The 69476-nt window shown below is 37.8% G+C and overlaps 10 protein-coding genes across 14 annotated transcripts in view; 3 read left to right on the forward strand and 7 right to left on the reverse strand.

The window, feature by feature from the left end:
• Window positions 1-7066, reverse strand: part of Ir76b (Ionotropic receptor 76b) — a 10884-nt gene extending 3818 nt beyond the window's left edge. Inside the window, exons 1-4 of the mRNA XM_017620721.1 lie at window positions 6620-7066; window positions 2277-2616; window positions 490-683; window positions 1-212 (exon numbers count right to left, since the gene is read on the reverse strand). The exon at window positions 1-212 is cut by the window's left edge and continues 90 nt beyond it. Of these exons, the coding sequence (XP_017476210.1) occupies window positions 1-212; window positions 490-683; window positions 2277-2616; window positions 6620-7066 (1193 nt within the window). The remainder of the gene's footprint in view (window positions 213-489; window positions 684-2276; window positions 2617-6619) is intronic.
• A 19698-nt stretch (window positions 7067-26764) lies between these two features.
• On the reverse strand, window positions 26765-34554 carry Neurl4 (neuralized E3 ubiquitin protein ligase 4). Its single transcript, XM_017620706.1, has 13 exons — window positions 33936-34554; window positions 33508-33864; window positions 32757-33438; window positions 32207-32693; window positions 31971-32147; window positions 31562-31902; window positions 30758-31501; window positions 30423-30694; window positions 30027-30341; window positions 29703-29955; window positions 29286-29619; window positions 29106-29219; window positions 26765-29046 (listed from the first exon to the last, which is right to left on the reverse strand). The coding sequence occupies exons 1-13, from the start codon at window positions 34185-34187 to the stop codon at window positions 27402-27404; spliced, it is 5973 nt and encodes a 1990-aa protein (XP_017476195.1). The 5' UTR covers window positions 34188-34554; the 3' UTR covers window positions 26765-27401.
• A 1595-nt stretch (window positions 34555-36149) lies between these two features.
• LOC108366347 (uncharacterized) lies at window positions 36150-37285 on the forward strand. Its single transcript, XM_017620722.1, has 2 exons — window positions 36150-36801; window positions 36872-37285. Exons 1-2 carry the CDS (start codon window positions 36306-36308, stop codon window positions 37240-37242), a joined length of 867 nt encoding a protein of 288 aa, XP_017476211.1. The 5' UTR covers window positions 36150-36305; the 3' UTR covers window positions 37243-37285.
• A 333-nt stretch (window positions 37286-37618) lies between these two features.
• Window positions 37619-39135, reverse strand: LOC108366345 (putative nuclease HARBI1). Its single transcript, XM_017620719.1, has 3 exons — window positions 38401-39135; window positions 38245-38350; window positions 37619-38192 (listed from the first exon to the last, which is right to left on the reverse strand). Exons 2-3 carry the CDS (start codon window positions 38271-38273, stop codon window positions 37619-37621), a joined length of 603 nt encoding a protein of 200 aa, XP_017476208.1. The 5' UTR covers window positions 38274-38350; window positions 38401-39135.
• A 4151-nt stretch (window positions 39136-43286) lies between these two features.
• Window positions 43287-47885, reverse strand: LOC108366340 (ubiquitin-conjugating enzyme E2 R2). 4 transcript variants are annotated; one of them, XM_017620710.1, is made up of 3 exons: window positions 47583-47885; window positions 46390-47009; window positions 43287-46297 (listed from the first exon to the last, which is right to left on the reverse strand). In XM_017620710.1, the coding sequence occupies exons 2-3, from the start codon at window positions 46939-46941 to the stop codon at window positions 45971-45973; spliced, it is 879 nt and encodes a 292-aa protein (XP_017476199.1). In that variant the 5' UTR covers window positions 46942-47009; window positions 47583-47885; the 3' UTR covers window positions 43287-45970. The 4 variants fall into 4 exon arrangements, with proteins under 4 accessions (XP_017476199.1, XP_017476201.1, XP_017476198.1 ...); XM_017620712.1 differs by having other exon boundaries at window positions 46390-47012; XM_017620709.1 differs by having other exon boundaries at window positions 46390-47012; window positions 47497-47885.
• Window positions 47886-47959: 74 nt separating this feature from the next.
• LOC108366339 (T-cell immunomodulatory protein) lies at window positions 47960-50339 on the reverse strand. Its single transcript, XM_017620707.1, has 3 exons — window positions 49863-50339; window positions 48812-49810; window positions 47960-48751 (listed from the first exon to the last, which is right to left on the reverse strand). Exons 1-3 carry the CDS (start codon window positions 50062-50064, stop codon window positions 48138-48140), a joined length of 1815 nt encoding a protein of 604 aa, XP_017476196.1. The 5' UTR covers window positions 50065-50339; the 3' UTR covers window positions 47960-48137.
• Window positions 50340-52076: 1737 nt separating this feature from the next.
• Ufsp2 (UFM1 specific peptidase 2) lies at window positions 52077-54642 on the forward strand. Its single transcript, XM_017620713.1, has 4 exons — window positions 52077-52242; window positions 52320-52736; window positions 52797-53393; window positions 53587-54642. The coding sequence occupies exons 1-4, from the start codon at window positions 52204-52206 to the stop codon at window positions 54388-54390; spliced, it is 1857 nt and encodes a 618-aa protein (XP_017476202.1). The 5' UTR covers window positions 52077-52203; the 3' UTR covers window positions 54391-54642.
• Window positions 54643-55376: 734 nt separating this feature from the next.
• On the reverse strand, window positions 55377-59686 carry mrn (general transcription factor IIH subunit 4 marionette). Of its 2 annotated transcripts, XM_017620715.1 has the most exons (4): window positions 59669-59686; window positions 58638-59046; window positions 57875-58578; window positions 55377-56160 (listed from the first exon to the last, which is right to left on the reverse strand). In XM_017620715.1, the coding sequence occupies exons 2-4, from the start codon at window positions 58910-58912 to the stop codon at window positions 55664-55666; spliced, it is 1476 nt and encodes a 491-aa protein (XP_017476204.1). In that variant the 5' UTR covers window positions 58913-59046; window positions 59669-59686; the 3' UTR covers window positions 55377-55663. The 2 variants fall into 2 exon arrangements, with proteins under 2 accessions (XP_017476204.1, XP_017476203.1); XM_017620714.1 differs by lacking the exon at window positions 55377-56160 and having other exon boundaries at window positions 57237-58578.
• Window positions 59687-60779: 1093 nt separating this feature from the next.
• Cep135 (Centrosomal protein 135kDa) overlaps window positions 60780-69476 on the forward strand; it is a 21465-nt gene continuing 12768 nt past the window's right edge. The window contains 12 exon segments of the mRNA XM_017620716.1: window positions 60780-61076; window positions 61258-61384; window positions 61600-61746; window positions 61809-62032; window positions 62102-62609; window positions 62665-62745; window positions 62832-62956; window positions 63024-63200; window positions 63202-63324; window positions 63326-63588; window positions 63654-63864; window positions 64127-64242. Of these exon segments, the coding sequence (XP_017476205.1) occupies window positions 60903-61076; window positions 61258-61384; window positions 61600-61746; window positions 61809-62032; window positions 62102-62609; window positions 62665-62745; window positions 62832-62956; window positions 63024-63200; window positions 63202-63324; window positions 63326-63588; window positions 63654-63864; window positions 64127-64242 (2276 nt within the window). The 5' untranslated portion in view covers window positions 60780-60902.
• Window positions 68480-69476, reverse strand: part of LOC108366344 (uncharacterized) — a 3773-nt gene continuing 2776 nt past the window's right edge. The window contains exon 5 of the mRNA XM_017620718.1: window positions 68480-68512. Coding sequence (XP_017476207.1) covers window positions 68488-68512 — 25 coding nt within the window. The 3' untranslated portion in view covers window positions 68480-68487. The remainder of the gene's footprint in view (window positions 68513-69476) is intronic.

Consider the following 69476-nt stretch of genomic DNA (forward strand, 5'->3'; position numbering starts at 1 on the left):
GGACAATGCAGCTTCTCATCATTCATGCTTATGGTCTTACGATAACGATAATCAGCATAGAGCAGATGATTAATAGCCGGTCTATCGCGTACAAATACGTAGCCATCCTTTTCAACAAAATTCTGCAAATTGAAAGTATCATTCGAACTGCGCGAAAATACGGCATGATTGTTGCGTATCATATTATACAGCATGGAGAGGCTCTCATTGGTCTAAAAAGGTTAATAATCAGTTACATAAAAAAATTGAATAACAGTTATTTGTCGGAAAGCAAAGTAGCGAAGTAGTTAAAATATGGACTTTTAATAAATAACTACGTCAGGGCGTATGGGCAATATATATCCTAATAGAAATATAAATGTATACCCATACATACATATATGTATTCCCTTGGCAAAGTATGTAAATATTAACATTTACCTGATTATAAAATATGAATATGTAGTTGCATGAATACACACATACATATGTACATATGTACATACTTACATTTCTTATAGCGTATTCAACACCACCGCCGCGTGCCGAAACAAAGTGCTTATTCTTGTAAAGTATGTCGTTAACAGTGTTATAGGGCAAAGTAAATCTCGATAGCGTGAGAAAAGCAGTTAAATTGGCTGTATAGAATGAAGTTAATATCGTAATGAATATCCACCAGGTGGCAAAGAGTAAACGTGTCGAATCTATATAAAATAGACATATATAGAACCATGGACTTTAGTACACACATGCAGGCATAGTTATGTAAGTTTATTTTTATTTGACAAATATAAAAATAATTAGCTCATGTGTTTTGCTGTTACATATACGTATTTGTATATGTATTATTATGGCTGTCTGCCTTAGTAAATATGAGCATTTTGGGTGATAAATGCCTGAAAGGTCATGCGAAAAAATAAAAATAAAAATAAAGCAAGTAAAGAAGTATAAGTTCGGGCGAAACCAAACTTTATATACTCGGCGCAGGTATCAAATATCGTCGTTTCAACTTTCTCTAAACTACCTTTGCATGATAAGCTGGGGTGTTTTTTTCAAAATTTCAAACGTTTTCGACAATATGCTGAATTAGACTAGTAATGATATAATTGAACCAAGCTTGGTAAAAATCGATAAAGTGGTTACCGCGATATACCTTTGTAGTCATAAAGAGGCCGGTGCCACGCCCAATTCCTAAAAGTCTATAGTAGTCTTATTTATGGCTAAGAGATTGTTGTAACTATTTACCTGGAGTAAATTAACGTCCTCAATTATTGAAATATCGGACTTTTCGTATTTCTGAAATTTACCTTTTTATGGGAAGCGGGTGTAATTTTGGTACGATTTGAATAATTTTCAACGAAATGCTTTTTTGTACCAAGGTCATTAAATGCACCGAGTTTGGTAGAAATTGATAAATCGTTTACCGAGATACACATTTCTGCTAAGTGGTTATTGCAATCATCGATTTTAAGTGAATTAGCTTCATTAGTCACTGATTTATCGCAGTTTTCATGTTTCTGTGGTTATTGTCCGATTTGAAGCCGCAGTTTTACTATATTTGGCCCATAGTTTTGTGAATATATTGATTGTTTCCTATGTTTTGAAATTTTTTTTGTTTTTGTCCCGCAATACTTCCGTCTATCAGGACACAATTTCGATCAGATCCAGTTTAGGGTTACCGTCCGTCTATGCTATAAGATGACAACTTCTGTCGAAAGTTTGATATTTAAGTGGAAAAGAAAGGCAGATAACTTTCAATTTTTGTACTGACAGCCTAGAGTTGACTGCCGGATGAGAGTTAACTCGTTGCTGTAAAAACGGTCCTCTGGGTTTGAAAGAAAATATTTATTGCGTCTTTCGGAACGTACGAGTAACTTTATTACGAGTGGACTAACAAAAGTTCAGGAAGTTGTCCAAACATGTTTTTAATTGTTATTTTTAAGCTCCATTTTTTCACATAACTACCATTAATTTCAGTACATTTCGTTGATCCGCTTTCCAAAACGGTCCTGAAAATTAATAATAATATTATTTTGCCGCTTACACTTTTGCTAAGTATCCAGCTATTGTAGTTCTCGGCGAGAGAGAAAGAGATAGTGCAGTGTATAAAGGCTATCAGGGGGTCCGAAAGTGGTCCTTTTTAAATAAGAGTTGGAAAACATATAGAACTGGAACTTTAACCAATCAATTGGACTGTAATTTATCCTCATTAATGTCAGTGCGCAGATCACGTATGTATGTAGTATTTATATAGTATACATCTGGTATAATATTTATATTTATAATCCACTTCTTACCTGCGATTGGCGACAAAGTGCTGCCCTGCTTCATCAGCGCGCCATAGACGAACCACGCACAGTGACCTAACGAATAAGGTTTCTGCTCCGCATCGCCAGTCAAACGATTGCGTAATATTATCAGCATATAAATAATAGGACCAACCGCCAGCAAGGATAGGAAAATCAAAATCCACACCCAAAAGTCGAAAGGTGCCATTAGACCGGAACCAGTAGCCGATTCACGTGGCCGCTGCATAACCATAATCCATTCGCCTTCATCCAAAGTTGTTGACGAGTAGAAAACGAAACTATGCTGCTCGCTGAGCGTGGGTATAAAAGCAGCAGCTAGGTCAGCTTCCTGGGAGGAAAATCAAAATATGGTAGGTTGAAACGGCATGCAATAAATCAAGTATGTACATACATACATATGTTCGACTATGGTTTCAAGCGGTAATATGATTGTTTCAAAATGATTATTAATAGTAATTACCTTCTTATACAATATTATTCTATGTTTAGAAGAAATATTTCGAGGGCTTTTATTCAATAGAGGAATTTCTACAGAAACTACTTTGTGATATTAGAACCCATCTGGGACTCACCTATCATAACTAATGTTAACCCTAGGATGCAGTAAGCAGTCTCTAGTCACTAGTAGTGACTTTTAATGGTGAACATGGATTTTGAGACTATTTGATATTCAGTAAGCTGTGTCACGTCTCTAGTCTCAAACAAAAGTCACTAATTTGTCAGCTGGCTCTGAGCTGATCACAAAAAGAAAAATATGCAGGAAAAGATAATTGCTTTCCGTTTTATTTAAAACAAAACGCAAAAATGAAGCAAAGAAATATTGTAATTCTTTAATATCATAAAATTTTATTGGAAAATGTTTTTGAAACTTTAAAATCAAATGATTATATAAAAAAAAAGTAAAACAAACCAAATAAAAATAAGAGAAAAAAAACTAAATAAAAAATCCTCTGCGCCCGAGGAGGACTCGAACCCGGATCACTCGAGCGGCAGTGTAATGCTTTGACCATTCGGCCATTGCGACTGTTAGAGCAGTGCGAGCAAAAGGCGTACATAAAGGCTATCAGTTGACTGTCGGTGTTTGTTTCCACCACACATTATTGGTGAACTTTTAGTGACTCTCTCCTACTGAATACCCAAATCATCTCAAGATACAAAAATAGTTACTAATTGCTAGTCTCAAATTTAGTGACTTGAGGTGAGACCGAATTATTGAAAACCAGCATAATTCTGACTTTGCAATTTAATAGTAAATTCTACTGTCAAGCGTTATACAAGATCAGCATTACAATCACCAATGACAGTTAAGGCTTAGGTGGATTTTTATATCAGAATCTCATTTTTGTGAAAAGTGTATTGAATATAAGCCCTCGATTAGCTACTAACTACAGTGAGTGCCAATGAAAATATTTTGGTTTATTAAAGTTTTATAAATTTTTAAGAAAAATATATTAAACTCTTTAACAAAATCCATAAAACTGAAAGTCACTAACTTTTTAAACCCCCGCTGTTGGAGGGAAATATGCATACAAATTCGCTATCATTTAGTTTACGATAATAATGGAAAAAAATATTTTAATATCTCTGTAAAACTTGTTTATTGAGGTAGCTTAATGTAGATGCAGGGGCTATTGGGGACCACCTATTAAAAAACAAAAAAAAACTAGGATCATCTCGACGTACGAAAACAACACTCTATAAGTCACTCATCATGCCTGTGCTGGTATATGGCTCAGAAGCATGGACAATAACAACATCTGATGAGTCGGCTCTTGAAGTTTTCGAGAGAAAGATTCTGCGTAATATTTACGGGCCTTTGCGCGTTGGCTATGGCGAATACCGCAGACGCTTTAACGATGAGCTGTATGAGTTTTACAACGATATAGACCGAGTGCAGCGAATTAAATTTCAGCTTGGAGAAAGACTTGGTTTCACATTCCATCTCCCATTGGCGTCCGTTGGCACAGAAGAGAAACGACTGGCGTGCTGTTTTGAACGAAGAAGACGAAGAGACTTTTCTTTGAGTTATAGTGAATTATATCCATAATTACATACAAAATGCTGTATACTCTAAATAAAACAATAAAACGGCACTAAATGGACTATAAAACTGCAAGCCCAAGAAAATTTGTAAAATTCTGAATAAAAGGTATGAAACAAAGCGAATTAATATAAGATGATAGCAGGAGTACAAAATCAAAAATGTGCATGTATTTTGTTTTTGCTTTGGCTGCATAAACTGTCAAAATCTGTAAGAGTGTGTGTAGAAACTCATACAAAATTTTTCAATTTGATATCAGAAGCCGTGCGGCGAAACACATACACAAAATCAGCTGAGCTAGTAACACCACCTTGTATAAATTCGCCTTGGTAAGAAAGTTTGACGAAAAATTTACGATTTTTTAACTTTTACAAAGTTTGAAAATTTGAATTTTATGTATTTTGTTGCAGTGTGAACAATATTTTTGTTAAAAATTAAAAAAATTTACACTCATGTATTTTAAATCGACATTAGATACTTAAGGCCAAAAATATATATTTTTTCCAACATTTTTTTTTTTTGTGCAAAAATGCATCTAGATTCTATAGGAACATTTCTGCTTTAAAAAGAAAATTTCGAAAAAAAATTTCGCTTATGTCTTTTTGGCGGTTTCTGCATCTGCCCGCATGGGGCCAGAATTACTGGGTAAACTCTGATAGCAGAAAGTACTGGGGAGCGAAAGAGGGCCTTAGGTAGGCCATTCTTTTGGTTATTTTTTGCTTAAAAGAAATGTATTATCCGAAACAGGACTGACATCAGGTTGCTCTCTATCGGTATTTAACCGGCTATAACCGATTTATTTCTAATATGGTTTGGATTCGTTTGTGCACAGAGACAAAGTGCCGCCTTTGCTTTTTTATTGTCAGAGGTATGGCATGTTGACAAAATGTTGAGAGGCTCTCATTTAATAGTGTGGGCAAGTTTTCTAACCCTGGGTAAGGTTTTTGAGTCGATGAGATTAAAGTTCACTTTGATCGAAATCCTTTAGGTAATAGACGAACACTTGATCAGGCATCGAATAACCACGCCAGCATCGAATACACACATCGATTGAGAACAGAGACATCCTAGTTGGTGGCTTCTTCGATACCGAAGCATTTAATAATGTGCCACCCGTGGCGATAGTAAAACTTCTGACTAATCGCGGAGTCGAGAACAACTGAGTTAGGCTTTTCTCCTGCATGGTTTGTGAAGGAAATTACGCATTGGAGTGTAGTAGTACCTCTGTCCAACGCGCTGACAATGTGACATTCATCGTCAGTTTCTAGATACTCGTATGCTGTGGTATTTAAATTAACTCACAAATTGGTCTGCTAACTGCAAGCGGACCAAACTACTGTTCACCAGGAGATATAATGTTCTTAATGTTCCGCTTTCCTCGATCGGTGGCATTCTCTTGACCGCCAGTACCCATAGCAGCGGTGAAACTCTTCTGCAGTTGAATATAGTGGTTAGCCTCTTCGAAATGACGGGGTGATTCTGTCTAAAATGACTTATTTTCAGACATTGTTAAAGGCCCCTCTAGAGTCTCCTCTGTTCGTCTAACAACATTGTGTAAGGCGGTATTTATCGACTTTCTCTTCATGTTAGCATGTTTTGCTTTTGAGAGCATGCACGCACGTTTGGTGTATAGGTCTATTAACTTTTTCGAGGTCTTTTGAAGCAACGGTATTAGACTAATGGGCTTATAATCCTTAGGGTATGCGTGACTACTTGTGCCCACTTTTGACAAGAATAAAAACCTCGCTTCCAGCCTTAAGTATGTTGCACAGTCAGCAACTTGTCTTTTGACCCACCTTCTGAAGCACCTAACCTAACCAAGCCTTATGTTGCATATTTATTTGTTTTTTGGCGCCCTAGTAATTATAGTATTAATTTCGGTGAGTTTTTCCATCTCAAAGGACTAAGTCTGTTATTCCAAGAGCTGTTTTCTGCAAGTTATTCGAATAGTGCCATACAAATCAGATGTGGACTCTACATACGTATTTATAGGCGCCTAACTTCTTGAAATGCAAGGTGAACTATAAAAAAACCTGAACCCAGTAGATGTATTCAGGAAATCTCTATACATTTTTATCACTAAAAACCGCCAAATTACGAAATCGATTATTTTAGAGACACTTAGTTCCTTTAAAGGCATTGATTATTTTTGGCCCTATTATTCGACTTGATTTATAGAATTCCACTAAAGCGCGCTTTATCAAACTATTGCAACCAAACGACTTAAATTTTAATAAAAAACAAAAAAAAAAAAAATTACAATAACATTAACTGTTTATTTTATACTCACCGAGTTATTCAGCATTTTAATCAGGCTTTTCTCATAATCCTCTCTTGAGCCAATGATATTATCTTCTGGCACGACTACTTCATAAGTGAATTGTAATTGATCCTGCAAGAAGTCGATCAGTTCAAACGCCACACCCTTGCCCACGCGCGTATCATTCTCAATCACCGTATAGCTGAGTGGATAATCTTCCAGCGTGGCAATCACAAGTTTCCTACCCTTAAGCCACGATTTCAAATTATCCAATTTTTCTTGCTTGGCAATAAGAGTTTCAACCGTTTCAACGGGCGCATCTACCAACGTTGGTTCGTTGGTTACCAAATCGGGCGGTAAAGTGACTACCTCACCATTATCATCCAGCTGTATAAGATTTGCGGGCAGGCGTGTACTGTTAAGTGGTGTGCAAGAGAGGCAAAGCGCTGCGGAGAGTATTAATTCAAAGCCGGTCATTGCACGAGCACAGGACTCCGCTTTAGTTTATTGTGAATTTCGTGTCGAACTGATTTTGGTTTTATTTCTTTATATTGTATGTATGTATATGTCGTTCGGTGGTGATAAAATGTAGTAAACACTTTTTGATGCGCCACGTTAAAAACTTAAATTTACACATAACGACGAAATCTAGCTGGCAAAGGACATGCAATTGTCTTTCGATTAAATGTAAATGAACGTTGAAATTTTAGAGGAATTTAAACAATTTTTATTTTTTTATGCACAAAAACCAAATGCTTTTAGAATCACTTGTACTGCAAAGCTGCTTTCAAATTTATTACAATTGAGAGATTCATAACGGTGTCGTAAGTGTCGTATTGTTGTATGTCGTAAACTTTAAAAGCTTAAATAAATGTTTAGAGAACTTGAAACCACCACAACCAACTATTTTTTTATTTATTTTTTTTAGACGTTTAAATTTTACGACATACAACAATACGACACTTACGACACCGTCGTGAATACCGCAAATATTTTTTTATTTCTAGAACACCGTCAACAAGGAACTAAGGCTGTTTATTCATAAACTTTAATGTATGTTTTGGTTGTTTTTTTTTTTAGTTATATAAAAATTCACATGAAAATATATGTATGTGCATACCTATGTATGCACTGATCCTTCGGGCACAAAAACTTCAATGAATATCAAAAGTCACTTACAAACACAGTTTCTAAAAGCCGGGCTCACCAGGGCGTATGACTTAATGTTATTTTTTATAAATTCAAAAACAAAAAATGGGGAAAAAGTTTAAATTATTTGCTTTTGAATTTACATATGTATGTGCCTGTTTAAGCGAGGATTTTATATTTTTATAAATACAAGCTTATTAATACAAACTCTGTAAAAATTGGAAGTTTCTCTCAATGTCAAGTGTCCATAATGAATCCGTGTATGATTAACTACTTCGGTCAGTTTAACTCACTTCCGGCCGAAACCGGAAGTCGGTAATGTAGCCAAAAGATGGAGCATCCCCGACATTGTGAGTACTTCATACTTTTTCGTTATCCATTAAAACACTTTCGTTCATTTTAGAAAACCAGGACGAAGTTGAAAAAGGCACTTCCAAGGAAAAAGTTTCAAACAAATGTTAGGTATTTTTATCCACAGATTCCGAGTTTGTAGTAAAATCGTATATGTCCCATTTCAAAAAAAAAATGACTTCCGGTCAGTTTAACCCACTTTTCAGTTTCAATAATATGCATATGTATCTAAGTCTCGCTGAAATACCTCCGAGTCAAGCTATTGCACAATTCTATATTGCCGTCGCTTTGACACGTTCGCCAACGAATTATTCAATATTTAACAGAAAATGTTTGTTACAATAATTTCGTCATCTTATCGATCGCTGCCTGCAAGTGACCATAAAATTAAAATTAATTTTAATTGTCAACGACTTCATGTACATATTCGCGCAATAAGCACATTATAACTTTTGCATTTTCAAAAAAAAAAAAACGATCTCTTTCGAGAAAGAGAACGAGCCAAAAAAAATGGATTGTATAAATATTTTGCATTGCTATTTTATTATTCTATAACATTATTTTTTTCAGTACCTTTTAACGAAAATAAATAATTTTAAAATCATTTATCTCTTGCGTTAAGTTATCGATTAATACACGATTAGTATATTATTTTTTTTACCTCGCAAATAGTATATTTTTTAAGTATTTGTATTTTAAAGTTATTTGTTAAACGATTATTTCACGCGTTTTATTTAAATTTGCATGCAATTTTTTTTTTTATTATTATTTTTAGTTTTTAGTTAGTTTCTTATTTTTGAATTCACTTGAAATTTTTTTTTTTTTTCACTCGTTCAACTCTTTCCCGCCTTTTCAACCGTTTCTCACCATCGTTCGACATTAACTGTTCTATGGATCTGTGGATGAAATCTAAAATAAAGTTTTACTGTGTTTTCACAAAAAATTATATTCCACTCGGTGACCAACACAAATTTAATGCCAGTCAATACAAAGACAAATAAAAATTATAATAATCATGTGCGCACACAACAGACACACATGCAAACAAAGGCAAGAGTGAATATTAAAAATGCGCTGGAGTTGTAAGCCTACACATACATACATACACAATTGCATACAAACGCAAATACATGCATAGTAGGATGCCTCACTAATTGCCGTTTGCACCAGCAATTTAAGTGAAAAAAATAGTCCTTTCCCTTCCCAGATCCGTAATCTACGATCCAAAATTAAAAGTCTCGGCGTTTTTTTTTTTTGTCATTTTAGCGAGTCAATAAAGTGTTATTCCCTTGAGGGCTTCCAGAAAACTAGGCTGCTGAGTGCCACCGTACTGTGCCTGACCTTTCCCGGTGAATCTACCCAGTTACCTGGTCCATCAAATCGGAGGGGGTGAGTGATCCTGCTGCCGTTTATTGGTGGGTTGCGCTCAAGTGAAGTAATCTGACTGCTACCCGTTTTTGCGCTGTGTCAATGCAAGAGGTCTGGCCCTGTGGTGATTATTCCTCTTCTCTTTCTGCCACCCTGCTTCTTCTGAAACTTCCGAGTCGTTGCTGCTAGGCGACCTGTGGTGTCTGTGTAACTGCTCACGCTTCTGACTCGTGAAGCAGTGCCGAGTCTTGGAGCGGAAATCACCGGTGTGGTGACTGCTATCTGACGTCTCTACATCTCTATTTCTGAAAACAGAGCTGCTGCACCGGTGATCCGACCGATTTTGTATGTTCGGTAGATTATACGGTTATAATTTATGTACCTGTAGTATTCCCAGAAGCACCTCTTTCGCTGGGTTTGCGTGTGTCTTGTCGCTGAGCAACTTATTGGATCCTGGTTGCTCGTCGTATCTAGCGTGCTCAATAAACAGCTCTGCCTCCTCGGCTGCTAAGTGCTCTGGGAAGCTACCCTTACGCCAGACGCTAGTTTGCTAGTGCTGATGCTGATAATATTATTATAGCTGATGCTGTTGCTGTTCCCGCTGCCGCTGATTCTGCAGATGTTGTTGTTGTTTTTTTTTTTATATTGTTCTTATGACCGCCTGCTCGGTGAGGCGAGCTCAGCAGTCTCTTGCCGCGGTGAGGCCGCCGTTACACCACGATGCGGCCCGGTGTCGGAAAAATGCCGTTCGAATACAGCCGGATTATACTTTCCTCGCTGCAAACAGTCAAATGGGCATAACATCTGGATTACAGGTAGCAGTTCTTGGTCGCTGTTCGCCCTCAGCCCTAACCTAGAAAGAGATAAGCGCCGAAACTAGAAGAGCGGCCGCGTTACCCCAATCAAGATTTATCTAAGCCCCCGCAACAACGACGAGGTGGCTGCCCTAGTGAGGGTAGGCCATCAGTTGCTTTATACTGTTGTAAAAGTGCCACTGGGAAGAGATGGTAATTTACTGGCGGTATGAGGATCTACACGCAACCTTTCAACGATTAAGTTGATGAGAGAAAGCCTCTGGGAAAGACAGCAGTTAAACAGCAGAATTTTAGGTGACGTTTTCGGGTGGAAATTCTCCGTAAACCTCAAGTTTAGGCTTCCGGATTACTGCAGTGTGTTTTCATCAGAGCTGGCCGCTAAAATGGAGGCAGTCAATTTTCTGCATAGCAGCGTTATTCCGATTGGATAAGTAAGTATTTACCCTGGTCAGCGAACCATTTACCTCTCTCTCTCTCGGTCGCTTCGAGGTACTTCCATGTGTTAACCTGTTTGGGTACCAGTGCAGAACAACATTGGAGGTTACTGCTATACGGGGCTTTTCTCTCCTGGCATATCCTGTTATAGCCTGCAGACTTATTTCTTAATTGATGGGTTTTTAGTTGGCCCAGCGGGTGATGTGCTTGTGGCAAGGTCTTCGCCTAGCTAACCTAGCACCAACTCTACACTCTTTTTAATACGCTAGGATTTAAACACCTTAGATCGTAACACTTCTGAGGCACTTTCTGGGGTAACCATCAGCTGCCTGCGTAATTTTTTCTTGGGCATGCAGCGTTTTTGCCATCAATCTTATTGATCGCTGTTGCCGTTCAAGGAAAAATCTGTCAATTCAGCGCACCTATCGTTCCACCTAACCTCACTTAATGCAAATATTTTACATTTACATTCTACTGACTTCTGGGGAGATAAGTTTGCTATTTACTAATTCTTTTTTTTTCGGCATACGAACTACCTCGAATTGAACCGAAAGACACGAGCACTGAAGCGAAATTTTTCACATTTCACAATTTGCTTAGGGAAGAAGCACCGGGTTTTCTTTGTCTAGAGCCCGAGGCAGCCTAATGTACAGGAAGGGGAATGCATACAATTAAACTAAATATGTTACCACAAAGGCAAAGACACTGGCGCACGCACACACACACACACACTACTAAATATGGCTCATATATGTATGTACGTATGTATGTTTGTATGCGCAATGTAAACAAAATTACGCGGACAGCAGTCAACAAACGGTCAAAGAGTGAGCCAAATGCAACCAACTGCTTCTATAATGAGTGCTGCCCTTTATGTGCTATGTATGTATGTATGTGTGCGCGTTCATATAACAATAATGCATTAATAACAACAAAAGCAAACAGTAACAAAAATAATAAACATATTTAAACATGCAGACTTTGACAGCAACAGAAAGGAAAAACTATTTCGATTCGTGCCATGAAAAACAAAAACAAAAAAATGTTGAGTCGCTGAGCTGTCGAGTTGGTGGAGTTGCCTGGGTTCTGCGGCAGTGTGCACACTTTCAGTTACTTATCTATATGACACAGCAGACACTTGGAAACAATTTAATTACATTTCATGATGAGATGGTAAACTTTCACCTGCCTTGTGTTGATGTGAAGCGTGTGCGCAGGTTGGAATTGCACAGAATGACATTGAATATTTTTTGTATGTACAAGTGCACATGCACACGCACACATATGTACCTACATAGTTAGCGTTTGACCCTATTCAACTGTAATTCAGAATATAACATTTTTATTAGCCGCTTTACTAGACAGTAATTGTTGGCGAAAACATAAAATGTGCGCGGAGATATGTACATACATATGTATGTCTAATGAGCGCAAGCGAGGCAAGTATTTTGTTGACATTTTGACAGCAAAGTGACCAATGAATTGTGCGTGTTTAGGCTAATTATAATTATTAACGATGCCTCATTAGCAACTGCGATGATTATGATTATTTTTTATTAGGATTCACATAATTTGAAGAGATTAAAAAATATTTCGGAAACATGGCGCGAAGAAGCAAATGAATATGTACATACATATGTATGTAATAACCAACTGATTTACTATTCTGGGCTAACGCTGAATCCATCGTAGTCCGTAGCAGTAGTTCAGATTCAGTAATAGCATTTTCATTGATTTCACATAGAAGCGGACTATGATGGTTTCAGTGATAGCCCTCGCTATGTTGTATTGTTGGCCAACTTTTACATTGGCGCTGTCCTGCAACAGTGCCTTCTGCACTTTAAATATTACTCCACCAAATTGGCCATTACGATTTTACCTTACCCTCCTGCCATTGTGCATTGCATTGCATTCCAAATTGCATTTAAATACCATTTAAGCTGCATTAATATTTAAAATGCTCTGGGCATAGCGTATAGGTGAGTAATTGATCGACACTTTTAACGCTACACTCCTCCATCGCTACATATTTGCCATGCAATTAGTGATGAACGTACATAAGTATGTACATATGTATGTATGTAGTTGCACATATTTCAGTGCACGTATTTACATTTCATGTTAATATATTTACTGTGTACCTACACAGACGACATGGTCAACTGTTGATTTTGACGCTCTGTTTAAATATTATTTCAAAAGCAACTTTGTGCGAGTTCAAACAGTAGGATGGGTTTTTTTTTTATTTTTGTAAACTCGCGACCAGACCCTAGCACTAAGCTAAGACTGTAACGCGAACTAGAAAATCATTTGTATCTCTGTGATGGTTCCTAACCCTGACAATCACAGGTAATGTGTTCCGACGTCTCCTCGTCTTCAAAGCAAAGACGGCAATCCGTCTCAGTGGAAATACTGAGCCGGTGCATGTAAGAGCGCAGATGATCATGGTCCGTCAGAGAGCCGACAAGCAACTTGATATCGGCTCTATTCAGAAGATATATATCTGTCCTAACTAAACGATAATCAAAAAGTCTGGCCTATCTAAGGCCCCCTACCTCTCCCCAGTTCTTACGGAATTCTAAATTCACCGAGGATAGCTAACTGAGTCCGCAAGACTGTTTCGGTTCCACAAGTATGGAGGATGAGCCTCCACCGCCATTTCGTTGGCAGCCTCGTTACCTACGATCCCGCAGTGTCCGTGTTCCTTGCTGACAAAAGTTGAATAGTGTCAAAGCTCTCGTTGATGAACCTGGAGGTGAACAACCTATTGGAAAGGGCCTTTATGGCCGCCTGGCTATAAAGGGGGGTCTAGCCTAGGAGCGACTCTAAGGCCGCGATTAGACACGTTCTCATTGCCCTGTTACGGAAAGTAGATCCATTTTTTAGAGTTTATTCAGACGTGAAATGGCATTCTTTGCAGCGGTTTTGGCCACCAGACTATAAAGGCATAGGTTACAATCGGACGGATTATAATTCGGAAGCTGCATTGGTAAATAAGATAATAGGACAGTCCCATTGGTAAATAGGATAAAATCTTCGAATGAGTTGGTCATTTGCATACATAAATAACCCATTTCCAGTATCAGTGCTGCGCCGGTAGCGTTTTAAAAATCCGCTAAGGAGCTCGGCTCTATAATCCTGAGCCAAGTCCAGTCTCCAGTTAGTTTTTCCATAACAATGGAGGCCTCCCTCTTCCTCTGCTACCACCAATTGAATTCCTTCAGAGCGGGAGCGTCGGTGTAGACATGGGACCGATATGACCAAGCCAGTGGAGCCGCTGTATTTTACTTAATTGCTGCACTATTTCCATGTCGTTGTTAAGCTCATAGCTCATCGTTGCATCGTCTGCAGTGCTCGCCATCGCCAACGCGTAAAGGCCCTTCAATTTTCTTCAAAATCTTTCCCTCGAATACTCCAAGAGGTCGAGATTTCATTTAATGTCGCTGCGACATCAGACTTAAAAAGTCACGCGACGGGGAGGCGCCTTATTTAAAACCTTGGCAAAACTCGAAAGTCGCGAAGGGCTACTTTGAAGCTTGGACGGAACTAAAAATTGCACTCAACAGTACTCTAGCGCTGGGCNAAATTTTCTTCAAAATCTTTCCCTCGAATACTCCAAGAGGTCGAGATTTCATTTAATATCGCTGCGACATCAGTCTGGAAAAGTCACGCAACGGGGAGTCGCCTTATTTAAAACCTTGGCAAAACTCGAAAGTCGCGAAAGGCTACTTTCAAGCTTGGACGGAACTAAAAATTGCACTCAACAGTACTCTAGCGCTGGGCATGCCTGCTCTAGATAGCCGCATTAGTTTTGGGGGAACACAAATTTAGACATGGCTTCGTAAAAGCAACTTATTTCCGTGCCATCAAAAGGGGCTTAAGAGTCAACAAAGAGGTCGGTTTGCTTATCCAATGACTTTTTTTGTATTTGAAAAACTGTGAAAATCTGATCAATGGCGGATTTGCCAGGCCTAAAGACTCACTGATAAGGCTCCATCAGTTGGTTCATGAAGGGCTTCAGTCTTTCGCACTCAGGCGTTAATACAATCACGTGGCAATTGGCACAAAGATCAAGGTTTCCCTTCTGATATCAACCCATCAAATCAAATTACGCCTAGCAGTTGGTACAGGCTCTGCGCTGCTGGCTTTGAGAATCCCAACCGGTAATTCATCGTTTTGTACGTTTTGTTCTCGCCGCCTCTTTTTCGATTAGCGGGACGAGGAAACCATATACATTTTAAGCGTACTTTAAACGTCTGTTACTAGACTTCCATCTCCATCTCTGCAGGTGGCAACCGTTCCCTTAGTGTTTTTATTGTTGGCTGATAGACTTTTCGGTCAGCAGTCACGTCTTTCTGCCAATATTTTTATCTGCTTGAAATCCTCCGTCCTCTTCTTCCANCGGCAATTGGCACAAAGATCAAGGTTCCCCTTCTGATATCAACCCATCAAACCAAATTACACCTAGCAGTTGGTACAGGCTCTGCGCTGCTGGCTTTGAGAATCCCAACCGGTAATTCATCGTTTTGTATGTTTTGTTCTCGCCGCCTCTTTTTCGATTAGAGGGACGGGGAAACCATATACATTTTAAGCGTACTCTAAACGTCTGTTACTAGACTTTCATCTCCATCTCTGCAGGAGGCAACCGTTCCCTTAGTGTTTTTATTGTTGGCTGATAGACTTTCTGCCAATATTTTTATCTGCTTGAAATCCTCCGTCCTCTTCTTCCAGTATCGTTAAATTGCCGCTAACATCGCAAATTCCTGCAAAGTGGTCATCCAAATGCTAAAGATTTCTCATATCAGTGAGTGAGTGATCAGTAATTTATTCTTCAATAAGAAATATAATTCGAAGGAAAAAATATCGGTAACCGATCTGTCCGCATATTCCAAGTTTTACTTATATATATATATATGTAAATATGTATATACTGTATTGTATATGTAATTACGTTTAAACAAATACTCGCAACAGTTAATGAAGCAAGTTGAAACTCTTGTTGGTTGTACATATGTACATACATACATACGTACACATGTACTATATACATATATACATATATGGGTTAAGTAAATAAGCAATGTCACCGCGTGCAACACGGCGTATGCGTAACATTAAATTGTGCAGAGCGGGCTTTTGGTTTGTTTACACGTACGTAATGCCTCCCAAAGGTCTTATGTAATTTATATTTAATTATAAATAATNGAATGCTAAAGATTTCTCATATCAGTGGTTTTATCATAATTTAGTCTTCGATAAGAAATATAATTCCAAGTTTTACTTATATATATATGTAAATATGTATATACTGTATTGTATGTGTAATTACGTTTAAACAAATACTCGCAACAGTTAATGAAGCAAGTTGAAACTATTGTTGGTTGTACATATGTATGTACATACATACATACGTACACATGTACTATGTATATACATATATGGGTTAAGTAAATAAGCAATGCCACCGCGTGCAACACGGCGTATGGGTAACATTCAATTGTGCAGAGCGGGCTTTTGGTTTATTTACACGTGCGTAATGCCTCCCAAAGGTCTTATGTAATTTATATTTAATTATAAATAATTTCACTGTGCTTTGCTTATTACTAACAGCGTCTCTACATACGTGCATTAGACTGCATCACCAAAAAGAGTTGCGGTTTTTCCGCCGGGATTACACAATGTATNTTTCACTGTGCTTTGCTTATTACTAACATCGTCTCTACATACGTGCATTAGACTGCATCACCAAAAAGAGTTGCGGTTTTTCCGCCGGGATTACACAATGTATTATATTTTAAGACGTCCACCAAAATATTTCGGAAAAAGATTAAGATCTACGTGAGCTGGACCGATTTGAAAATACCTCCAAAAATGGAGTTTTTTATGAATAAAAATAGTTTTTAAAGCACTTTTTGAAAAAAGTCCCCTCAGATAACAAAACAGTTGAAGTTTAAAAAATCTGCATAAAAATATTTAAAAATGTTTTCAACGGAATCGTATTAATGAGATATTTGATGCTGTCTTTTTACTTTTTTCAAAGATTGGCTTCCGAAAAACGATATTTCATCGCTGTTGTTATCGATATTTTTATCGATTCTGTTATCGAAATTTTTATCGATATCGCTTTTGATTTTGCTATCGATATTTTCGGAACTTATCGATGTAATAAACGATATTTCTTATCGATTTTGTTATAGATATTTTAATCGATTTTGTAGAAAGGTTTTTATCGATTTTGTTATCGATTTTGTTATCGATATTTCTATCGATTTTTGTATCGATGTTTTTATCGATTTTGTTATCGATTTTTCTATCGATATTATCGCTTTTGTTATCGATATTTTTTTCTTATGGTACGCTTTCGTTTCTGACTTGGATTTTCTCTTAACCATACCACGTATTCTAGAGCAGCTGTGTCTCCGATACAGCCTGCCGACCAAGACGAAGGCGCTGGACTGTTCCTTTTTATGCAAATTTTTTAAGCTTAAACCGTTTTGTCATTTGAGAGGATTTAAAAAAAAAATCTTTAACAAATTATTTTTGTTCATAAAAAACTGCATTTTTAGAGGTATTTTCAAATCGGTCCAGCTCACATAAATCTTAATATTTTTTCGAAATATTTTGGTGGACGTCTTAAAATAGAATAGAGGGAGTAATGCATATAAATATGTATAGTGAAAAAATAAAAATGCCAATCTCACCGGTACTTACGTTGAATAAACTACAATCTGCTGTACATATGTCTGGGCGATTAATCTGATGTTTTAAATTTATACTTCCATTAAATCCTTTCTAAGTCAGAGGTTTTTAATCTCCAACTAAAAATCAAATCAAGTTCAAGTTCAAGTTTAATGATACCACATGGTCTCTCGTGGTATGTGTACATGTTGGTTGTTATGTGCATACATAAACGCTTGTACAGGATTGTGCTAATGTGCCACTTTACATATGTACATACATATGTATGCATGTAAATATGAAAGCTACTACAAATGATTGCCTCCCAATTTGCCGAACAGTCGAAAGCAATTTTAGGGCTCACCTAAAACGAAAAAATTTGGGTTGGTAAAAAAAAATTGTCGCCATAATTAAAAATAAATTGGAATTTTTAGAAAATTTTTGGGTAGAGTATATAGTATATAAATCTTATGGTATCTCATAAAATACTTTTTTTAAATAAAAATTTCAAAAAGTGGTAGTTTTTAACGGAATGAATAAAAAATATATATCTAGATATACATATGTATATGTGAAAAATATGTGTTTTAAATTATTTTATAATAGTACGGATTTTTAACTTTCGAAAGAGAAAATAAAAATCTGCTCATTTTTTGCTTTTTTTTAATTAATGCATTTTTTGCTAATGCCTAAAATCATTTTTTTTTAATTTTTTGTCAGTGCCATCAGATCTGCAAGGTTGCTTCGGTTTTCAAAAAATGAGGTGTCAGATTAAAAAGCTTGACCTGTAGATGTACAAGAGGGGCTTGTTTGTTTTTAAGAGTTGCCACCCGTTAACAAATTTTATTCAAATTATTTAATATAAGTTAAATGAATTATTATAAGATGGGTATAAATCGAAACGGGGATGAAAAGGGCTTATTTCTTTACCACATTTAGGAGGGTTGTCACCAGTTTGAATTTATTTATTTATTTATTTTATCATCATATGATAGTCAGGCGAAAGACGTTTTAGCTCGCAAATATTTTGAATTGAATATCTGTAAAGTTAAATTTGGTCAAATTAAAATAATATTTATGTCAAACGAAAGGTTTACGGCATCGTATTTGTTATTTTATTACGATATGTAAATACACGCATTTAGCTTTAACTTATTTTTCTTGGGCTATTTTGAGTGATTTTTTTTTTTTTGATTACATTCCTTTTATATTACTGAACTCTTAAATTAACTTTAAAGTTTCAAGCGTTACGCTTAAATAAATTTTAATGTGATTTTTTAAACATGTTACAACCCTTCCACGTGTATTTTATAAGTCAAGCCTTTTCAAAACGATTTCGATGCTTTCTCATATTGTAATATCTTATTAAATAATTTGAATTAAATTTTTTAACAAAGAACATTTCCGTGGCTTTGGCGAATAGTAGTAGACACTATGGCTCTTTTTTGATTGCTGGAATTTACCAAGCTAAAGCTGGATACTCGCAAATTATGAGCTCCACTGTAGACCTTCGACAGTGTGATCTGTGTACGTTTTCCCACCATGCTGCCTGCTGAAGATCGTGTGATCGTTTGCCTTCCTGTAGTGAGGCATCTAGAATAACCTAGCACCTGGCCATAACAAAGTAAGAACAGCGATAAAATGACGATGCTTTTCTTCCATCACAGCAAGGAATACACGATTAAGAGGGCCAAACATGCTTGAAACCAGACATCTTCTTAAAGGAACACACCACAGTTCAACTGATGTTGGTCCCAGACTACAAAGGCTACGGCAGCTGAAATACTGACAAGAGAAGAAACAGCTACCCGTCCAATAGGAACACAACACTTTTTTGCTTTGAGACCACACGCTATCAGAGAAGAGTTGAGAGCAAAGGGAGACTATTGGAAGAGCTCCCATCAGTGTTGCCAGAACTTTTTGGACGAACCGGCTAAATTGGCAAATAAAACCGGCTAAAAACGGCTAAAATGTTTCAACTAAATTTCACATGTTTTATTTAAATAAATCATGAGTAAAAAGACTATTTCTTGGAGAGAAGTTACGAATTCGAGCCGGAAAAAATTTTGCCAGCAAGAATTTGCAATTAGGAAAAACATATGATTGTGGCACATGGTTGGAGTTTTTTCGACGATAATTTGAATACACAAGTTCGTTAAATTTAAAAATTTACAAACTGGAGCTATTTTAAAATGAAAAATTTAAGTTAATACTTGTTTACTTAATTAATTTAGTTAATTCTAATGCTTTGAAAGGTACTCGGCAAAAAAAACAAAACTGTATTCTTAATCGCAATGCAATCTCAACCAGAGTCGATATAGTAAACCCGACAAAGAAATTGAAACGTATGTTGAAGAAAGTCGGGGTGACAAGATATATACACGTAGATCCTGTTTTTTGCCCCTCTGAAAGAATTTTAAAAATTCTATACAAATTACTTTTGTTTGAAATACAACCGTGGGCACAGCTGGCAAAAAAGCTTGCAAATTTGCGTTCGTACAGAAAATTGCAAGTTTCTCTACATGAGATTTTGGAGCATTTTTTCTTACTATCTGATATTTTGAGTGATAATTCTCGCTGGATTTTCGACGAACAAACCTATTGTCTTCCCTACAAGGCCTTTTCAGACTGACCGATTCTCAATACACTCAAATAGAAACCAATACACATAAAAAACGCTGTAAAAATTTCCCTTCAATTTTAAGGCAGTAAAACAACGACCTTTAGTTAACATCAACCGAGGCCATATGTTGACAAGGGATGCAAAATCACAGTTACACAAAAGAACTGGTCAGATTTTTCAGAAATCCCTTCAATTCTGATGTAAAATATGATGCCAAAAGACTGCAGATCTCCCATTTAGATGACCGGTCATATGACCGGCAGATGTCTCGTAGGATTCCCAGAGAGTTTTGCTTTACATAAAAATTTGTGCTCTTTTATTTTCATTTTGACTCACTTCAGTGTTGGTTCCTTTAATTCAAGTTGGCATTCGGTTTTTGGAATTTAAATAAGTTCTCAGCAAAAAAGTTTGTTTAAAAAAATACATATGTGTACATAGTGCTTGAAAATATCAAATTTTTCCTTACGTTAAACCTTTGGGAGTGGGCAAAGATGATGTTTTGTAATTTAGGCAGAATCGAATATGCGCTATCTGGGAAGACAATATCTATATATAATATTTATTCGGTTTGTTGGCACTATATCCAAACACAAACGCATCTTAAGTGTCTTAACAGTGATACAATTTCTTATTTTCTAAGTTTGCGAATAAAACTTCACACTTAAAATTAAGACATTTATACCAAACATTTTATGAAGAAAATACCTTCTTCGTTCAAAATAAAAATAAGCAAAATCGGCCCAATTTCATACAACCCTGCCTGACATGAAAATTTTCTCCACCATAAGGCTATTAGCCATTTCTAACAGATTTTGGGTCGCTTAGTCAAAAATGGAAACATATATACATATTTGAAATTTAAGAAAACAAGGCAAATAGCAAAATCGGCTAAAAACGGCAAATTTTTTTCTGCAAAACGGCTGACAAATCGGCTGCCGGCTAAATCGAAATTTCTCCGGCTGTTTGTTATCGCAACCGGCTAAATCTAGCCGGAAAACGGCTAAAATAGCAACACTGGCTCCCATGGGCTGCGGTAAGGTCAAAAACTTATTGGAAATTACAACTCCAAGACATTAACAGGAACCCTACTGAACTTCATTTTATAATGCGACGAAAAGACCAACACTGTTGGGTTTCATTACGGGTTAAGAGCTAAACGACGTTAAATCGAGCGAAAATTACACGAAAGGTTTAGGGACCTGTGCGGGTTGGCGACGGCGAATAGCAGAGACAAAGTAACAATGAGCTTTGTGAGCTTTACGGTGACATTTCAATAGATTATTCGCTGTACACATCAAGCTGTTAAAATGGGCTCAAACGCCTCATTTCTGATTTGAAGTATTTGTTACCCTTTCAGCTGGTGTGCATTTTTGAAGTCCTCCGAGATCCCGTATGCAGTTATAGCGTAATTTATTCCCTCTATGGGGTTTGTGCCACTACCTCACTGCCTAATATTTTACATAAATACAACTCCGCAATATAGGAAATTTTACAACGACTATACCGGCAGATTAGCTAAAGAAGGTCACACATGGCCAAAGATTGGAGTCTCAGAATAAAGACCCAAACCATAAAGAATGCTCTTTACGACAGACGTCACAGCGTAAGCCTACTTAACATTGCATATAAGGTCATATCGACAACACTGTCTGAAAGATTAAAGCCCTTCATGGGCCTGAAAAAGACCCTGAATAAGTAAACCGACACACACCAACTTATCGTCTTATTTAGCGACGAAGAGAACAACGCACAAACACTAAGAAGGGGGCGATAAGAAGGCAACATTTTTTCTAGAAACAAAATCGCCATTAAATTCTCCAACGCCGCAAAACCTATATGGATTTGTACAATGACGTTGACCACAACTTTGGCTGCGTCTAGGAAAGGACATTTATAGATTTACTAGATTGCCCTCATCCGCTTCGCTGAGTGTACGAAATTTCTGAATGCTACATTAGGTATAATTTATTTCAAGAAAATGCAACATACTTAAACTCAGCCGAAACAGAGCAGATTTTCAATTTTTTTTAGCTCCCTTCAAAATATTTTCAAACTAAAACTAATTCTTAAACCTCTCTCTTTTGATACATTTTCAATTAACTTATTCCCTGAATTCTTGCCTAATTTTAGTTTTTAAACAGGTGGCAACCCTCCTACATTAAGTATATAAATGAAGCGTTTTCAAAACCATTTCGATTGATACCCTTATTGTAGTAATTTATTTAAGTCAATTCAATTTAATTTTGAAACAGGAGGCAGCCCTTGCAAAACACCTCAATAATATTCTAAACGTGCACACTAAACCTTTCTTAACAATCTTTCGTTTTACATCCATATTATGGTCTCTCATATGGCTTGCGAAAAATTGATTTAAATTTGACTTTTCAAACAAGTGGCAACCCTTTTTAAATATATAAAAACTACACGCTTTTTAGGCCTCTTTCGTTTGACACCCATATTTTGTTATACAAATTTCAAATAAATAATTCCCTTAATTCAAGTTGATTTTGATTTTTTTTTTAACAGGTGGTAGCCTTTCTCCATGAGTATGGAAGTGATTTTATATATCTCCACACCAAATTCCAGTACTCTACCACAAATACTTCCTGAGATATGCAGTATTCAAAATTCCGCTTGTGTGAGAGGTGCCACGCCCCCTTTTCTAATGGAGATAAAACCTATCCCCTGATTCACATTTACAACATTAGTAAGGGTATTCAAAAGTAAAAAAAAAAATAAAATCCTCTTGACTTTTGGTTTTCATCAACTTTCCCAGAGCTGGTTAAAGTACTATTTTTTAACTCAGTTACCAGCACTGCTAAATCCCTCCTGATTTCCATGCTTCAAACCGGCGCTATACTTTTTTACTTCACAAAAAGGAGAAGGTTACCAGTTCGTCGGAATATTTTTTTTTTTTTTTTTATGCATAACTTTGGACCAAGTTAGCCGATTCCTATAATTCTTTTTTTTTTAAGGAAAGGTGTTACCTCACAGCTGGTCATTGGATCATGAAGAGATTAACGATAATCTTAAACTTTTATATGATAATTGAAGTCGGTTTTGTTTTTTTGCTTAAAAATTACTTGTTTGCATAAGCTTTTAAATTCCCATACATACTTACACACATCTGTCCATCTTTTATAAGTTTCAACTGTTTGCTAACCAATTTTAAATAATGAAAAACCACCATAATTTTGTGCACAATTGTGTAATCATAACATTCATAATTTATTCAGAAATTATAATCTCTTTTAATGGATTCTACTTGTGTGTGTGTGTGTGAGTGTGTATTTTTAATTGTATTTACTTAGCCATCGATGGTGTCTCAACGATTCACCCACCTTATAGCGACATGCACCGCTCTAATGTGTAATAAATATGTATGTGTGTAAGAATGTGTGTGTACGAATCAGTTTATATTTATATGAAAGTAAATGCTTCGTACAGTATCTAATGTGTAGTGGGGCATCAATTACACGGTGCTACAAAAAAAAAGTCATGAAATGCATTCCAAACAAAAGCTAGTGCAGGTTGTAGCTATGGTCGAGCACAACACAAAAATAGGTTCCGTATAGTTCCTGAAGATCCATTTGTATTTTGTTTAAAAAAAAAAACGTTATGTTAGTACTTGTTGCACTTATCTATTAGCAGCTTGACTATTTTTCATCCAATTTTAAAAAAACAATTTCAATAAGCCCCTATTTTTCTTAATTTTTTCAACTTTGACCAACGCTAATTTCAAAATTTTCTACAAAAGTTGCCAAACATGTAGTATTTATCTGAAAGAACATTTATTTTCGAATAAATTCGTGCCTCATCTAATGCAATTACATAAAAATTGTCGAAGTTAATTAATTTAAGCAAAAATACGGTATTGATTATTATTTGTGTGTATGTGCTGGACGTTCGGATTTTTTGAGCTGGCCACACTGCTGAGAAACGAATTTTATGCCAGTAAGGCTAAGAATACAAATTTGAGTAAATATTGATGAATTCCTTAGCCACCCAGCTCAAATCGGTACATGCACACAAATAAATTCGAGGCCGTATTTTTGTTTAAATTGCCTAACTTCGAAAATTTGTATACAATTTTATTAAGTGAGGTATAAATTTATTCGAAAATAAATGTTCTTTAAGGTAAATACTACATATTTCCCCACTTTCATAGAAATTTTTGAAATTAGCGATGGGGAAGGTTAAAAAAATTAACATAGATAGGGGCTTATTAAAGTTTAACCGATGAAAGCTTCCCACAAGCTAAATAAGTCTAACAATATAGTATATGTTATACATGGTTTTAAAGGTCATAAGTCCTCTTTTCAACACATGTTTGATTTTTTAAATCGGATGAAAAATAAAGTTTAACCGATGAAAGCTTCCCACAAGCTAAATAAGTCTAACAATATAGTATATGTTATACATGGTTTTAAAGGTCATAAGTCCTCTTTTCAACACATGTTTGATTTTTTAAATCGGATGAAAAATAAAGTTTAACCGATGAAAGCTTCCCACAAGCTAAATAAGTCTAACAATATAGTATATGTTATACATGGTTTTAAAGGTCATAAGTCCTCTTTTCAACACATGTTTGATTTTTTAAATCGGATGAAAAATAAAGTTTAACCGATGAAAGCTTCCCACAAGCTAAATAAGTCTAACAATATAGTATATGTTATACATGGTTTTAAAGGTCATAAGTCCTCTTTTCAACACATGTTTGATTTTTTAAATCGGATGAAAAATAAAGTTTAACCGATGAAAGCTTCCCACAAGCTAAATAAGTCTAACAATATAGTATATGTTATACATGGTTTTAAAGGTCATAAGTCCTCTTTTCAACACATGTTTGTTTTTTTAAATCGGATGAAAAATAGTTAAGCTGTTAATAGATAAGTTCATCCAGTACGAACATAACGGTTGTTTTTAAATAAAACAAAAATGGAGGATTCAAGAGCCATACGGAACCTATTTTTGTGTTGTGCCCGATCATAGCTACACCTGACAGTAGGTTTTGTTTCGGGTGTATTTCATGACTGTTTTTTTTTTTTGTAGCACCGTGTTATGCACCTCGATATTTTTAAAGAAATTATATTCATTCAAATAATTAGAATTAATTGGCAAAGCGTAGAATAAGGCTAAGAATACAAAATTTGTTTAAATATTAATTTAAAATTACTCAGTGCTGCTTTTCAGCTAGACTTGTTTTTTTTTTTAACTACATATAAATTGTGTGGATACAAGAGTCAGATTATAAATGGTTCGCTTTTAATAAAAAATATTTCGAGTGATTTACAAATCGCTTCTTTTAAGCTCTCGTGCTTTGTTTTGCATAAAAAAAAATAATAATGAAAATGTCAAAATATGTATTTGTCAGCGATATTAATTTTTAGTCTCAAAGTACTTTTTTCAAATGTCAAAGTTCAGGATACTAAAATTCGTCAGTGTTTTCAGGAGAAAAGCTTAAAGCTCTCGATTTAAGTTACCGCCACCAAAGTGTTGGAGCCATCTTAAGAGCTCAAGCGCTAACTTAACACATAATTATGCCCCTTGGCTTGAATTTCGTACTTCGAAGCCACGTTTGTAGAGCTTTTATAGGCTCCATGTATACATTTTATATGTGATTGTTGAACAAAGAGAGCTTTGATCTTGTGGCCGTCTTGTAAAACAGTAGTGAACAGACAGGATTAAAAGCTAGAAATCTCCGGCTAAAACTACCTTCAATAATCGGAAAGTGAATTCATGTACTTAAATATTTCAAAGCTCTCACTATTATTAGTTTTCTTCTTTATTCTTAAAAAAAGAAAGCATTTTTGTGTGAAAGCTCAAGTAGCTCAAATAGAATATTTGTTGTTGAAGTTTTAAATTCATTTTCGGGCGGTTATCTTAAATACCTAGCTTGCATCTGCTCTTCACACTTTTTTAAGAACAAAATTTTTGATTAAGGGGCGGATAAATTTTTAAGCTGCTTGAGAGAACGGCCCTTAAAAATTCTAATTCGCCTTTTTTTCTTTTTCATAAAGTGCTCATTTTGATGTGAAAGCTTAAACCTCTAAACGTGAACTTGTATGTTGATTAAACTTTATATTCATTCTAAAAGCAAGTTTAAAGCTCCCTTATTTGCGGTTTTTAATTTATATCTATTTTAGCCTGCAAGCTCAACTCAATCAACATCAATTTCGATTGATCAAGCATTTAATTTGTTTTTGCAATCCATTAAATGTTTTTTTTTTTTTTATGAAAGCTCAAAGTTTACATCTTAACTTTTACAGCCAAACCTAATAAAAACACACGCCGCTGGTTTACGCACTCCGTCTTATTCGTTTAGTTGCGTCACCCGAAATTGGCTTACGTGCGGTTGCTTTGATTTCAACGAGCGAAACGTCAAATCATAATATCACGCAAAGCAAAAATTTTAAATTGAATTAACTTTTTCGCACGCCGTTCAATTTCGGTTGGTCCCATACACGTTTTATGCACGAGAATATTAGGCGTGCGCGAATACAGGATTCGTATTTGCACACGCATGTGCAGCACGTCCTTACATTTTACGCTAACACACGTGTGCAGGGCTTATAAAAAATTAAAAACTTGCTCACAGCACATGCGTGTGCCGTTTGGTAAAAAGCACAGGCACACGTGTGTACTTTATGTTTATTTACATACATATATAAAGCACACGCACATGTTTTGCGTAGAGAAACTCATTCACTTCGAAATCTAACTCAAATCTTAAAATAATTTTTTTTAATATGTTTTCCACTAATGCACACACGTGTGTATCAGCGATGAGTGCAAGGTTCCTGGAGTGTGCGTGAGCAGAGCATGTGTGTGCAAATACGAACCTTGATTTTAGGTTGGCCAAATTTAGTTATTATAGTTCCATACGCTTGTGAAAGCTCCAAAAAGCTTACACAATTTTCTTGTCATTTTCAAACGAATTTCATGCATAGTATTTTGTAGAGTGAAAGCTTTTAGATCATTATACACTTGCGGCTGTTAATAAAAGTGCGAATTTTTGATTCTAAGCAATTTTCATTAAAAAAAATAATTTTGTTTGCTAGTATTCATTCCAAAGTGATTCCGAATGAACTAAACTAATGTACAAATAATTAAATGATGTTTAATGCGCACTGCCTTATCGACTAGCAGTTCAACTACTAAACTAAATAGTTTTGCAATACATTTCAATAATTTATAAGCGCTAGTATATAGATATATGTATGTAGGTATATATAAAATTGTATGTAAAAGTGCAAAAAGGAAATGTTTTTAATTCATTGAAAACCCAAACAAAGTTAAAGAGACTAGCAGTGCTACTTAAAGCTGCATAGCTTTTACATGTACGATTCCACAGTGTCGTAAGCCTTTTGTTAATTCCTTGTATTTAAATCGTTTAATTTCCATCACCGCCCAATGCCAAACTGATGCTACTGCCCGCCGCCGATACAGAACGATCAGCATTAGGCGGCGTTATTTTTTCCAGTTTAAGTATTAGTGCCGTTATCACACAAGCGCCCGCCTCCTTTGTGAACCAGGTCATATCCTTGAGTGACGCGCTCGACGTTGAGCCGCCACTGCCAATGCCCGCGCCACCGCCACTACTACTACTCTGCCCGAGCGTTATGCCGCTGCTAGACTCGTGCGGGTGCAGCAAGTCTACGGATGAACGCCGCTCTAGTAAGCTAAGCGCTGTTGCTGCCGCGCCAGACGAAGCAGTCGCCACCGCGGTAACATTCATTTTACTGCTGTTCGTCAGGCAGAGCGACTGTCGGCGCACATACACTTCGAAAGCGGTGCCGATGCGGTACGAATGTGAGTTTGCATTGTATTTGTGTTGGGTATTCATTGAAATAATACCAGCAGCGTTCGGTGAGAAGTGCAGTTCAAGTCGCGTGCCAGGCTCATCCTTCTGATTGCTGGTGCTAGTGTGCGATTCACAGCTCGACTCTAGCGGTAGCGGCTGACCATGGTCGAGGATGGCGCGTATTTTGTCAACGCGCGTCATATAGTACAGCGGCAGCCATTCGCCAGTATCGAGGGAGTGTTGTACAGCTGCTGAGTTAACAGTTTGCTGATTCAACTTGAAATATACCCAACCGTGCAACTTTTCCGAGCCAAAAGCATTGCAGTGCGAGCAGAAGCAAACAGGGTCGGTCAACGGTTGAAAGAATGATTGCGGTAACACGAGCGATGCGCGAAACTGTTGCACTAATTTTAAATATTCGCAATCCTTGCGTTCAATGGAGGGTATCGACTGTAGTGAATCGAATTGTGTGGACGATGAAGTGGACAGCAGACTAAAATGTTGCGATAGAGGTTGATTTAGTTGCTGATAACGTAAGCGTAACAAGTCATGTTGCTGTTGCAACAATAACAAATGCTCCAAGTCGTCATTATTCTCCAGATCGTCATCATCGACGTCATCGTCATCATCATCATCATCAACGTCGACATCGTCTTCCTCATCTGCGCGCTCCCCAACAGTGTTTTCCAGTATATTAACATCTGCGTCGGTGGCATCCAAGGTTGCAGCTGAGGCCATTGCGCTGGCAGTTAAATTGCTATCTGTTTCTACCGCGCGCTCATTCGACGTCATATTATTCGGCAGTGTACCTCCAGTAGCTGCCGCGGTCGTCGCCGAATTGCTCGAATTAGCGTTTGCGGCATGTATACCAACACTGCTGACTAGCTGCTCTAGAGCATCCAAGTTATTAGATGACCGCTGATCGAGCAAATTTTCTTTGGAACTGCAGCCACGCAGCTCGGTTTGCAAAGACACTCCGCCGACAGCGCCAGCCTCCTCGAAGGCATCGTAGTCCTTGTTCGTGTCGTGGACGTATGAAGCGGTTGAATTAGCAGCTGCAGCGATGTTATTGTGCACGGCGGCATTTGTTGTGGCCGACGTCGAGGCGGCAACAGCATCACCTCTGACGGAATTGGCAGAGGCATTCATGGCGTTTTGAAAACGTTGCGTACTCTGACTCCGTTGAATATTGAGATTGGTATTGTGCTGCAATTGCAACGATTCGCGTAAACAGCTGGCGAGAGAAGGATAGAATTTTTATTATGAAGGTAATTTTATTTTCCATGTACGCACCATGATGTGTTGGCTGCACTTGATTCCACAGCGCGATTTTGCTCCAAAGTACGATTTTTAATTGAAATATTCAGCATCAAGTTCTCCGAAACACTTTCCATCACCGAGCGATTCCTGTTTAAATACATCAATAGGAGAATTTAGCCATCAACATTTATTTTAGTTAATTTTCAGCCTTACATGGCCGCACTGCTGGTGCCCGCGGCTACACCGCCCACTGCTCCACCACTCGTCTGCATTGCCTGCTGTTGCTGTTGAGACAGCTGTTCCGTTTCCTTCTCATGCACCTCCAAATCGGCTTTCTCACACTGAGGCACGCCACCATCCTGCTCATGCAGGTTGTCATACTCCAAAGCCGCAGCCTCCTCAATAATCGGTGTACTATTGCGACCCACATCGTTGCTTGTAATCAGCGAAATTTTTTCACATTTGCCATAGAGATCAAAAACGGGATAAACATGGTTCGGCAATCCTGCAGCCAGATCCTCTAAGTTAACAGAACCTACCATGATCACTGCGAGAAGGTATAAAGTGAGAAAAACAATATGAAAATAATACTTAGCAGGCTACATTGCTGCTGCCATATCTCGCACTCACCTAGCATGCCTACATTCGAAAGCGTCATGGTGATCACAGTGCCCGGTTGTATTTGCTCCAGCGCTTCAGCATACTTTGATGCTATCTTCTGGCCATTTATATTGATATAATCATGTGTAGCTACCCAGCACGGTCGTTTGCAATGTAGTATGGAGATCGGTAACTGTGAGACATTTGTAGGTTGCGGACATGCGGCAACAACACCAACACCGATAGTGCCCTTCCATTTCGGATTCACACTATCGACTTTGATCTGTGGTAAAATAAACCTTGTGTAGAAAACCTTTAACAAAGAAAGTAGAACTAAAATAGCTCTTCACTCACACTAATACTCTCGCCCTTGCAGAGCGGCTTGCCCACAAACACCAGTCCCTGATTGTAGGACTGCGTACGCATTGCGGAGCGATGATCGTCCAAGAGGCGCACATGTTTACCATGTAGCTCAGAAAATTCATATGTTTGCATTTCCGAATCGATTGACTCCAACATGGAGTCTTGTTTGTTTAGCGGGTCAACACCGAAATCGAGTGAGTCTTGTAAGCGTAAGCTGCATGGTCGTAACGGTGAAGTGGGGCCTTGTGAGGAAATTACTTGCACAGCCATTGTTGAACCCTGCAGTTCAACGACGACGTAGACATCCTTTAGAAGGGAATTTTTTAAGTAAAGTATAGTATTTGATGCTCCATAAGCGCACATCAGTATTGCTCCATCGATACTTACATTTGGTACATTCTGAAACTGTATATTCATGTCTTCCGAATTAAGCAATATGCGCAGCGTACGCGCCGGCGTCAGCTCCAATGCAATGCGATCACCTACACGCAACCACTCCAAAGAAGCCATTGAACGTTGCAGTAAGGTTGAATTGTGCCGCACTTCATTGCCGGACACATACCAAACATTGGCAGGAATACGTTTAATACTTAACGGTATATTTTTGCGTACATAATCATCGGAGAGATTTAAATCAGTAACGCCAATATTGAGGCAGCCTGCGATGTACACGAGGAAGCTTTAAGAGAAATAATTGGGCGTCAAAAACTAACCAAACTAACCTGCAAATAGTGAATTGTGCGAGATTAGTTTGATTTCAAACGGGGCGCCAACGCTCAGTGGGTGCTCGGAGAACACGACGCAGCGTGAGAGTGCCGCTGATGTGCCCGTAATGCGTGATGCAACTGTCCAACTTTGTGACAATGTTACATTTCCGGATATGCAGGTCCAACGATGTTTCATCTCTGACGTTGCTGGCTGTATAACCGAAGTTGCTTGACAACTTTGCGAATTCTCGCTCGTCGCATAAGGCGCACGTATATCTGGCTGCGCTTGGGTAAGCGTCACTTGCGCGCACTGCCCATACAAATCAATCACTGCCCACACATTTGGCATGCGACACTCGCAAGCAGGTCCCCGATCGACTCCATCTATGAAGAAGTGCACATAATCGCCATTACGCATCACACCAACTCGCGTACCCGCGCCCAAGCTATCCAAATCAATCAGCACATTCGAGCGTATGGTTTTACGATTGTGGAATATCATAGATCCACACAGAATGATCATATCATTGGCGTCCAGATCGGTGGCGTTGGCGGCGAGTTGTATGTCTTCGGGACGTGTGCCAGTCACACCGATCTCTATGTTGCCCGACCAGTGCCGCACCATTGATTCGAGCACTACTTCGAACAGTTCGCGTTGACGAAGTGGCCGATTGCTAAATACTATGGCATCATTGAATTCGGCTAGCGAGTTTGGACGTGAGGCGGTGAGACCGCCGTTGGAGATACCAGCATTTTTGCCTGCCAACGAAAGCAATGCATACACCAAATCTAAAGCTTGTATTCAGCAAATGTACTCACCATGTATGTTATGGAAGCGCAGCGGCGGCTCACTGTACAGCGTAGTATTGGAGATGGTGGAATTTCCCGTATCGGGACTGCCGCATTCTGATGTGTCTATTATGCTAGCCTGCGCCGCCTGGCCGTACAGATCGATAACACCATAGACGCGCTCCGGCACGTTTGTGGCTGCGGGGCCTTGATCAACGCCATTTACCCAGAAATGTAGCGTGCCATCGTCCTTGCGCACGACGCCCACGCGATCGCCCACTTGCAGCCGGTCAAGGTTCTGCCCATACTGCTCGATCACCGTGATACCGTTGTGCATAACGCCATTTCCCGTCATCATCCAGGTGCCTGAGCTAAAAAAAATATAAAATGTCGCTCAAAAAATTGCATCTAGAAGCACAAATTTCAGAGAAATACCTACCGCACGTTGGTCATAGTAAAAGGAAAATCAAGCTCCTCAGCGCTATGCGTTGTCACACCCATCTCTACAGAGCCCGCCCATTTAGTGACTACGCGCTCAAGTCGCACTTGGAACAATTCATTGGGACGTAAGGGGCGGCGAGTTAGCACGACGCCATTGTTAAAGTCATCGGATGCGCTGGAAATATTGGAAAATGTTAAGTTCTTTGCAAAAAAATTTCGACCATTCAAACTTACTTCGGCCGCAACGCGGTGCGTCCACTATGCGTCACCGTGGCATGTGATCCGCAAAGCGGATGGAATGTTAGTCGATCGTCATTACGCTGCGTGGCGGGCGCCGAAAGAGTTGAGTCACCCAAAACTGCCGTGGCAGCAGCCACAGCCGAATTAACTTCACCCTCAGGACTCAACAAACTCAACACAGGTGTCGGGGTGGACGAGTTAGCGGTGATAAGAGCAATTGTAGCCGTAGCATTGTTGATAGCCGTTGCCCCAGTGGTAAGACCCGAAGACGCGGTAAGTATGAGATTATTACGACGCGTTACCAAATTTTGTTGCTCGCGCTCATCACGATCCACAATCGTCACCTTTATGGTCATGCCATACAGATCAATGACACCCCAAAGCGTTTGGGCGACGCGCGTTGCTGCTACGCCCTGATCTTGCCCATTGATGTAGTAATGCAGATTTCCATTGGACTTGCGCATCATACCCACGCGATCACCTGCGGAATACATATGTATGCCTTTACAAATACGCATTTATCAAAATTGGCAAGTGTACTAACCCTCGCGCAGCTCGTCTAAATTGAATTCGCCATATTGGCGTCGTGTCCCCTTGCCATTGGTAAGTATGCCGCAACCCGACATCATTATAGTGCCGCTACGCATGTTAGTCATTGTGGCTGGGAAATGCAGCACTGACGGGTTATGTGTTGTCACACCCACCTCTATCGAGCCCGACCACTTGTCCACCAACTTGTCGATGCGTATCTCGAACAACTCGTTATCCTTGAGTGGCCGGTGTGTCATCACAACGCCATTATTGAACTCATCCAAGGGACGCCGCCGTTCAGCGCAACGGCAATTCGGTGACAGCTTGACTAGTGAGCCACAGCGTGTATGGAAGCGCAATCGATCCATATCGTAGAAGTCGCCAACACTTTGCAGCGTACCGGCGCTATTTGCAATAACAGCAGCGGCAGAAGAGGATAGTGGTAGTGCGGAATGCAGGCCAGTTTGTGAGATCGCGGAAATAGCTGCAGCGCCTGCACTGCCCAAACTGGCCAAAGCGGCGTTTATGTCAGCGTTTGTGCTGATTGTTGAAATAAGGCCACCGGCGCTATTGGCGGTAGTGCACGAGTTGTATGTTGGTGAGGCCGAAGAAACCACCGTCACGTCGACGCACATCGGTACGTCAATATTTTGCACAATTTGCTGACTCTGCTGCGTACAAGATTCGACATAGTCCTATGATAAATATTGGATTTATATTATAGTTCATGTTATAATTTTTAAATTGAGTATTTAATCACTTACCCCCGCACCGCCAACATCGGTGGGGCAGATCGATACCTGCACACAACGCCCATACAAATCAACTAACGCCCACAAAGTTTTGGGCATGTTACGCGCAGCTACGCCTTGGGGCTCACCGTTTACATAGAATACTAATTCATTGTGGGAGGTGCGCATCACGCCTACGCGATCGCGTTCGCCCAAAGTCTCCAAGTCAACTCCATAGAATTCGATAAGACAAACGCCATCTTTGCGTACATCGATTCCAGACATAACCCAAGTGCCATTGCGCATAGCTGTAGCGCAAGAAGGTAATTCCAGCTTTTCTGGCGACTCAGCCGTCACACCGATTTCAATGCTTCCGCCCCATGAGTGATTCTGCGACAATAAAGAAGTTAAGGATCAGGCTTAAGTAGTGTACATACATATGGTAGTTGGGACACCAATACCTTTTTCTCGATCACCACTTCAAAGAGCACATCGTCTATTAGCGGTTCCGCGCTAAATACAAGCGCGTGACTGAAATCTCGCACCGAACGCGCCGCTGTGCGATTGCCATTGGAAAGTGTAATGCGGCGACCACAACGTTGATGGAATGTTTGTAGTGCTTGCAAATTGACGGCATTGGCACCTGCAGAACCGCATGCCCCTGCAACGCCACTGCCAGAACCGCTAATGCTACCTCCACCGCCTGTAGCCATCTACTGCAGAATAGATCACTTGCCTCACAGAAAACTATACTCACTTTTGCAAATTTCCAATTGGGTTTCCAAAACAGAAAAGTGTATAATTCAAAATTTTTGTGGTATTCGGTGTTCTGCACCAATCGATTGCAAATCCACTAATAACTTTTTGACCCCGCCCGTTTCACACAACACCAGCAAAACAAGGCAGCTGGGTGCTAATTTCAGAAAAACAACGTAAATTATTGTAATTTTCGTTTTTATTATAATTGAAAATGTAACTTTTTTGTTTTCCCTAAATTTTCACAAGTGAAAAATTTGTCTACTTTTCTTTATCTTCTATTATTACAGGGGAACGGGGAACGCTTAAAAATCAAAATATTTACGAATGGTGAGCAGTGTAAAAAATGTCAAAATTGTTCCCATCCTGTACTTCGGGTAGTACATTCCAATGATTTCCGGTATTTTTCGGTAGATTTTTTCGATATCGATATTGTTCATCCCGATATATCGCCATATCGATTTTCTGTATTTATACCGATCAGCTGATTTTATTTGACATCATTAAGCTGAAATTAGTCGAGAACGCAGAACGTGTACTTAAACGCAGTCTGNTGGAACGCTAAAAAATCAAAATATTTACGAATGATGAGCAGTGTAAAAAATGTCAAAATAGTTCCCATCCTGTACTTCCGGTAGTACATTCCAATGATTTCCGGTATTTTTCGGTAGATTTTTTCGATATCGATATTGTTCATCCCGATATATCGGCATATCGATTTTCTGTATTTATACCGATCAGCTGATTTTATTTGACATCATTATTCAGGAACCAAAAATCGTAGTCGTTGGTTCATGATCATTATTCCGCATCCAGACATTAGGNCAGGAACCAAAAATCGTAATAAATCAAAAATCGTAGTCGTTGGTTCATGATCATTATTCCGCATCCAGACATTAGGGTGTCCGCACGAATTTGAACAATACCTTGTTCGAGGCTGGTATGAGAAAATGGAGGGGGCGTGGCATTTCGTGGCATTGAAATAAAAAATCATATAACCGTTTATATGATTATTTAATTCGTGCTTAGTCAAACCCACATTATTTTGATACACTTTATAGGTTTTCACCAAATTAAGCAAGTGGCCTGGCACTCTTGCAAAAGAGCAGATTAGCTCAAGCAACGATTGGTGAATACCACTATTCTTAACTCGTATTGAAACTTTTACCCGTGTCACCATAAATCACATTTTGAATGCAAGTTAAGTGTTTCTGAGCCGGGATTAGTAAATTTTTTGCAACTTTGTTTGAAGTAAACCATTTACACAGTTCTACAGAACGAGCGTTAATTACATTTATGCTGAGATTTATTATATAATTAAATGATGAAGCTTTTTCGTGGCTGTTTGAGTCTTTATTTATTTTTTTTAATGTTTATTAATTTCACTAGTTGTAATATATTTACAGAGTTGCATGGGAAGAACACAGTTTGAAAGTGTGTGTGTTCTTTGTGTATAAACACATGTGTATAAANGCAATAAAAAATCACATAACCGCTTGTATGATTCTTTAATTCGTGCTAAGTCAAACCCACATTATTTTGACACACTTTATAGGTTTTCACCAAATTAAGCAAGTGGCCTGGCACTCTTACAAAGGAGCAGATTAGCTCAAGCAATGACTGGTTTTGGTGAATACCACTATTCTTAACTCGTATTGAAACTTTTAAAAGTGTCACATTTTGAATGCGAGTTAAGTGTTTCTGAACTGGGATTAGTAAATTTTTTGCAACTCTGTTTGAAGAAAACCATTTACACAGTTCTACAAAACGAGCGTTAATTACATTTATGCTGAGATTTATTATATAATTAAATGATGAAGCTTTTTCGTGGCTGTTTGAGTCTTTATTTATTTTTTTTTTATGTTTATTAATTTCACTAGTTGTAATATATTTACAGAGTTGCATGGGAAGAGCACAGTTTGAAAGTGTGTGTGTTCTTTGTGTATAAACACATGTGTATAAACACTTGCATTTCAAGCGAACTACTCTGACACGAGTTTATTCGATACGGCGTTTGATGCCATACAAACAATTTAATTCATAATTTTAAGTTGTGAAGTAAAAAGCTTGTAAAAATGGAAAATACCAAGAGAAGAGATGTGTGGAGTGATCGTGAGGTTCACCAAATGCTTTCCATAATAAATGAAAAGCATGGTATTCGCCTGTTGGACAGCAAAACTAAACGAAATAAAAACATATTTGTGGATGTGGCAAATGAACTAAAAAAGAAAAATATTCTGAAGAACGATGTTCAAATTCGCAATAAATTTAAAAGCCTTAAATGCGACTTTTACAAAACACAACGAAGCAACAACATAAGTGACGCAAAGAGGCAAACATCGGAGCACTTTGAATTGCTTAATGAAATTTTTGGTCACCGTCCAGCATTGGAAGCAGAAGAAGGTATTGATGTGGCTGAGATGGATGTCAAAAATATCGACATTGAAACCATTTCGGCGGCTTTCGATGAACAATCCCAAGCCAGCGAGAAAAGCGTAATAATTGAATGCAACGCTACTGCTAAAGAAACTTCTTCCCGCAAAGAAAAAACGCGCAGTTTCAAAAAAACAAGTATGTACATAATGAGATTTATATAATTATGCATTAAAACAATAAGTAGTACGGTTTTTGTTTATTTAAGGGAAGCAAAGCTACCAAAAAGTTGTGGAGTCTTTTGCGAATGACTGGAAAAAGTCTCAGCAGGAGCTTCTCCAAACTCTGATGGAGCAAGATAAAAAATTGGCAGAGGAACAAACAAAAAATCAAGAGGAAATGATGCAAAAAAACTTAACAGCTATGGAGAAAATCTTAGAGAAAGATCGCGAGGAAACAGCAAAAATGCTTCAAGTATTTTTAAACTCAATGCAACCTGTGAACCAAGCAGAACCATATATGTTCCACATATCGGATCCAGAATCTGCCTTCATGGAGCCATCTGCGTCTAATTCACCTCATGTGGTAATTCCCAAATTGTCGCCACAGGGGTGTGATGAGACATTCCCCCCATTATGAATTCATACGATACACAATAAACCCTCTCATTCTAAAAGCATTATCGCTATGTTATTAAATCTGATAGTTATAGCCAGACAATGTTAATCACAATAAAAAGTAAATAAAAAAACAGCCATTCACAATCATCTGCAGGGGGCCTGCAAAACTTTATTTTTAAAGGTAATAGCAAAATTAATTAAAATTTTTAATATTTGTTGAAAAATTTCATCTNACAATCATCTGCAGGAGGCCTGCAAAACTTTATTTTTAAAGTTAATAGCAAAATTAATTAAAATTTTTAATATTTGTTGAAAAATTTCATCTTCGAAGAGGAAAGTTGTTTTTTAAGAAGTTCTTCAAGTTTTCACGTAAAGCCCTTGTTTTTATATTTATTTCAGGAATGCTTTCGATATGAATTGNTTCGAAGAGGAAAGTTGTTTTTTAAGAAGTTCTTCAAGTTTTCACGTAAAGCCCTTGTTTTTATATTTCTTTCAGGAATGCTTTCGATATGAATTGGAGTTTGTGGTTGTGGAAACTGAACTTCGTTCTGCACATTCGGATACCAAGAATCAAGAAAGGGCTGTTTCTCTTTTTCCACAAAGTTATGCAATATCGTACACGCCAAAACAATAAAAGGAACAAATCCTGGATCAACGTCCATTCTTCTCAAGAGACATCGCCACCGACCCTTTAATCTGACAAACCCATTTTCCCCAACTATACGCCCGGAACTGATGTAACAGTTGAATGATTCCTCTTCGGGGTCTAAACTACCAGTGTAAGGTTTCATAAGCCATGAAAGCAGTGGATATGCAGGATTTCCAATTAACATGAAGGGTGTTTGCATTCCATTGACGTCAGAAGCGTAATTTGGAATGAGCTGCGATGAATAATTGAACAATCCCGAGTTTTTGAAAACGTCTTCGTCATGGGTGCCTCCTGGGCTTTTTACACTCACATCTCGGAATCTAACAAATTAAACGGTCATTAAAATGTTTCTAATTACTGTTCTCAACTTACAAGTAGTTATTATCTACTACTGCTTGCATAACTATTGACGACCATCCCTTTGTGTTTACATAATCTTGATACCCATCATTCGGTGGCAGAATCGGAATATGTGTTCCTAAAAAAAGATTTTGTAGTACTGACCTTTTTAAAAATTAACGGTTTTACGATCTATTGAACCCACAATATTGGGTAAATTAGTCAATTTTTCAAAAGCTGAAGCAATATTTTTCGCCTCCTCCAATGCTGGGAAATATAAGAACTCTCTTCGAAGCTGCAGTATTGCTTTAACAACAAGATGAAAGTATTTATGCACTGTGCTTTTATGCACTCCAAATACATCTCCTACAACACGGTACTCGGCGCATGTTGCCAATTTATATAAACATAGGCGACTTGCTTCGGAATTGGCAAGGGTGGTGTCACAAATACCGCCGGACAAGGAAGATAAGGAGCCAACTTCTCACAAAGCAATTGGAAAGAGTTTTTATCCATGCGGTACGATTCATAATAATATTGTGCGTTTCCTTCTTGCTCCAGAAACCACATCGAATTATCATGACGCTCTCTTCGATGTACGCTGCGAAATCTGGGAACATTTATTTGAAAGAATATTTCGGGCAGAGCAGTCTGTAATGCCAAAATGTGTCTTGTTGAATTTTTGCCACTCCTTAAATTATGATAAATTTGTTGTTGATGGATTAAAAATTGCTGGCAAACAAGCATCCTTTTTCTTCTCAGTCGATTAACTAAATGATAACACAACGCTTTAAGTTCCTTACTTTCTTTATTCATTTTTAACAATTATTTGTCCACATAAGTGCCTGTAAATTTTTCGACACGCTTTATATGCAATACACCTCTTGTTTATGTATAAACACACTGACACGAGCTTATTCGATACCAACCCTGCAGCAATTCAGACTCACCCTAGGTTAGCCCTCAGATAGGTCCTATTGTTACCAGCACTAGTCCCTCACAATTCCCCTGCCAATGGTTTCAACTGCCATTTTTAGCATTANTTATTCATTTTTAACAATTATTTGTCCACATAAGTGCCTGTAAATTTTTCGACACGCTTTGTATGCAATACACCTCTTGTCTATGTATAAACACCTGACACGAGTTTATTCGATACCAACCCTGCAGCAATTCAGACTCACCCTAGGTTAGCCCTCAGATAGTCCCTATTGTTACCAGCACTAGTCCCTCACAATTCCCCTGCCAATGGTTTCAACTGCCATTTTTAGCGTGTCATTAGAAAAGGACCGGTCCAATCAACACTGAGCGTAAGATACTACTGGACTAGTCCAATTTTGGAGATTTTTTTCGTTGGAGTAAGATTGCGTTCTACACTTCGCAGATGCTTTTTCATAATTCGGAAACACAAAAAAAAATAAATTTTATAACCATGTTGCTTCGACGGCGTTTGAACCCACACCCTCCTGAAAGCTAACAAATAGTGGCAAGTACCTCTGCACACTGAGCTACAGCTACGCATGTGAATGTGTGTTCAAATGTTCACTTTGTATCAAGGCTACACCAAGCGATTGGGACATTTACAGGGTGGTGTTCTTTAATTTTTTTTATTGAAAGGCAAGACAACACCACCCTGTCACTGCCAAACTGTACTTTTCGTCTATCTCTAGGCCGGATCCTTGGGGACTGGTCGAAGGTTAACATTTTCGATGCAAGCAAATGTCCAATTCTGACTAGTCAAACTTAAGCAGTGAAGTACTAGTCCTTTACGGAAAATTGGCCGCCTTATTGCTGCAGGGAAGATTCAATAATTATTAGGGGTCTGCATCTAAAGTGATAAAGATAAATCGCTTAAATTTATCAGTTCCTTCATGAGCGCATTTTGGTAAATAATTGCAAAAAATTGTTTATTATTTAACTTATGTGGCAAGTTACGTTTCATTATTATCGTCCATTTTGCTAATTTGCTTTTTATGTGTTCGTAGCAAAATCGACCACCTGGCAGTCTATCAGCGTTGAGTTTTGCTGAAATTTATAATTTATATTTGATAAAGCGATAAACTTTAGTTAAATAGTTTTTACCGCTAATTTATCAAAATGATAAACATCGTTTTATTAAGTTTATCAACAGTTTATCACTTTTGATGAAGACCCCTATTGAGTCATGTTTCGATGCCGTGTTTAGTCAAGAATGATAGAATACAAGATTCAAAAGCTGATATTTGTTCATAATTATAACAAAATATCTGGTTCTTACGTTCGCTATCACAAAAATCTTGGAAGTAAAGTAACAATAGTTGCGTTTTTTTACTCATTTCCAGTAAAATCCAGTAAAAGTTTTTACGAATTTTCATGTTTTGGCGTTTTCGTACGCAAAAACTTGCAAAGTAGGGGAAATTGAGAGAGCGAAAAATGACAGCTGAAGTTGCAAGTTTTTACTGGATTTTACTGGATAAATTTTTACTTGTAAGAATTTGCCAGTACGAAAAACAGCTGATCGCATGTTGCTGGATGAAATTTAAACTAATAAGGAAACTGTTTGTGGATTTTTATTGTGGACATTTTCAAAACAAACATATTTAAATATAAAATATATCGTTTTATTGGGAATATGCTGCGAATAAACAACCAATTTATCAGCTGTTCATGAAACTTGCAAATTATTACTGGAAAAGCGTTCGCGTACTTTTTTGCAATTTTTTCTGTGAGAGCGAATTCTTAGAAATAAAGTTACTGGAGAGTTACTGGCAAGTTACTGGATAATTTGTAAAAAAACACAACTAATTTATTAGCGAGTAAAACAGCTGATCAATTTCATCTCTTTTCAATTTATAGAAATAAAGAAGTTGTCCTCAATGTTTATTGAGTTCAAAATAACTTAATAGGGCTATCCTCACGTTTGCTCAGAAAATTGATGTGGGTTTACATTAGTTCTGATCCCGTATTCCTCGGACTAAATGTAGTAAAACTGCCAATAAATTAAATTCACTGAGAGTGAGAGAGTAGGTTTGGACACGTACGAGATCGTAACTATTTATTTCGTATTCCGTTATTATATTTTCAGTCTCATGTTTTTGAATGTTATTAAAATAAAACGGAGTTCACTTGAACTTCCTATGGGAACTAGGACTAAGCAAGATGTTGTAAGAAGAAAGAGATCACAAAATATCTCTTGGTTGCAGTGCATACCTCCTCCTATCTCTATCTCTTCTGAATGTTATTAAAATGCTGATAAGATGTTCCTAAATCTTGCAAGTTTTACAAATTTTTCGTTCGCATACATTTTTGGATGTTTTTCTAATTGAGAAAAAATTATTGGTTCCTCGCAATTAGCTGTTGGATAATTAGCACTGTAAATATTACCGAACAGACTAAGGTATATCGCTAAGCAGGGTTGCCACTGCTGAAAAATAATTACCATCCACTTGAAAAAACTCTTACAAATCTGGAAAATATCTATAGATATTTTGGTATACCAATATCTTTTTTTAGTTATTTTAATAAAAACTACAGCTTTGTTCTATTTTTTAGTTATTTCAATAAAAAGAAAGGTTTTTATTATGGACTTTTTAATTAACTTAAGACATGGGCCCATAGTCATAGTCATACGTTAAAACTTATTCTTGTTAAAATAAAGTTTTAAGTTTAGAATAGATTTTTAAGTAGTGTCAATCATAGAAACAGCTTTTTGTTAAGATGAGAGAGAACAGAGCTATCGGCAATATAAAGAAATATGAGTACCCTAATTAGTTCATCCTGTGTCCGCTGCAGGATTGAGGATTTAGCATTCCGGGAAGTCGTAGGTTCGAATTCCACTGCCAGGAAACATTTTTTTTTTATATCTTTTTTTGTTCTTTTAAATATTATATTATTTTTTAAATTAAAGTTGAACTCCAAAAAAATGTATTAACTTGAAGTAATAATGTGAAATACCATAAACAAAAGGAGATAGTAGAATAAAATTTAATAAAATAAATTAAAATAATGCTTAAAAAAATAAAAAATAATAAAATTAAAAAAAAAATATTGTTTGGAATTGCTAGGATTGAGGACCGAACCTGGGTGCTATTGCGTTTACCACTTCAACAACAAAACAAAACTTAAGGACCTTATTTTACCATTTTAAAATCGCGTTCTCATTTTAAATTTTTTGCCATAAAATGCAGCTAAAATGGTCAATGTTTTTCAAGTAATTTTTTTTTTTTTGTATAAAAATCAATCATTGAAGCGGTCTACATTTAGAAAAACGCCAAAAATTTACGTCTAAATTCCAAACTTTTTATTCTGAGTTTTTAGGACAATTTTGGGTATGCATTTTTAAAACCCATGGAATTTAAAAACAAAAATCCTGTTGATTTTTAAACAATTTTTTGCCGCTGATTTTTTGTGATTTTTTTCATTTAGCAATTGCCATTTATAAAAACTGGCGTTGATTTTTTGTTTTTTTTGCAAACAATCGTAGTGTGTAGCTACATACCTGTCCATTCGTTTTTTCTTATTATTTAAAGAATCATTTAAAATAGTTAGGCAATCATAAGCGCAGGATTTTAGTAAAATGAGTTTTGAATGGAGCACGATACGTTCGCTCATACATATCGTTACCTTAATTCACAAATTCCCTAACCAACACTTTTTTCGAAACAGCGTTTTTCAGATTTTGGTTGGATGTATTAAAATAGTAACTTTTTAAACTTTTTTTTGCTTCTCCTGTAAAATAAAATCTGTATACAAAAAGTGTGCATTTAAGCGTTCGGAAATTGATGCATTAAAATAGACTACAAAAGTTTTATTTCTTTTTCAAAGCAAGTACTTAAACAAAAATCTACCAAAGTGAATAAAAATTTACTTTTTTACCAAAATATTTTTTTTTTCTATCAATTTTGGTAATAATTTACTTAAGTGGCAACCCTGTCGCTAAGTAAGCTGATTGCTCCATTTTTTAATGCAATTTATAAAATAAATATAAATATTACCACATATTTTCATATGAATTACAGAAAACGCATCTTCCATAGCTATGCTGGCTTTTAGAACGGTCATAATCAAAAATAAGTAAAAGAACATTGTGCAAGCGGTTTCTTATATAATTTTACGATTTATTTTAATATATATATATTTTTTTAGAGCGTACATAAGTATGTATTTCTTATAGTATACTTATGTTCATCCGTATTTTATTTTATCTGCAACTGTCCTCATCTACATCTTTTTAATATTACAAATTTGCGTTACAACTTCATATTAGGTTCTTGCTTTTGTTTTTTTTTTTAGTTTTTATTTATATGGATAGGAATTCTAATGAAAAGTTATTATAAAAGGTCATATATGGATTGAGAAAGATGTCAATACATATTGGCGTAAATTTGCATCGCATTTTAGTTTATAATATTACAATATTTTTATCTTTTAGTTTATAGCAACTCATTTTATTTATGTACTATGTATTTCTTCTGTCTATGACATATTTTCCTTCACAACAGTATTTATACTCCCAAGCGTGGCCGTTATGCCTCAACTTCTATGAATTAAAGGTTCTTAGTCGTTCGCTATAGTTGTGTAATTTTTTACATAATTGATAAGGTTTTGAGATTTGAGTACATGCATTAAGACTGGCTTGAATTTACCATTCAACGCAACCATATATTTTTGTGTCTTTAACTTGTATTGTTTTTGTTGTAACTAGGTATGTATGTATGTAAGTTAGATTTAATAGTAAAATTATTTAAACCTCTTAATTGCGTCAATTTTTTATTTGTATATCAGCTTTAAAATACCGAAATAGTAATTTGTATGCTTCACTGAATGTATCTTGTATGTAGGGAATTCGTCGGAATATTTTTTTTTTATGTATGTTACTGCATAATTTTGAACCACGTTAACCGATTTCTATAATTTTTTAAAAGAAAGCCGATCATTGGATCATGAAGAAATTAACGGTACTCTTAAATTTGTATATGAGAATTGAAGTCGGTTTTGTTTTTTGCTTAAAAATTACTTGTTCCTTTTACGATGCTTTATCGATACATTTGAGCCATTTTACATTTTTTAAGAAAGAATCTTCCGGCTGCATAATATTTGCCAATGTTGATATGGAGGTTTCAATATCTTTAGTGCAAAATGTGTACATACATGTATATTATTAATTAGAGATAAACATATCTACATATAGTACATGTACAAAGTAAACTTACACGCATACATACACAGACGAAACCAATTAGTTAATAAATAGTTCGTTGGTACGCTAAGATCAGAACTCTACTTTTTCTTTGACGTAATGCAGAAAATCGAAGTCTTATATTAAAAACTATTACATATGGATGTAGTATATGAGTATAAAAATATAGCTCTGGCAAAAAGTAAAATAATGTGAATATGTGTAGAGTAAAAAAAAAACAAAAAGAAATATATGTTTATGTATGCATAAATTAGCAGGCTTTAATACAAAGTATGTATTGCGGTCGTCGTAGTCGAGCGGTTAGAGATGCACACTACCAAATAGAAAGTTTTTTGCGAAGAGCGTTCGCCCCTCGGCATTCCACGAAAAAAAAAAAATATTTACTGTTCGGAGGCGGCATAAAACTACATCCCCCTCCCCCTTTCTGTGGCAACATCATGGCGCACATCACAAATCGGAGGAAAATCTCGGCCAAGCACAAGCAAATGAGAAGCCCTAAATATTTATTTATTAATTATGTATTTCTGTGCCGAAATTAAACTAAATATATAATTACATACATGTGTAGATACATAAAAGCAATAATATACAAAATAATTTTCAAAGTTTTAAAAACTGAATTGCATAATTCAATACACACTGGGTGCATTTTATTGAAAGTAAAAGTTTCATAGTTAAAAGTATTTTATGATGTCTCAAGAAAAATAAATAAAATATATTGTTTACCTATGTGTGTTAGTGTGTGGTCGCTTAGATTCTAAGCCTTAGATGACATATGTATGTGTGTTGTTCAGATAGTTCTATATGATTTAAATTGCGATAAGTGAATGCGTGCCGCGGTGCACAGTAGTGTCACTAGGTGGTGTGTAGAAAGCAGCAATATATATAAGATAAACTAATTTTTGAAAAAAAGGCATTGTCTCATTTTATAAACAGAAACAAACAAGTTTTATGTTCATAATCGTGCTTACCCAATAGAGTAGGACGCATGTTGGCAACTTTCAAGATTATATTGTTAGTTGCGCTAAGAATATGGCATTTTTTGCTGTTTGTTATGTGAATTTTTTATTTGGCTTTAATCTTTGTTGTTACTCTTTACAAGTTTTTGCTTTTTTATTTCCGTTTACTGTTTTTATTGTTACTTTCTTAGAAAACCCCTTATTTGCTAATTGTTGCTAAACAATATCGGTTACATCTATTCTGCACTCATCCATTTAAATGTATATGTTTGCATATCTGTTTATTTCTGATTTCATTTACAAAAAGTATTTACGGTAATTTTGCAGTATTGCTTTTATGAAAAGTTGACTCTTTTGCTTTTGAATTTTTTAAAGTTTCTGTTTTCTGTTTTTTAATCATATTTTACACTAAATATGTGCTAATTATTCCTGAATTTTGTTGCCACATTTGCGCTGCTTTAAAATATTTTTACGACTTTTTTCATGTTTATGTTTAGCCATTTACAAAATATTAATTAATTTCATCCATTCGCCTTTCCTACCTTCAAACTGCTAGCGTCGTCTTACACCTCATGACGTTACAATCTGCAGCCAAAACCATTCTTCATTGCTATGTTTCAAATTACGATGTCTCACCTTTGCCGCTGTCATCAGCCGACTCATCCGCCGTGCCGTTGTCTTTACGTTTCGAATTTGTGTTGTCTTCGTCGAGGTCATAATCATCATCATCCTCATCATCTTCGTCAGTAGGCAAATCATCTTCAGTTTCTAGATCGAAATCATCGTCAAAGAAATTTGTGTCTAGCGTTGGTTCTGTAGACGCTTTACGGGTCGGCTTGAGGCAATAGTCCTCGAGGGTCATCGGCACAACAATACCTTCTCTTATAGCATCGGCATTTGCAGCTTGCGCTTGCTTTCTTATTATGCTTGGATATTCATTATCCTTTCCCTTAAAAATTAATTACGATACATACATACATGAACAGATCAATACTAACATGCAGCTAAAGTATTTTTTTTATTGTAATAAACATAATTTACCTGTGATTCGCGCCACCTCCGATACATAACCGATGCGTCAACATTGGCTGGAGAGTATGTGTTCGGTTCATTCAGCAACGATATAACTGACAGTAGTATGGTACGTACGTTTTGCGTTGGATTCCACCTTTCACAAGGTAATTCACCGCTTTGTGGGTCATCGACCGGTGGATGTAATATGGAAATGCATAGGTCACCATTTTCATAAACATTTGGATGCCAAACTTTAGTCAGGAAGCGTATAGATGGCGGTGAATATGGATAATCTGGTGGAAATTTCATGTGTGCCTTGAAGTATCCGCCCTGATAGAGCGTTTCTGGCGGTCCAAATATTGCCACCTCCCATTCAAACAGATTATCTTCGTTCAGCAACTTTACACGAAAGCCTTCGACAGGTTCTTCTTGCAATGACTTGTATTCCAGAGCGAGTGCACGGACTGCCGGTCTGCTGGGTGTACTAGTGCTAGCAGCAGATAAGCCATGAGAAGTAGTCGTTGTGGTGGTGTTAGACGAACCCGTTGGATTCGATGTGGATGCTGTATTTGCGGACATTAAGGGCAGTTGAAAAATTTCGCTTGTTCAGTTTTTAATGTTGAATCCCGAAATCAAAGTCTGTTTATCTGCTATTACAAAACAAAAGTTAAAGAATAACATGAATAATTGTTTCAGGTTTTGAGTGTTAAGATTATAAAAAAGTTCGATTAAGTACATATGTATACATAAGTATTTATAAATGCAGTTGAGGGTCATTGCTCCCCGCGGACCTATCGCTATTAGCCGTCACTGGGTATACGCCAAGGTGAGCATGCATCGTCACTGGGACTTATCGCATAGCAATCGAGTAGCGAGAACAAAATTTGGATCTCGTACGATTGCTGGTTAAAAAGATGATGACAAAAATATTTATAAGTTTATACTCAGACGACTAAAAAAAGTCGTTTAACTTCTGGCTCCAGTAACGGCAATAGCGAAAAAAGCAGCTTTAAACAACAACAAAACAATCAATGCCACACACATGCACACAGCTTGCAATCTGGAAGAATTATTTTTCTTTTCACTCGTTTTGCTTGCAACAAAATTGAGTTTTACTTTCGATCTTTTACGTACTTTTCGTATATTTTCAATACTATCAGACTGCAATTGATAATAAAGTGGGTATTGAAGATTTTGCTGGTGTTGTGTTTTATGAAAACCGTCTATTTAGCTGTAAATTTTCCCGTTTTTCCCTGTTTGCAACAATGATTTTTCGCCGATTTCACTTTTCTGAACTGTGACAAATTCTGCCATGGATGGGGCGGTGCTGCCAGGTTACAGAAAAATTGCTTCGATTTGGCATTACTGCCACAAAAGAGTTATCGTTTTGTCTTTTATACCTTTCCAAAACGAATTTGGGTACAATCGTGTTTATACCCAACGGAAGTAGTGTACTAGGAATTTTTAAACAGGCTCATTTGCCATTGGTAGTAGACTATATTAAATATTCACATTGGTATTTGAGCTTTCAAGGCATAGAACTTATTACAAGGAAAAAATATTTTCTCCTGCACCAATTTCGTTTTTAAACAATTATTTTATGGCGTGATTATTTATTATGTTGATTTATAAATTAAATTTACACTTTTTCAACGAATGCATTTCGAAAAAAGAAAATTATAAGAATACAAGGGGTTTGCTAATCAGGTAAAAAATTCAGTTTCAGAAATAAAATATTAACAGAACAGCGAAACAAGCAAATGCAGCCGATTCGATTACATAGCATCAAAATGGAATCGATGTGCCTCCTGCAATTTCTCCTGCTTATCTTCGCGCTTTTCCTTGATGTAGAGAACAAGTATGATGAGCACTATGACCAGGCACGTGCCGCCCAACGCCACAACGCTCATTAGAATCAATTTACTGGGTGTAACAAAAAGCTGTGCCTTCCAGTGTTGTGGCTCACTCACTGGTTCTGGTACAACATTCATCTGTGAGTTGGGTATAACTTGGGTCCAAGTGCGCGATTTGCTACCCAAACCAACTGTAAGAGAGTCTACGAAATTTGGCGTACGTCCAAGACCGAAAATGGTGCAAGGCAGCTGCAGCGCAAAATATGCAGATTGTGGAAGTTGTACGCTTGATCCTTCTTGTTGATCACCCTCCTGTGTAGTGGTTGAGTAAGTAATACGTGGGCCGGGTAAGTTGGTTCCATAAGTGCGGCGCTTTCTACCCAGCGGTGTAGTTTGTGTCGGGTTTTTGCTATTTATAAGACCTGTAAGAACGATAACTTTAACAAAGTTCGCATCGTAGTCAAGAGTGTTGCGAAACGCTAGTGGCCGATATTTCCCTTGCTTAGTTTTTTCAATAAGTATGACATCTAGAACACCTTTTAGGAAAATAATATAAGCAAATTTTAAAATTTATTCGTGATATAAGATGTACAAACCATCTTGATAAAAGTCGTAGAATGCGCCAGCAACAGTTTCATTTCCCATTGGACTTAGTCCATTCCATTTCACTTCAAAAGTGCGCTTCAGTGGCTTGTTGCACATCTTGCAAGGCACATTTTCCAAGAGAAAAGTTTGCATATGCTTTGATCCGCTTACTGTTTGCAACGTTAAAATTAAATCCGGATAACCATCCATGTTGAAATCTCCGCTGCGTGCTGTGATTGTCTTCAGGTAGACGTCTGTTTCAATTGGGTGCACAAAACCCCACAATACACCTTGTGGATCCTTAAAGTTTACATGTATATCACGAAAATTTTTTCCATCATATACTAGAATTGTCGAATTAGAACAATCTTTACGAAAGCACACAGGCAATATAATGTTCTCAACTCCTTCTAACTCAAAATCTGCGAATACAGCTTGCCCTATGGTAAAGTCGGGTGAACCAATGACTGATAAATCAATGCTGTGATTGTAACTGAAATCTTCTTTTTCTTCAGTGCGGCCATACCAAACCTCATAATTTTTATTCGTTTGCACAATAAGGTCAGCAGTAAAGTCGGCATTGAAGTCCAAATAGGCATTTGCATTGGGAATGCGAATAGAATTAACCGAAGCGCCTGATCCACCTGGTGGAGCTTGCTTGCGTTTTTCTGGCGACTGGCGCAAAGGCTTAAATATCCAAAATGTGCGATCGCCATCCTCATCTAGGCCAAAGAGATCTATAATCATATCACGATTGAAGTCGAGTGCTAGAGGTTCGCCCTTGGTTCGGAAAATGGGATTTTTGACACCTGAGCAATTAATACCATCTGGGCCGCCCCAATTTACATGCACATTGTAAATATTTTCCTCTGCACCTCGTTTTGGACGCAATGTTACAAGAACATCCATCAAAGCATCGCCATCAAAATCGCCAGGCACTACACTAGTTATTTCATGATCCTCATAACTACAATAAGGTCCATGTCGTAGAAGTGGCTCGGTGTAAGCACCTGAAAATAAATATATTATTTCTAATTTTCAGTTGTACTATTAGTATACTACCGTATAATATCTCTAATGTACTCATTTGATCCCTTATTATAAAAACATCGGTCAATTCATCGGAATTGAAGTCTCCAAAGGCAGCTACGATGCCCTCCTTTACATCGCCGAACACCTGCTGCGTGATGTCACTGCTCCTACCCAATACAATCAGTGTGAACAATATTGTCACCTTTGCAGTCTTTTCCACGTAATACTGCATTATTATTGATATTTTGTCTTTTGTACACGATTAGATCAATTCAATAGCAGCAGAAGCATTTTATATTAAAATCGATGCGTATTCCCAACGCCTGCGGAAAACCCAATTGGATAAACTGGCACTTCTTATCAGTATATGTATTTCTTAATATAATAAGTAAATTCTTGTTTTGTTTATTGAACTGCAAATTTCACTTAAATGTTAATTAGAAGAAATCCTGCAAATCGTGAGTCAGAAAAACAAGACAAAGCATAGCGCTTTCAGCTGTTAAAATATACAGAGTTGCTTTCCAAAAGTCTTACAAAAACTAATTATTTTCACCAATGTTCAAGAATTTCTTATAATTATGTTGCAATTGATGAACACTTTCATGATTAACGAAAAACAATTTAAAGGTATTCATATTGATGTAAAAATATTATAAATTTGTGTCAGATATGAAGCTCCATCGCATGATAGGGTATAATGCAAGGCGCATCAATTACAAGTTGCGTTCCAGATGCTTCACGATTTGCAGGTTTTTACAGGAAGTCGTTCCAGGTGACCACCTCCCATAAGGTTTATTAATGGAGAAAACAGCTGTTCCTGCACTTCGTGAATTTTGTGAATATCGGGAAGCATCTGGAACGCAACTACAGTGTAATTATCCGCATATATTTACACATATACGTAAATATATACCCTACAAACAAATGCTCCCGAAATCTTTAAGAGTATCGCAAATTTGCATAAATCGTTTCATGATATCGATACTTTCTAAAATATCGAACATTTCTAATTCCTTCCATGATTCAATAACTACAGGTTGTAGCAATCGTACAAAAACAATATTTACCGTTGGTATGAACTCCTTGTGTCATCAACATCTTTATCTATTCATATTCGTAGGTATATGTGTACCCTGCATACCAGGATTTCATAGAATACTGAAAGGTTTCCCAATTTTTTTAAGAATTTTCTTTAAGATGTACAGAAATTTCTTTACCATTTCTTGTCAACCGCTTCATTTGTTTTTCTTTAAGGATTCCTAAAAGAATCGCAACATATTTGCGATACTCTTAAAGATTTGGGAGCATTTGTTTGTAGGGTATATATTTACGTATGTGTGTAAATATATGCGGATATTTCAACAAAGCAAAACAGGCGATAATTTGGCACAAGCGTGCTCATAAGAAGAAGCATGGCTTCTATGGCTATCACCAGCGTTGCCGCTTTGCTAATTTTTTACCAAAACTGGCAATTTTTTTCTTTTTAGAACGAGTTTGGTATTTTGGTAATTTAATTTTCAGTTTGGTAATTTTTTTCAACGCAAGTCTTTCCTTTTAAGTTTAGTACTAACTTATTACTTATAAAAATTTATAACTTTGAACCTTCTTACAATTGCACAAAACAAAAAAATTTGCTTATGTACTTAGATATGTATGTGTCTACACCTTAAGAGAGGCAAACATTGTAAGGGCTCTTTAATGTAACAATTTGCTTTGACAACTCAGAACTTTTAATATGAGTTCGCAATGTAGCAATTTAAGTAATTCCCAATATGGCGGCTCGATCACTGTCCCCACATTCCCACAAATCATGGTTTTGGAAAATTGTTACTTCACAGGACTAATTACAATTTTGCGATTAAATACGAATGTGAGCCATTTATAAAATTGTAAAAGTAAATTGTATCTATTGTTTAACGATACATTTTCTGGTTTCATGTTTTGGTTTTAAGCTATGTAAAATACTCTAGGTAAAAAACTGTATGTTAAACACCTTTTAAATGTTTGTACATAATCTCTGAGCGATTTTTTTGTTTCATGTTTTAAAAATATTTACGAATTGTTATAGATCTAAGCTGGCCACAATCCCAGACGTGCTGTATTTGTTTGGAATTTTATGCTCATAAAAATTTGGTAATTTTTTCTGAGTTTGGTAATTTTTTTGTAGAGCTTTGGTAAAAAATTAAAAAGCTTTGTGGTTACACTGGCTATCACCTGTAATTGATGCGCCTTGGATTCCTTCTCATTTCTTTTCTTTTCTTTTCATTCTTTTTACTGCCCAACAATTTACGGCCCAAATTTGCCAACACATACCATTTTTTACTTTGTAATTTGTTAATTTTTTCGGGGAAAGTGCTAATAAACATTTAAAATGCTGCCTAAACTTAAAATATCAGCATTTTTATTGAAGGTAAATAGTTAAGGTTGGCTGGGAAGCCAAATTAACCCAATGAAGCAATTAAAGTCTTCTTTCAATAATTCCCACAGCGTCTGGAGCGGATTAAGCAGCAGTGTAGTGGTTGCCTTTTTGGTGTTCTTTATGGCGAAGGCACGTTGCTACTTATGGGTTTCAATGTGGAATCAACCATTGGACACCTAAATTATGAACAAATTCAGTTTAAGTTTCCAGCAGAATTGGATTTGTGTGGGTTGGTGAAATTTGGGGATTGCACTGATGCAGAGGCGCACTTAACTGAGATCTTGAAAGACGTCGATATTACTGACAACCCAATATTATTACAGTGCGAATTAGGTACACTTGTGGGACTGCGAGCGCATGTTTTTATGCACAGCAAATTGGAGGAGGTGCCTTATGAAGTGATGGAAGCAGAAGAATTGCATAGTGATTTTTGCTTTACGAGACTGAAATGCAGTCTAGACTTTTACACACAGCAAACCGTGGAGGTAGATACGCATATTACATAAATTCTTCATACATATAACTTAAATACTTCTTGTTCACAGGCGGTGCGACGAGAAATGCATTTGTTGCGTAAAATGTTCTCAGGCGGTAGCTTGGCGTTTTGCATAGACTCTACTAAGATTTATCTGACCAGTTCTGGTGCTCAAGGTCAGGGCTTAAAAAATGATGCGCTAATAAGTAATTTAGTGAATGCAGTTAGAAAAGCCATTAGTAGTGCCGATGAAAAGCATGAAGTGGTAGAAAAAGGTAACAAAAAGAAAGGGCAAAGTACGAGTATACCATTGGCAAGCGTATTCGGAGCACTGGGTTGTGCTTACGACGTACTTAGCATTAATGTACTGCGTTGTAAAACACGTGAGCGTACTGCTGTGGATGGAGCAGGGGGAAGCAACGAAGGGCCACCACCGGCGGTAGCTATGTGTGTCAAACGTGAAGAAAGCAAGGTATGCATGCCGTTAGAAGTGGAAGCAATGGCCATGCTATGCAAAAGCACCAAAGTTAGTCGACTCTACGACATACTCATCGAGAGCATATGTCGGTCACTACGATTGTTCGAGCAAAGCATGGTTGAGCGGTTGGAGGAATCCACAGAATCACCTGAGCTACTTAGACCCTCTGGTTATCACTTCTTTCCTAAGGTATGACCTGTGAGTTAATATATTACAAGTATTTTTTAAGCAAACAACAAAACCGGCTTAAATTCTCATTTAAAATAAAAGATTACCGTTAATTAACTAATATTCCGTCGAATTGATAAACTTTTTTTTTGAAGTCGGTTAATAATTTTCAAAATGTAATTGACTAATACTTGAAACTTGAAATATTTCTCAGGAATTTGGTCACTTTTTATCATGCTCCTACTTGGACGGCGTATCTGATGATGAAGCGAGTGTACAAGAGAAACGTAAAAAGTTGCACCGCCACTTCGGTTTACCCGCAATACGCCCGTATTTTCGTCGTGCCAATCGCTGCATTTTCCGAAATGACCTTACGGGAGTAATACCTTTGGTAAACACGCACGTGGGCTTGCGTCCAAGTGGCATTGTCGATGGCAAGCAATACCTCGTACAGGGCAATTACTATTACTATCACTATCTACAGGAGCAAATGCAGGATAAAGGATGGGGTTGCGCATATCGATCATTGCAGACGATTTGCTCATGGTTTCTACTGCAAGGATACACAGAAAAGCCAGTGCCAACACATCGAGAGATTCAACAATACTTGGTACGTATTGGCGACAAGCCATCGAATTTCGTTGGTTCATCACAATGGATAGGTTCAACAGAAGTCAGCATGTGCCTTCAGGGTTTTCTTAATGTCGATTCCCGAATACAGCATGTTACTTCAGGTGCCGATGTAGCAACCTTAGCTTCCGATTTGGCTATGCATTTCCAAACACAAGGTACGCCAATTATGATCGGTGGCGGTGTGTTGGCACACACCATTATCGGAATAGATTACTGTTCGCAGACCGGGAAGGTTAAGTTTTTAATATTGGATCCTCATTATACGGGAGCCGATGATTTGCAAACAATACAGGCGAAAGGTTGGTGTGGCTGGAAAGGCGGTGACTTTTGGGACAAGAAGAGCTACTATAATCTCTGTATGCCTCAGCGACCGATTATGTTCTAGGTAGGCCAGTGGGGAAGTTGCGAACGTTTTCACGTGTTTTAGTCAGGGTTTGAATTGCTGCCGAAGTAAGCAGCTCTTCGTCATTTTCAATACGTTTGCAATGGCTTAGCTGCGACAGTTAAATGTAAATCAGCAAAAGTGAAAAAAGGACATGAATTCATTTGACAAAGTCATGCAGATTCCATCAACGAAAAGTCATGAACGACTTCCATATAAACGGAGTCCAAAGTCATTGAAGACTTAACATGGCCGTACAAGACCCTAAGTGACTAATGCATGAAGAAGCAAGCGTACATCGTTGATATACTGATGAAGATATGTATCTACTTAATGAGAGTAACGCAGCAGAAAAAAATCAAAAGAAAAAATGAGAATACACAAAACTACTGCTACAGCAAAATTTTCTAAACTGGTTGTTTCAGCTGGCTGTCTAAGTAAAAACAAACTTCGATTTAGTGCTCTTCAAGGCGCATCCATATAAGGTGGTAGCAATTGCATATAAGTAAAAATCCTGTGTATTTTGTGATTGCTTTTTGGTACATCAGGATGTGCTCATTTACACACGGCGATTGGAAACGAGCAATACCAAAAGGGAATATGAAAAATCGCGTCGACAAAAGTTTCCATGTATAAACACAGACAATCAAAAGCAAATGATTTCATATATCTTTTTCGGTTTTGCTGTTTGCTTTCGCTGATTAATTTTTCATAGTCATAGCTAAGACATTGCAAATGCATTTAAAATAGTCAAGCAATTTCAAACCCTGGTTTTAGTTTACTAATTTTATACGTGTAAAGATCCGTCTCAATATTTAGTTTGTTACCATTTTTAAATTTATTTTTTCTGTGTGGTGTCAACCACTTATTGTTGTAGTTAAAATAGCATATTATATATTTGGCGATATAATGTGTATCAAAATGTTTTTTTGTTTTTTTAGAAAAAGTAGCCAAACAAAAGCCAGCGAGAGCAGCATTTGTAATATTANGGCTTTATTTTTTATTTTTTGTGTGGTGTTAACCACTTATTGTTGTAGTTAAAATAGCATATTATATATTTGGCGATATAATGTGTATCAAAATGTTTTTTGTTTTTTTAGAAAAAGTAGCCAAACAAAAGCCAGCGAGAGCAGCATTTGTAATATTAAGCACCCATGTACGTATTTTTATTAAAGATTATATACATACATACAATGCGAGAGCCATTTTGAATCTATTGTAAGATGCAAATTTAAATTACCCATTCTACAACGGCCTCCTTCACGTAAACGGGGAACTATCCGCCGCTCTTGGAGTATCGTTTCCAAAATCGTTTAACGTCATCATGCCCGTTTTTAGTGACAACCATCGTGCGCGTTCGTTCATTCATGTGTACCAGAACATTTATGGATTGCGCATAATCACGCAACGTCACAAAATCAGCCTGTGATAGGAACTGATTGTAAACCACACCTTCGGTGTAGGTGAAACGATTACGCTCCAGTTCCCACAACTTAATTTGGTCTACAACTGTTGGTGGTAGTGGAGACTTTGATTTAATAGCTGATTCGGTCAGTTTCATGTTCGGATGGGAATACTGTTCCAAGTAGCTAACAATTTGGTCCGCCGTAATACCACCGCGTAGCGCTTGTCGTACAGAATCGCGGGTCAATACACCCACAACCAAGTTTGGAAAACGATATAACAATTCGGTGAACAAACCCAATACTGCCACTTGCAGCGGAGAGTCGGTGTATGCGTAAACTCGGTAATTGGTTTCAACCACAATATAACCACTCTCCTGAACCTTGTCCTCCTCGCTTATTACAGCTGGTACTGCTGCATGNGTGCGAGAGACATTTTTAATCTATTGTAAGATGCAAATTTAAATTACCCATTCTACAACGGCCTCTCACGTAAATGGGGAACTATCCGCCGCTCTTGGAGTATCGTTTCCAAAATCGTTTAACGTNATGCGAGAGCCATTTTGAATCTATTGTAAGATGCAAATTTAAATTACCCATTCTACAACGGCCTCCTTCACGTAAACGGGGAACTATCCGCCGCTCTTGGAGTATCGTTTCCAAAATCGTTTAACGTCATCATGCCCGTTTTTAGTGACAACCATCGTGCGCGTTCGTTCATTCATGTGTACCAGAACATTTATGGATTGCGCATAATCACGCAACGTCACAAAATCAGCCTGTGATAGGAACTGATTGTAAACCACACCTTCGGTGTAGGTGAAACGATTACGCTCCAGTTCCCACAACTTAATTTGGTCTACAACTGTTGGTGGTAGTGGAGACTTTGATTTAATAGCTGATTCGGTCAGTTTCATGTTCGGATGGGAATACTGTTCCAAGTAGCTAACAATTTGGTCCGCCGTAATACCACCGCGTAGCGCTTGTCGTACAGAATCGCGGGTCAATACACCCACAACCAAGTTTGGAAAACGATATAACAATTCGGTGAACAAACCCAATACTGCCACTTGCAGCGGAGAGTCGGTGTATGCGTAAACTCGGTAATTTGTTTCAACCACAATATAACCACTCTCCTGAACCTTGTCCTCCTCGCTTATTACAGCTGGTACTGCTGCATGCTTATTTGTTACGTTTAACGCTAGACGTGTCGGATAAAACCGCCCCTCCTTCCGTTTACGTTGAAATACAAGTCCGAATTCCCGTAAATGTTGCAGAAATGTTAACATTTTAGGGCTCATACCCTCCGAGCTGTAGTCGCGTCCTAGTGTGGAGAAGCTTAGCTGAAAAAGCATTGAAAGACACTCGGGCAGCGAAAGGCCACGTTCTTCGCAAGTATCCAAGTACTGAAGCATGAAATGCCACACTTGCGATTGAGTGTCANCATTTGTAATATTAAGCACCCATGTACGTATTTTTATTAAAGATTATATACATACATACAATGCGAGAGCCATTTTGAATCTATTGTAAGATGCAAATTTAAATTACCCATTCTACAACGGCCTCCTTCACGTAAACGGGGAACTATCCGCCGCTCTTGGAGTATCGTTTCCAAAATCGTTTAACGTCATCATGCCCGTTTTTAGTGACAACCATCGTGCGCGTTCGTTCATTCATGTGTACCAGAACATTTATGGATTGCGCATAATCACGCAACGTCACAAAATCAGCCTGTGATAGGAACTGATTGTAAACCACACCTTCGGTGTAGGTGAAACGATTACGCTCCAGTTCCCACAACTTAATTTGGTCTACAACTGTTGGTGGTAGTGGAGACTTTGATTTAATAGCTGATTCGGTCAGTTTCATGTTCGGATGGGAATACTGTTCCAAGTAGCTAACAATTTGGTCCGCCGTAATACCACCGCGTAGCGCTTGTCGTACAGAATCGCGGGTCAATACACCCACAACCAAGTTTGGAAAACGATATAACAATTCGGTGAACAAACCCAATACTGCCACTTGCAGCGGAGAGTCGGTGTATGCGTAAACTCGGTAATTGGTTTCAACCACAATATAACCACTCTCCTGAACCTTGTCCTCCTCGCTTATTACAGCTGGTACTGCTGCATGCTTATTTGTTACGTTTAACGCTAGACGTGTCGGATAAAACCGCCCCTCCTTCCGTTTACGTTGAAATACAAGTCCGAATTCCCGTAAATGTTGCAGAAATGTTAACATTTTAGGGCTCATACCCTCCGAGCTGTAGTCGCGTCCTAGTGTGGAGAAGCTTAGCTGAAAAAGCATTGAAAGACACTCGGGCAGCGAAAGGCCACGTTCTTCGCAAGTATCCAAGTACTGAAGCATGAAATGCCACACTTGCGATTGAGTGTCAAGTAAAAGGAACTGGAAGCCTTGACGTGTAATTGTAATACCATCGCGTTCGTCACGCTTCATGAGATTGGCATGAAGTAGTATACGTACCGCGTCTGGACTGATAACTTCACTGTCTTGGCCTTTGCTTGAACTGCCAGTACCCACCATGTAATGCAGTACACAACGCCAACGGGCCATTGCATATGTGTCGAGGAAAGCAATATCACGTGGTTTCGAATCCTTTTCCAGCGTATGGGACATTGACCAAGGTTTGCCACCACCTAACAAAGCAATTTTTAAATTCTTTTTAAATGTTGGACTAAGCTCCCAGGCTGATAGACCACCGGGAATAGCTGTAACACGCCAAACGTTGAGCTCACTCAGGCAAGCGGTAGACGCAGCTTGTTCTCTGAATAATAAAAGGATAATAAAGATGGAAAGATACGAAATAGGCGAATATTTACTCACTTTGCATAATGCTGAGAGCCCCATGATGCGACCACAGCTTGAGGTACTGGTTGTTCGACGAAGAGTATACGTATTACAAATTGGCGAGCTATCTCAGGCAGTTCTCGGTAAACGGCTAAACAAATGGTTGGGTAGTTGTATAATTTTTCCAGTGTGTCTTGTGTCCGAGTACGTAGATACTGCTGTAGATCCATGCACTGCAAATTGGCCGGCTTTGGTATCAGCGCGTATGTGGATGTAGTGGTACCTGACCGACCAGGTTTTGCATCGGCCATGTTTATTATTATTTATTTTTAGTTTTGGTCAAGTTACAATCCGGCGTGAACTACGAGATAAACGTCTTTTTTATCAGCAGAGCCGGACAAAACAAGAGTATCACCAAAAATACATCTTCCGCTTCTTTTTCGTTCTGTCCATTCACAATGAAAGAAAACAAATGAAATTCTTTTAAGCTACGACCGCACTAAGCGACGCGGCACTACGCGGAACTGCGCGACGCTTTTGGTATACCGCACTGCGCAGCAAAATTTTCAATTTATTTGTTTCAAAACTTTATTTTCCTTAACAAACTCTAATCAAATTTTATGTTTCTTTACATAAAACGTGCTTCTCGAATAAAATGTATGTGAATATTCACTCATAATTCGAAATCCAATACCGTCGAATTAAAAATATTGTATGAAGTGAATTGTTAAGTCGTCCCGCTGGGTACACCGCATTATCCGGCACCGGAACTGCGCGACACAACGCGACGTGGCATTTTCGCCTAGTTGGTCAAATTTGCCGCGAACGTCACGTCGCGTAGTTCCGCTGCTGCGTAGTACGGTATGCTCCATAAGAATCCATGCTTGAACCAAAAATACAAGATCACGTAACTTGTTCCAAAACGCTACAACTTTTTTTCTGAAAATCGATTACAAATATAACGATGGCTGATTAGGTGATCTGTAGACGTTGGTTCATGGAATCCATGCAATTAAAATTTTGCCGCACTGTGTAATCTCGTGTCGCGTCGCATAGTGCGGTCGTACCTTCAAAGTGAAACGATAGCTATGACTGGCAGCTGTAATCCAAATGAGTAAACCAAAATTCGCGCCTAATATTTTCAATAGTCGAATACACCGATCAGCTGTTTACTTCTGTTTCTGTTGTAAATTTTGCGTTTTTTACTATTTCTTTAATTCGCACTCTGTGAGCGTAAATCTCTCAATTCTTTCATTCTTCTTCTTCCTGACAATTATCTGCTAGAAAAGAAAAGAAACCAGCTTCCGATATCAAATTGAAAAATTTTGACAGTTTATGCTGCCAAAGCAAAAACAAAATACATGTGAATTTTTCTTTTTGTACTCCTGCTTCATGATTCAATAATACAAGGTTAGATAATTATTGACAGCTGCGGTTTGACACTCCCTTACAAAAGGTTGCATTTACGAAGGACGGAGAAAGTGGAAGAATGAAATCCCTTGGTGCGAAAATGGTAGTAGAAAAGTACGCAAAGTAGGCAATTAGTAGTGAAACTCCTTTTGTAAATTCTAATGTATTTGCAGGAAATCTGGTATTTTAAACGAAATGTTGAACGTAATATTGATATATTTACGCGAATTACGTAATTTATGTGCTATTTAGCTGTATAAAAACTGCAAAATGACTCAAAATTAAAATAAGACTGCTATGAGATTGATGTAAACATCCAATTTAAAAACAGTTTATGTTTTCATCAGTTAAATATGCTTCATATGCAAAATCTTATACTTCTATTTCACACCAAAGCTACACTGTTTCCATGTAAATTTGCAAAGAAGCAACACTGTGCCACTGCTAAGGGAGCGGTGCGAGAGAGACAACTGTCAGTTTATCGAACCTTGTATTCAGGTGTATTAAACAAGGTGGTGTTGGGGCGACAGCTGAGTTTTTCGCCGTGGAGGCCATTACGTCAAAATGATGTGTTTGTTGTAATTCATACCAATGCCAGTATGGACATCAGCGTATAATTTGTTAGTGTAATTTTTTACTTATATACGGCCAACACCACCTTGTTAAATACGCCTTGCTTGTATTATTGAATCATGCTCCTGCTTCACCTTATATTAATTCGCCTTGAAAGAAACAAAACCATAAATTCGCGTTGGACTATTCACAATGTTATAAACTATTCACAGTTTTCTTACTAGCAGCTGTGCGCGCAATATTTAATTTTCGGCGGCTTGTTTCAAAAAAAATAAAAATTTGCCGAATTGGTGAGCAGCTTTTACATTTTTAATTACGATGAGCGCCAGCGATGGGATTTTTAATAACTTACGGCAAAAACTTGATGTTTTGGGTTACACACAAACATTGCCATTGGCTGGTATACCGTTGGTTGGAGCGCTCTTCGAAGATTTGGTCAAATCCACGGAGAGTCTACGAGATGCCAAGAAAAAAATTGTCGACTTGTTAGAGGTAAAGTTTTGTGGAAGGCTCTGTGATTGAAATGTATATATAAAATACACAACCAACTATAACCGGCAATATGTGGTTTGACCTCATTCTGTTGTCATGGTCAACATATATAATTTGTGTCGTGGCAAAACCTTTGATGTACGTACAAATGTAGTAGTTTTTACTCTTTTGTATGGTTTAGGAAAAGGCATGTTGGGAGTTGGGAGTTGAACCATACAAGTGTGACAATTCACGCCTGTTAGCTGAGTGCAATCAGCTGCATCAACAGAGTTTAAAGGATCGAGAGGAATATGAGCAGCGTAACTTCGGTGAGGCTATTTAATTATCAAATATTTGTACATACATATAAATTATACACAAAATTTTTTAATAATGCACGCTAGAATTAAGTCAGAAAATCCGTAACCTTGTTACGGATAAAATTCACCTAGAGGAGCACTCNACTTCGGTGAGGCTATTTAATTATCAAATATTTGTACATACATATAAATTTTACACAAAATTTTTTAATAATGCACGCTAGAATTAAGTCAGAAAATCCGTAACCTTGTTACGGATAAAATCCACCTAGAGGAGCACTGCCAGCAGCTGCAGCAGCAACTTGCATCATTGCTAGCAAAACAGCAAAGCTCATCACTTGCGCCCAATATGAAAAATGCTAAAGATAAAGGTAGTTTTTACTTTGCTCGGTCGAACGTTTAAAATATATTATAGATAAAACACTTTTCGCAGTAAAGAAACCTTTTATTAGCACAGTGCGTTCTGGCGAACGTATACCACCACTTATGGACAATGCTAGTAATTTACGATGCACTAAATGTAACACACAAACTATACATTCGCATGCACTAAATGGTGTCGGTAGCGCCCCCAGCGCAGCATTGAAAATTGAGTTGGAAAAGTTAGAGAATAGAGTAAAAGATTTAACAGAGCAATTGGAGTTCTATAAACGAAAGGTAATAACTGAGGCTTTTTGATTATAGTAGTGATAATGGTATGTATATGTTTCACTCTCATTTCGCCAGATTGAATCGCGTGATCGCGAAATACGTCGCTTGAATGATCTACTTATTGGTGGTCGCCCTCCCGCAGCACTTGCAAAGGACTGCTGTTTCAAAGATGTGCGTGGTTTGTCCGAAGATATAGAATTATTGCAGCGAGAGAAATCTCAGAGTTTGAATAAAGTACGTGAGTACCAGGAACAAATGCATGAGGCCATGGAACGTGCACTTTCGTTGGAGACCCAGAACAAGCAGTTGCAGAGGGAGCTTGATGAATTGAAAGAAGCGGCGCTGTCCGTGGAAACACAAGCAAATACGGAAATTGCACAGCGTGAAGAAGAGCTGGAAGAGTTGCAAAAAGAGTTGAAGAAACTGCGCTCAAGGCAAGAGAGGGTTGGCGATAATAGAACGCAGGTAGGTAGAAGAACCGATGGCGTTGGAGATGGCAATGCATGTGAGACAAGCGCAGTTGCTACGCTGCATGCAGACAAACGACGCCTAAATGAACGCATCAACGAGCTTACACAGCGCGGTAAGAAGCTGGAAAATGTATACCTGAATAATTGTTTTAAAATTTTGTACTTTAGATACGGAACTGAAGAGTGAAAATGAGCGCCTGCAGAAGAAAGTAATCAAACTCAAAGGAAAAATACATGGCATGCAAAAAGGTTAGAAAATAGAAACTCATTTTAAGTTATTTCTAATGCATGTAATTGAATATTTTGACTTGTTTCAATATATTAATTTTATTTAGAGCTTCAAGATAATGTGCAACAAAAAGAACAACGAATCGACGAAGAAAAAGTTAGAATCAAATCTGAGCGCGACTTTTTCCAAAAAGAATACTTGCGTCTGATAAGTAAGGCCGGTTCAGAAAAGGTAGTTAAAATGATTTGTCTAAATTTTGAACTTTTCATTTCACAAAATACCTTTTTTAATTTATCAGGAAATTGACTTCCTACAATCTCAAATAAAATCTAAGGACGATGAACTTCGTTTGCTGCGCGCTGAGCTTTGTCTACGCCAACAGGAACGCCTACTGCCGACGGTTGCCACAGCAAATGCGGCTAAAATTACCGCTCCAACTGAACGCTGCGACTTCAGACAAGCGCCACTAGCCAGCTGCACGTTCCAATAACTCTACTAAGTCCACATATAGTGCCTCAAGTAATGATTGTGTACAAGCTGTGGTCTTGCGAGCGGAGCGTGAACGTGATTGCGCACGCGCTGAATTGGAACGTGTTCGTCTGCGAACGTGATACGCTACGCGAAAAGCACGTGTCCATGCTGCAAGCGCAAGCGATGGATACTCAAAAGTCCCAAGCACATCTAAGCGAGCTGAATGCGCGCATACGACAGTTAGAACGTGAAAATCGTGATTTGAATTCAGCGCGCGTACCAAGTGAAACACATATTGTATTGCTCAAGGAGGAAATTGAAGAATTGAAGCGAAGGCTTTTTGAATTGCAAGAGGAAAACTCTAAGCTGCGCACCAATCAAAATCAGATGAAGTGGGTAATCGGTGGATAATATGTACAAATCCCTAAAATTATTCATTGCTTTTTATTTATGCTAGAATTTTGAATGAGCAAAGAGAACGCACGCTTCAGGAATGTCAAAGTAAGCTTACCATAGCAGAGCGGCAGTTGCAAACCGCAGATACGCGTTTAAATGATTTGGATACAAATCGTGAGACCACACATCGTGAAGCTACACAGTTGCGCAATGAAGTTGCTGCATTGAAAAAAACTTATGTGTCGCTTGAGAATGAGAAAGATAAAATATTGGTATGTATGTACATACATATTTACAAAAGATAGTATTGTCGCCATCAACACTGATGACATTAATTGCCATTTTTGGGAAATATGTCTATTAAAATTCCGATATATCCATCTGACTCGAAAGACAAAGTTTGAAACAATGTCTTAAAATATTTCTTGGGTTTATTAGAAAAGTCATTAAAGCATTACATGCGATCATTTCTTGTATCTAAACATTTTCTTGAAACAAATACACATGTATGTATGAATGATTTTCTTAATACAGCAACAATTAGATGCCAAAACTGAACGTGCGTACCAGTTAGAGTTTGAACTTAAGATTTGCAAGGAGAAACGAATTGCTTTGGAAAAGGAAGTTAAAGATTTAGAGGATCAGTTAAGGTTAGTGGTGCAATTTATTTATCTGTATATTTATTAGTTTACTTCTTTTATCTAAAATCGATTATAATCTGCTTTAAAACTTTTTCGAAAAAGGGCAATATCCGTAGCTAAAAGTTTGATGTATTTGTATGTAAATTTAGTACATTTATATTACGAATATATCGAATATACGTATGAAGCAGTATTCTCCATTATTTGCCAGTAGCCGTGGATAAGAGTTTGTCGTATTTTACTTTTGGCAGGTTTTGGGAAGTCGCAACTGAGGTTTGGAAGGCAATTTCTCAGAAACGCGACGATAGATTTTCCACAAAGCCTCGGAGCATGTTACTAGTTCAGGAAATTCTCAAATTATTTTGTTGTTTATTGCTAATTATTTTTGAGTATATGTAGGATCTTCTTTGGTAAAATTATGTCGAATGAAACATTTGTCAGCAATTTGGCAGCCATTTTGTATGGCATACGACAAAATGTGATAAAATTTTTTACTAAATTAACGATACCTTTTTTTTAATATCTCGGAAACTAAAGGATATATCTAAAATAGATAACGTCATTTCAAAGATGGATATGTTTAGTGTGGCTGCCCTATTAACTAAATTTTTACTAAGTGACGGACAAAATTTTAGTCAATATCTCGGAAAATAAAGGGCATATCCAAAAAATGATAACACCAATCGGAAAATATTATTTTAAAATAAATAACTGCATCTATAACTGAAAATCGTCAAAATAGCGCATACGACAATATTTTATCCAGGCGACGATTCATCCTCAGTGAGAGAAACATGAATGATAGTACGAAAACGCAAAAGCACTAACAATTTGCAACTTTTAGGAACAGTTGATTAGTCATTTATTTTCCGAAGCAATTTCCTGGATATTCATATAAATCCTTAAATGTCTCGTAACCGCTTAAACTTGGTAAACAAAGTAGGTTTTATACTAAATTAAGTAAATTCACGAGGCATGTTCACCCTATTAAGTTTATCGGGTGATCCATCTAGACCTTTTTAATAAAACAAAAACAATTAAAATAGAAATGGATGTCGGAAGAAACATCTCTCTCTGACATTTATTTTTTAAAAATGATTTCATTCAAATGTTGGCTGCATACAGAGCACAACCGTCGGATGCATTTATAACCTCCGTCCGAATTTTCCTGTCGAAGTGTCTGTCCTAGTTGATGAGCGTGACAACCTTCGTCAGGCCGATCCCGGAAATACCCGCATTAGGGATCTCAACGTGGAGAGGGATCCCAAAGGAGAGTCTTAGCGTCCGATAACACCCCTTTCCCAGTAGCGAATACACTTGAGGCCTTGCTACTTCCGCACTATACGAACTACCTGATCCCAGCGAGGCATCTGCATGGGTTCCGTAAAGTGCACAGCAGGACAATGGCACATGACGCCATAAACACTCAAAAAATTCATGGTCTGAACCGAACCCGCCCCTGCGAGAAAACAGTCTTAGTAACGCTGGACCTGTCAGGGGTTTGACACCGTCAGCCACTCCACGCTACTAGAAGACGTTGAGGCTCCTTCGCACAGGGACTCAAACGGTGGTCAGCGATTTACTTGAGTCGACATTCGTCAGTAATTTTTAAAGACAAAACCAGAAAACCGAGAAAAATTTAACGGGGAGTTCCACCCTTTTTACCACCTGAACGTAGGAGGTCAGACTTCAGCTAGGAATTCACGTCGATGGCGAAATAATCCCGACGGTGAATAACTCTAAAATTCTCGGAGTTACCTTCGATAGTCTGCTGTCAGAGTACAGAGGCGCAACAAGGTCCTCAATCGCTAGCCGGCAGCACATGGGCCAAAGACAAAGAAATGTTGTTGGCAACATACAAGGCAATTGGCCGGCCGGTTCTTAACTACGCTGCGCTCATTTGGTCGCCGGTTCTGGCAGGACGCAGTGGACGAAGCTACAGACTTACCAAAACACGGCGCTCCGGACAGCCACCAGACGCCTTCTGATGTCGCCACAGCACCACTACACGACGAGGCTCAGATGCTCCCCATGAAGGAGCATAACACAATGCTTTGTAAGCAGTTTCTAGTAGGATGTCACAGACGCGGGCACGCGAACAGATACCTTCTTGCAGCAGAGCCCTCGCCAAGGCACGTCACGAGCTGATGGACGAAGTCAAGAGGTTCATAAAACGACCTCTGGACCCGTCAGCTTACTCACAGAGAGTCGGTCCCCACTTACACCGACTCTCGACCGTTTTCGGAACACAACCACCAGACGTGGATAGGGCAGACCTTCGTTTGCCTCGGGAGACTCGGGCCACAATAGCCCAACTTCGCTCAGGCTACTGCAGCAGGTTAAACTCGTACCTGAGCAGATTAGAGGCAGATGTTCCCATCATGCGGATAGACACCCCACGACTAGAGACATCTCTTCGCATGCCCCTAAACCCCACTCAAGTAATCGAATTTGCACGCTTCCTGGGTTTCCCATTAGTTGAGCTTGACGACAACGATTAATGGACAAGGCAGGGCTCAGTACCCGCTACAATCATCTGGACGAAGGACGTCATTAAATTACGTGACAAGAGAAAAGTCATAAGGTCGCTGCTAGCCGGCAGCACCTTGGGAGCCGACAAAAAGACCCTGTTGCGCCAATTACCCACCGATGGAGCCGCAATTCCGTACTTGCCGTCCGTATCAACATATAAAATTGCTGCTGTTAGAGAGAGGGAGACAGAGAGAAGCAACGACAAGGCAGGGCTCAGTACCCGCTACAATCATCTGGACGAAGGACGTCATTAAATTACGTGACAAGAGAAAAGTCATAAGTTCGCTGCTAGCCGGCAGCACCTTGGGAGCCGACAAAGAGACCCTGTTGCGCCAATTACCTACCGACGGAGCCGCCATTCCGTACTTGCCGTCCGTATCAACATATAAAATTGCTGTTGTTAGAGAGAGGGAGAGAGAGAGAAGCAACGACAACGTCACCGTCATGCTGTGGTGAGTTTTTGTTATCACAAAAATCCTATGCGAACATACAAGGCGGTGGCAAACTATGCAGCGCCAGTGTGGTCAGCAGGAGTGACACGGGGTGAAGAAAGAACACAATGTCTTGCTATACTGGAAGTCGGACGTGGAAAGTCACCGTAGGCACAGCAGCGCTCTACGACCGGAGAACAACCTCGAGCCGCGCGTAGGACATGCACTTTTGACGAGGCGCGATACAAAGCAGAACCCAACCACATACACAACGATGCAGTCAGGGCGAGACTTGTACTCGTAAAGAACTACAACTACATAGCTATCTCGGTTAAACTCAGAAGTGACAAACACCTGCCCAGCANCACAACGATGCAGTCAGGGCGAGACTTGTACTCTTAAAGACTACAGCTACATAGCTATCTCGGTTAAACTCAGAAGTGACAAACACCTGCCCAGCAAACGGTCACGATCCACATAACTCCCAATATCTTCACATAAACCTCTAACACGACGGCGCTGACACAAAAACAACAATGCCAAACAGAACTCACGACATACAGGTCGACAATTTTAGTGGTTAAGATAAAGAAATAAGGCGATCGGCTGGTCGGTGCCAAATTAGTAGAACGCAGTGGACGGATCTTCGAACTGCACTTAGGACTCTGAACGGATATCTTTTGTTGTAGTCTGTGCATAATTTACACATTTAGATAGGCAATTGCTGGAGGTCAAGCTTAATGCCAGGTACGTTAGTACCCATGTCAGGGATATCAAGAGCCAGCTTCAGCCAGCTTCGTTCCGCGTTCATTCACTAAATTAGGACGGATTTAGTAAGTACAAAAAAAAAAACAGCATGACCTGTGCTCATATTTAATTTCTTTCGTTTTTTGTATTGCATAAAATAATATTTAACGCTCTTAATTTTACTATAAATATGCATATTTATCTCTTAATATGTATTCAAATGGCACACAGAAATCTCAAACACACAAAACAACAATGCTTTTTTTTTACTTACTTCACTAGTTGATTTGCTTCAAATTAATTATAAATCNTCTTAATTTTACTATAAATATGCATATTTATCTCTTAATATTTATTCAAATGGCACACAGAAATCTCAAACACACAAAACAACAATGCTTTTTTTTACTTACTTCACTAGTTGATTTGCTTCAAATTAATTATAAATCATTATTACACGGATCGAAAAACTTAAAATAATATAGTTTTATACAATTAATTTAACACTTTCATTTTACAAATACATATGTTTGATTTATCCGTGTTATCCGAAAAATTCTAAAAACCATCTAGAAGGATATGAAAAGAATCGAAAAAATATTTATAATTGAAACTATATATAAACAGTAGATATATGTACATACTTAATATAAAATAACATATTTAAAGGCAAACATACGAGCATGCTGAGGTACATTCGCAGGCACAGTAGTATCATACATACATACACTTATGTACAGGCAATATATAGACGCTGTTGGCGAGATAGCAGTATAGTTGAGAAGAAACGGGCATGCATTCGTTACAAAAATATGTAAATACATACATATGCAGAGTTGAAATTATACACAGTGCTCCTGAACCAATTTCAAGTTGACTTCGATAACCCAAAACCGTCTTCCGTTAAATCGCTGCTAACTTTTTTCTCGTTATATTGATATGCATTCCTTATATATTTTTATCTTGTGGTCTAAATAACATATTCGTACATACATTGTATTTACATAAAGTTTTATTGCTGTAGGATAACCCCATAACCCGTGCCGACTTGAAGTTTAAGTTTCGATCAAGAGTTGTACTGAGATCCCTGCTACATGGTATATTCTTTATTTTTACCCGTGAGCTTAATCGTAGTAAAACGGCGTTTTTAGCTTTTCAGGGATGGCCGGGCTATGTTAGACGGTCTGCTACAGTCAGAAGATCACTTGGGCATCTCATAGAGCCAGGGCCCATTAGTTTAGATGGTCTGCTCTTATCAAGAATTCACCATGGGATCTCATAACCCAGGAGAGAATATTTTCTAGAAACTTATCCCTACATGTCCTTAAATCATTGTCGATTTTTTAAAGAATGCAGACAGTCCCATCAGTGAAACGGTGCCCAAGCTATCCAGACCTCGCAGAAATGGTTCCCCAGAAATAACGTTTTTTCGTAGTGCGAGACATTTGACCTACTTAATTTGAAGTCACCTGTTCCTTTTACTACTTAGTAGCTACTCTGGAACTTTGAGATCAGCGAGTTCCTGTATACCCG

Source organism: Rhagoletis zephyria, unplaced genomic scaffold (assembly GCF_001687245.7).
Source record: "Rhagoletis zephyria isolate East Lansing unplaced genomic scaffold, Rhagoletis_zephyria_1.1 Rzeph_scaffold_02237, whole genome shotgun sequence".
NCBI classification, from domain to species: Eukaryota; Metazoa; Arthropoda; class Insecta; order Diptera; family Tephritidae; genus Rhagoletis; species Rhagoletis zephyria.

Coding starts and splice junctions, on each gene's coding strand:
- Neurl4 (XM_017620706.1), bottom strand. CDS start 34,187: ATGGCTACAGGCGGTGGAGGTAGCATTAGCGGTTCTGGCAGTGGCGTT. Junction 31,502..31,561: donor GCGCTTCCATAACATACATG/GTGAGTACATTT, acceptor TTTCGTTGGCAG/GCAAAAATGCTGGTATCTCC. Junction 30,695..30,757: donor GCACAATTCACTATTTGCAG/GTTAGTTTGGTT, acceptor TGTACATCGCAG/GCTGCCTCAATATTGGCGTT.
- LOC108366347 (XM_017620722.1), top strand. CDS start 36,306: ATGGAAAATACCAAGAGAAGAGATGTGTGGAGTGATCGTGAGGTTCAC. Junction 36,802..36,871: donor GCGCAGTTTCAAAAAAACAA/GTATGTACATAA, acceptor TGTTTATTTAAG/GGAAGCAAAGCTACCAAAAA.
- LOC108366340 (XM_017620710.1), bottom strand. CDS start 46,941: ATGTCCGCAAATACAGCATCCACATCGAATCCAACGGGTTCGTCTAAC. Junction 46,298..46,389: donor GGAGGTGGCGCGAATCACAG/GTAAATTATGTT, acceptor TTAATTTTTAAG/GGAAAGGATAATGAATATCC.
- LOC108366339 (XM_017620707.1), bottom strand. CDS start 50,064: ATGCAGTATTACGTGGAAAAGACTGCAAAGGTGACAATATTGTTCACA. Junction 49,811..49,862: donor TACATTAGAGATATTATACG/GTAGTATACTAA, acceptor ATTTATTTTCAG/GTGCTTACACCGAGCCACTT. Junction 48,752..48,811: donor CTACGACTTTTATCAAGATG/GTTTGTACATCT, acceptor TTTTCCTAAAAG/GTGTTCTAGATGTCATACTT.
- Ufsp2 (XM_017620713.1), top strand. CDS start 52,204: ATGCTGCCTAAACTTAAAATATCAGCATTTTTATTGAAG. Junction 52,737..52,796: donor ACACACAGCAAACCGTGGAG/GTAGATACGCAT, acceptor TCTTGTTCACAG/GCGGTGCGACGAGAAATGCA. Junction 53,394..53,586: donor GTTATCACTTCTTTCCTAAG/GTATGACCTGTG, acceptor AATATTTCTCAG/GAATTTGGTCACTTTTTATC.
- mrn (XM_017620715.1), bottom strand. CDS start 58,912: ATGGCCGATGCAAAACCTGGTCGGTCAGGTACCACTACATCCACATAC. Junction 58,579..58,637: donor GGCTCTCAGCATTATGCAAA/GTGAGTAAATAT, acceptor TTTATTATTCAG/AGAACAAGCTGCGTCTACCG. Junction 56,161..57,874: donor GGACAAGGTTCAGGAGAGTG/GTTATATTGTGG, acceptor TTCAGGAGAGTG/GTTATATTGTGGTTGAAACC.